This window comes from Anguilla rostrata, chromosome 4 (assembly GCF_018555375.3).
Source record: "Anguilla rostrata isolate EN2019 chromosome 4, ASM1855537v3, whole genome shotgun sequence".
Lineage (NCBI taxonomy): Eukaryota > Metazoa > Chordata > Actinopteri > Anguilliformes > Anguillidae > Anguilla > Anguilla rostrata.
Window position 1 is genome coordinate 10447076 of NC_057936.1, and position 72089 is coordinate 10519164.

A 72089-nucleotide genomic window follows, 5' to 3' on the forward strand; every position below is an offset into this window, starting at 1 on the left:
GCAGGCTACTAAATCTATCTACTAAAAGTTGCTCCGAGTCTTCGCACAGTGTAAGATACAACGCAATCGAGCAGCGAAAGGCTGATTATTCAAAGCAGGCGAGGAACAAGCAGAAGTCGCCCGCTGGTGTCACGTCAGGAGGGGAGATTCAGCGGCCGTTTCCTGCGAAACTCTGAAAGCCCACCGTTTCATACAATGCCTCAGTTAATGTTTCCCTTACAAGGGCATGCACCTTCACGGTGGCACTGCCTTGATTGTAGCTTTGCCTATCTCTAGCTCTAGTGGCGTTTGCACACCATGTTAAATGCACTTGTTGTCGTTAGTCACTTTGGGTAAGGGCATCTTGCCAAAAAAAAAAAACAAACGGTGCGTTCTGAGCCTGCTAGCCCCACGGCTCCGTCACGAGAGCTCGTCCGAACGGAAAAGCGGCCGGCGAACGGGCGGACGAGAAGGGCCTCGTCCATCCTGAAGGTCAACCAAAACTAAACGGAGAGCTGTCTCGCAGCCCCCCTCGCGCGTTCCCCTCTTACTTTCTCCTCCTTCTTCTTCTTCTTCTTCTTGCTTTTTCTCCCCGCGAAGTGAGAGCGGAGCCTCCCTCTGACACGCACCGGCAGCAGTGCTGTCCTCAGCATCTCGGCGGGGTGGTGACTAATTGCCCCCGTAAATCACCGCGCAGCCGCGCGCTCCTCCGTTTATTTTTCTGACAGTAATTTAGTGCTTGCTCTTTTACACACTTGTCATTGCGTGTTTTTCCTCACATTAGAAGTCTGTAGAAAAAGGACAGTAATTAACGGCGCGATACATACTCATGGTAGCTCTTTCATCATGGTGTGATAATTGTGTTCCGTGTCTGTCAGGGTAACCTCTCAGTTTCCCGGCCTTCTGCGCCGCTATTTGTCAACCCGGGGATGGCGGGATGCGCCACTGACTGCCGCGTGGCTGCTGGCGGCTAGTTTTCCTATTTGTCCAAAGAGTAGGTCATTTATATTTCCGGTGCAACTTGTCAAAAATATTAGCCTGATCCGCAACAACAAGAAAAGAGATTCATGGTAAACACACCTGGATTCTTGGTAACTAAGGGTTTTTTTTTTTTTTTTTCTCTTTTCCGAGGCGATACGGAGCACCCCATAATAAACAGCCAATGTATTCATAGTGCTGAAACGCAAAAGTCCGGGACAGGAAGGCTGTGCAGAACGACTGCGCCAATTCAGAGCCGCAGTTAATATATTTTCTGCCGAACAGTTTCCATTCTTCCATTGGAAGTAACTGTCAAATAATGTGCAACTAAATCAAACTGTACAGTACCCACCTTTCATACATACTTACTGCATATATAATGTGTACGCTATACTTGCACTATACACGCATGCTATATATATATATATTTCTTTTTTTTCCATTTTTAACAGGAGTAGGACAATGATTCATGCACTGCCTTGTTATTTTGCACTGCTCCGGACTGCGAATGTATCCATCACCACTAACCCGCACCCAAGAGGTTAAGTCATCAATAACTTTGCGGAGGAAAATATTGTGAGAGACTTCAGATTTGATTATGGTTCTTTGACTGCACTCCACTTCCCTCTTGTCGTGCCTCCCCTGGCCCCTCGGCCCCCCCACACCAACACCACCACCACCACCCCCCCCACCCCCCAACCCCCCCCGCCTTCCACCTCCACTCCCACTCCCCACGTTTCCTTGGATTTTTAATATCTTTATTCTCCTGTCACAGACAGGGGCTAATGGGATGTGTGGTCAAGATTTCAGGATCCATCACTGGCTTGGTGAGGAATTAGCATGGGCCCCATGCATCACCTGCCAGAGCTGACAGACCCGCCGTCCCGTGCGCTTCATTATACCCCCTTGCACAATGTTGCCTGTCTCTTCTCCGCGCTCCCCACTGCAGCCAGGAGCCACAGCTGACAAAAGGCCCTGCCACACCCCTCAATGTCATCCCGGGCCGCCAGCCAGTAAATTAGGAGACACTGTCGCACTTTTAAAAATTAAGGATGGGGGCCCCGGCATTCCCTGGCACGCCCCGGCTCCCCGACTCCTTTCCCGTTCCCCTGTTTTTTTTTTTTTTTTTTTGGGTGGGGGGGGGGGGGGGGGGGCGTGGGGGGTTGGGGATGCACGCGGGGGCGTTTGGTGGGAATTAGGCTGTTTAAAACCATTAGAATAATTAGGGCTCCTTTGCCCCCGCCGCTGTGGAGAGGAGTGAGCTTTGATTACGGGGCGTCCCCGCCATTGTTATCGGGGTCCGCCGGTCTCATTTACAGCGGCTGACCCCGCCGGTTCCCTCTGAGCCCGGTCCGGGCGCCCCGCGAGAGCATCTCTCCCTCTCTCTCTCTCTCTCTCTTTCCCCCTCTCCCTTCTCCCCGGCAGATTATATCAGTAACTGCTAAGAAGGTCACGGCAAAATGAAGAGACTAAAGCAGGGCTACAGCTGGGGACTCTGCCCCTTCCTCTCCCTCTTCCTCTTATTAGCAAATCAAAGCTGCCGGAAAGATTCACACTTTTCACCTGATTTTGTCCTTTTCCGCTAATCATGTAGCAATTTCGCCTTGACTGACAGTTTTCTTTATAATTGGCCATGATCTGGCAGGGTTCTAATAACCAGAAAATCCCCTCAGAGGGTCCACAGGCTCTGGCGACTTGTCTCTCCATATATCCCCACCCCCCACCCCCCCCTCCCCGACGCCCCCTCCCTTGCCCCCCCTCCTCCCTCCAGCACCATCTGCAGGGCTGCCGGCACGCCACGTTGTTTGTGCGCGCAGGCGAGCTAATCTTAATGTTCAATAATGGTGTGAATATTCGATGAGCGGCAGAGTTAAGGACTCGTGGTAGCAGACTCTAATTACTGTTCATTTGCCAGAGTATCAAAGCCTAATTACTGTTCATTTTATGCTCCCAAGGAAAAGAGAAAAGTCAAGGCAGGGTTTTTTGGAGACACCCCCGAGAGATCCAGCAGTCGGCCCTTTATCCGTCTCTCTCTCTCTCTCTCTGTTTAAATAGGTTCAGCGCTGGTGTGTTCCTCTCTATCCTGCAAGCAAACAAACAAAATTCTACAAACAAACACACTGATCAATCTGAAAAGATAGGAAGAGAGAGAGCGGCGGGGGGGGGAAACGTGAGAAAGCGAGGGCACGAGACGTAGAGAGACAAGGGGAGACGGGGGGAGGAGAGAGAGAGAGAGAGAAAAAGAGAGGGAGAGAGAGAACGTCCGTAATGCTGAGCTTATTGTTTCTTTTACTCCTTCTGCTTTGTCTTTTTAATGTGTTTTGGGTAAATATCAGACAAGGAGGGGGTTGGGGAAGAGGGGGGTGGAGGTGGGTTTGGGGAGGGTGGGGGGGGGCGGGGGGGCACTGCCATCATTTCTTTTTGCCTTCACCAGAAAAAAAAAGCCTTCTTCTCACCTAATCATGACAGAAGCCACCGCAATCGCTATCTGCCACCCATTTGACAGTTTCTGTCACCAATTAGCAGCTAAACCGGCATCACCCAAAACAAGAAAACGAAGCAATCTATATGTCTATTATTCGACGTGTGACTTGTGTGTGTCTGGGTTTCTTAAAAAAAAAATAAAATAAAAAAAATAAAAAAATTCCTCTCCCTCTTACATCAGGGTACACGGGATTGCCATCAATCCGACTCCACCGGCAAGCCCCGGATCAGCATGCCCGGATCCGCGCGAGGGGCCCTGATGGGTGGGATTAAATTGTCTGTTTTTCCTATCAGGAAGTTTGTCGGGTGAATTTCCACCCGCGCTCCTTGAATTTACAAGCCGCCGACAACAGCTTAATGAGGCAGCCAAGCTGTTCGCCGGGCCGCGGCTCCCCGGGACGGGATGGTAAATGAAAAGCCGCCGCGACACGCGCGGTTTGTTATCATTCAATCTGCTCGAAGCCGCAAACCGGTCATTATCCAGCCATTATTTTCGTTGATTTACAATCGCGGGCGGAGGAGGCGATTGCCGCGGCTTGTTCGGTTCCCCCAGCGGGCGGATGGGAACCAGCTTGTAATTTGCATTTACACGATCTGACTGAGCAGCTTATTAGATCTGGATATTTATTTTCCACTTAACCGATGTTTGATTACACTTTAATAAAGTACAAGAAAACTGTCGAGCCGCCTGTGTCTGATTGATCCTGCCTGGTGGTTTCTTTGGGATTTTTTTGTAATGAAACAAGAGAGACTGGGGATGAGGCAGCTTAGGCAAGTGATAAAAAAAAAAAAAAACACAGTTGAAAATTACTCACAGGGATGAGTGGGGAAAAAACGGGGAGGCAAAACAGAAGGTGACAAGAAGTCCTCTCTATTCCCGCTCCGGGACTCACATAGCAGGCTCAAATCCCTCAGTTCAGCACACTGCCAAAATAAATAAATAAATAAATAAATAAATAAATAAATAAATAAAGCACACCTGAGCATAACGGTATTCCTGACGAGGACGCGCTACGCGTCAGCAGGGTTGTGCTTTGTGTCCTTCCGGCTCGCTGTCCAGACGTCCGGAATTGGCAACCATCACCACCCTAAACCCCCCCACCCCCCACCCGCACCCCCACCCCCACCCCACCTCCTCCTCCCCACCACCACCACCACCACCGCTGTGAAAACACAGAGGGCGGTAATTAAACATTATTGACCAACTGGAAATTTCATTAACCGCTTTTGGTTCATAAAGGCTTTCCGCCCCAACGGATCAGGAAGGGCAGGGTGACTGGAAGCACAGAGGACGCCTCGCCGAAATGGTCTCGCCGTTCTCCCCGAAAAAAGCGCGTCTTCGACTGGTGCCCGATTTCATGCCGCCACCCTGATGCTGTTCGTAAGATCACATTATAAACGTAGTATTCTTCCCTCCAACGTGCAACCTCATATTCGGTAAAGCGAGGGTTCGTTTAATTCTTATCTATTTTTCAAAGAAACGTAACATGCTGTACTTCCCGATAAATCGCAGACAGCCTAGGCCCATTGATCCTTTAAAACAATGGCGCTATGGGAGGCACTTAATTCCTACCTCTATAAGTCAACCTCCTTCAGATTTGCAGCAAATGGCGTGATATGGATGGGTCTTTCAGAATAGCTCATCGATTATGGACAATCACTTTAAGGGGTATGATATTGCGCTGAAGTTAATCAATATTTGCCTTAAAAAGCCATTAATAACCGGAGTGACATTTGACGAATATCTGGCGATAGCAGCACGAGCCTCGTGCATCGCGTTTGTATGCGTTAAAATGCACAAGAGCCTCTTTCGAGCCATGAAAAATGACTCCATCAATACCTACAATCGCTTACACCCATTGTCATTTCTGCCCCACACAGCCGCCCCCTACACGTATGGAAAACGTGTATTTTCATTCAGACTGTTAGTGGACCAATACGTGCTGCTGTCTTTCTGCCAAACATAATCTGCCAAACATCATATTATGACCTCATCTTTTGTCCCAATAACATGAAACCAGTTTGAGTAAGGGTTAAGGGTTTCTTTGTTAATGGGAGTAACAATCACGTACTGTATCAGAGTCAATTCTACACACTCAAATGCAGCGCACTACAACTGCAGTGTATCATTTAGACATTAAAAGACTCAGAAGAAGCATTTTCTTTACTGTACATGTACGTAACACTTTTTCTCTAGCTACTCTTTGCTTTTTGTAATAGCTTAAAGCAATGCTCAGAATGACTCCATTTCGGTCAATATCATGTTTGTTCGATTAATGTATTGAGACCTACTGCTGCTTCAGTTGAGGACTTAATGCTTGACCTCCTCAGCACAGTCCTCTGTAGCATTGCCCTGCTCTGTATACCCTACAACAACACCATCTCCTCACAAACAGAGGAGAGGCCTACCTGGCTTTCCTAACGAAATACAAAAGGTGAGCCTTTGGCCTGAAGCACTGCTCATTTAAAACATAAAAGAAGTGCATCCTTCCCTTTTAACGCTGCCACACACCGGTCTGTCTCCTCCTCTCTCTCTCTCTCTCTCTCTCTCTCTCTCGCTACGTTCTCGCGAGTCTCCATCTCCCACTGTGCTCCATCGTCACCTAACCCCTGCCGTATGGCAAACAATCGCGCCTTCTCCTAAGCTGGCGGCCGAAACGCGACCGAGACGCGGCGCACGTAGCGCACGCCCCGCTCTCAGAGGCTACGAGCGAAACGCGCATCAATTACGGCCCCGGCGCACAGATTGAGACGTCAGCCGCGACCGTCCCCCGCGCGCGTGTCAGCGGGTTCGCCCCGGTTCAGAGTTCAGCGGTAAACGGCGACCTCCCTTTCAATTAGTTGAATGGGCAGCGCCGACAGCACAAAGGGGCGGTTTCAAATGATAGGGCCATTTCTCCGGACACTGAATAGGGCACTAAATCACTTCACTGCCCAAGTGTTGTCCATTCTTTTCTCTTTTTTTTGGGGGGGGGGTGGTTATTGTTGGGGGCGGGGCTTCTTTGAATCATTGAAACTCTCATTTTGTTTCTGTGGTCTCCTGTCATAGTTCTAACAGGGTCAGATATTGTTCATTCTCTGCTTTGTCCCTGTTTACCCAGTATAAAGCAGAGGCCCGATCTCCTAAACAACTCAACACAACAACAATTTAGACTCACTTGTTCATTTTGGGGGTATTTTCCATGTTAAATAAACGTGATGCTGCAATTTCCTACCTGCTTTGAGCTTCTCAGGGAGTCTTGCAAATGCAACCAGCACCATTTAACCTCAACAAGAACCTTTCTTCAGAAAGTGCCATGCTCCTGGGTTTTTTTTTTTTCTCACAAGATTAAAACCCATTATTTCTCTTCCTCAAATATCACAGATCTGTTCTGGGTCATACTGAGAACCAAGGCAAGCAATCTTGAGGCAGTCGGGTCAAATCTTTAAACAGTGCTCGGACCCCGAGGAAATAAATTGATTGGTGGGGATGGGGCGGGGGCTGGAATTAAACTGCTGACTGACAAATTCTGGCCCTGCAGGGGAAAACAAGGAGCACATTCCCTGACATCATTTCTGGATCGCTTTGTTTTTCAATCTCCTTTTGCTCATTGACAAACGCATGAGCAGCATGATCAATAACACAGAGGAGCAAGACCTTCTAACTTCTAGGCCTCTGTGGAAATGAAACTATTGCTTATTTTCTGACCCACAGTTACATCACGGTACCAAAGAAAGCGAGCACGCGCCTATTTTGAGACGCATCCCAACACAAATGATTGCATCGTGGAAAAATAATATAAATGCGCACGTGACCATGTGCATATGCGTGTGCGTACTCATGCATGCGTCTGTGTCTGTGTGCGTGTGTGCGCGCGTGCGTATACGTGCGAGACAGCGAGAGACCTAAAAAAAATCAATAAATGACTCTTCCCTTTAGTATAAAGTATTTAAAAATTGACCCCTGGGGTCTGCTTTGTCCGTGACTGCAGGCGTTATTATACCCTGGCTGTCACAAAGTAGCCCCTCAGGTCATTACTTCCACGCAGCCAGGACCCTTGGCAGGATAACAAAAGCAGAGTGCACTCCTACCCGGGCTGGAGTGAGCGGGGAGCACTGGCCGCAGATCTGAGGAATGAGATATGTGGAAGATGGCAGGCCTCGCGCGCGGCCCGGACCGGCCCCCCGGATCCAACGCGCTCCGTCTGATTGGCTAGCAAACGCTCGCCCCGTAAAGGAAATAATTGTGCGCTTTTCATGCCTTTTGCTCGATGCATATATTCTTTTTGTTGGAACGCCGACTGGACCTGGAAGGGCTCTCATTCCGAGAGGCCTGCCTCCTCGCGCCCGTTCGCTTCGCGGGGAGGAGCGGTTTTGGCGCATCCCGCCCCCAAAAGATCTTCTACGCCAGCCTCGGCGCCGAACTGCATCGACGCCCAGCGGCGAACGCGGATCGCCTCGCGATCTATCGCAATCGTGCCACCAGGCAGAATTTGTTGAGTTAAAATGCCTCTCTGGAACTACTGTGTGTGTGTGTGTGTGTGGGGGGGGCGGGGGGGGCAGGCAAGGGAACAGCATGCACAGTAAACAGAGTGGGCCTTTAAATGGGACAGTTAATGCGGAAAAGGGCAAGCCATCGGCACCACATGCTATTTAATGGGTTCCATGTGGAAGGCGGAGACCCCTCTGCCTTCCACAGGAGCACTCCGGCGTACTGCAGGACAGTCCCACAATGACAACACTGGGGACTAATTACACGTCTCCCCACTCGCCCCCTAGAATACTGCGGGACAAAATAAACATTACTACCTCAGCAAAGTCGAACCAGAGAGCGGAAAAAAGGGGGAAGCAAATTATACACCAGACCCCCCCCCACTGCCACCACCCCTCCCCATTACCGACCCCCTTCCCCCCACAGCCCAAGTCCCCTCCCACCTTTCTCCACCAGCAGTTTTGTTTTTCGAAACCACCCTCGGATGCGTGATTATTATGCAGGGGGAGGCCTGCTGGGAAGAGGGTTGTAAAGTATGGGGAAAGAGTGGCATCTGTTTGACCAGCGCACACTGCAAACCCCTTATTCCCAAGCATATGCACAGCGAGCAGACCCAGCTTCCTTTGAATGCGTGCAGTAACACTCACTTCAGGTGCCAGGGAATGCAGTCTACCAGGCCTGAATTTTGGATGGTCTCCTGCTCTGCTTCAATAAGCTAAAGATTTGGACCCACACCAACGAAGCGCCGTAAAACATCATCAACTGGCGCTTCAAGGCAAAACATAGTTTACCAATCAGATGAAACAAAGGTTACACAGCATATTTCAACAAGCAGTTTATGCGATTTTGTGGAGAATATTATTTCTTTGTTTTTTTTTTTCTGCGTGAAATATTACCACATTCTTGACGTGCGCTGAACCACAACTTTTCAACCCAGAGGACAAATGTGGAGAAAATTGAATGGGCACTGGAGGACCCATCCATACGAATCACGCACTCTCTTCGTAGTCGTTCAAACTTGATGGGGCTGTTTACACGAATAAAGTGGGATGAAAGAGTTTGGGCCCGCAGCTCTGGCTCTACCTACGCTGAACAGGTAGCCCTGCTATGTGGTCCACCCGCCCGAATTCTCTCTCAACCGCTCACAGCCGTCCCATTACTCCTTCGCCAGCGATGAGCAGCTGTCTGTCCCCTTTCATGTGTTCTCTTTTTGTTGTACTGCACTTTCCTTTCCCCACCACTGGCTTCCTGCACTGAGGCAGAAAGCAGCGAGAAGCGGAACAAAGTCGGGCGACGTGCAAAACCTGTCAAAGCGTTGAGAAGCACAAAATGAAACTGCACCGCAGCGGTGAGTTCAAATCTGTGGAGGGAACCCGGAAAGACAAAAGGAGGGGGCGGTCGGGGGAAAAAGGTTCACGACTCCCAAATGCGGCCGCAACCGAAGCAAAACTCTGAGATATACAGCGAGCGATGGCTAGCGTGAACAGTTTGGACCACAATTCAAATGCACTGCCATCCCAGCTAGCGTAAAATGTTATCCAAACTTTTTAGAATGCTGCAGCAAGGACTTGTGAATAACATTTACACAATGTTTCCTATCTATCAAGTCAAGTCAGTGACCAAGCATCTACTGAATAGCGAGATGAACTGTTGAGTAGATTTACCAACAGAAAAAGTAGCTATCGTGTGGTCAAAACTCCCAGAACTGTCCTTTCGTCAGCACATTCCCCGGTCAGCCAGAATTGTCCGCAGTCATAAAGTAGTGACCACAGAAAGCCAGCACAAGCTGCCAAGCTGGGAGTAATTGCACACCTTTCAAACGCTTACCTGTTTTACCTGTACCGATCCACCATAGAGTCCACCCAGCGGAGCAGAACTCTGCTTTTTTCTGCCTCTATCCGCTTAAGCGCCATGTGGCCATGCTCAACCCTGGACCGAGAGCCAATGTCATAAATCAAGCTGACGACATTCCCATTTTACAGTGAGGAGAAGAAAAAAAGAAACGGCTACGAAGCTTATAAATACATCAGAGAAGCTGAATTACTTGTGGGGTTATCTGTAAAATTTGACATCAAGGTTAGTACTTAGAGCATACTTGAGCATTTAGATACACTAATGCAATTTCTAATGCAGGACTGAAGTACCACTCGAGAACATGGAAAAACTGACTAACCGAACATCACATTGTTTCAATCTAGTGTTCAAACCAAAGGTAAGAGACTGTTGAATATGATTAACTGTCAACATAAAACATGGTTTATAAAAATAAAATAAAAAGTGGGATGAGGGAGAACAAAGTATTTCCTGTCAGAACTGCATTTTACTGTTGAATAATCTTCTTTTGCCAGGCCTACAAGGTTTCAGCGCACAGGAACGGACAATATTATTTGGTGCTACGTTATTTATTTATTTTTCGCTGCTGTATGCGAGACCACACACTGAGGCGAGTAGATTAGATAACGTGTATTACTTATATCTTTATCACCAATAATCACACTTCTCGATGTGTGCCGTTACATTCGGTCGAAATAATGAGAGCATGCATAAACTGATGGTTGAACAGAAAAGCTCACCATGCATGCGAACATCTTGGGAGCGTCGTGCTGGAGGTGAAGAAAATACTATTATCTACGTGCATTGTATGATTAACGTTTCCTCGTCGTAGAAGGGGTGTTGGAAGTGTTTTGTACAAGCATTTCAATTTCAAAATGCAGTTCTTAACTCGTGCGGCAAACTACAAATGTATGTGGCATCTGTTTTCTCTGTTAGATACTTGAATGTTAAACGTGTGATCAAGATTATAATACAATGCGTTGGGTAAAAGTTCATGAAGAGGCCTTCCTGTGATGCAGTGAAACCAGTGACCAGTGTTTACCTCTTTTTAAAGGTCATACAATATTTACTCCCCCTGCTGGAACGCCAACAAAATGCATTAAGAAATGGACAGATGACAGAGGCCTTGCTCAGCCGTGCACCTTGAAGGCGAACCGTAAGGACAGATTTTCTTTCAATAGCCAACACTTCAAATGCTACATTGAAATCCCAACTAAATCTCGTAAATATGGAATAACCATTACGTTGTCATCTCAAGTGATACAAATACCGTGGCCTTTTCTCAGAAAATATTAAACCTAAGGTATATCATTGCAGGGGCTTTTTAAGAAATACATTTTTATCAGACCAAAATGTCATATTTTCCCCACTGAAACGTGAATATATCGCCTACTTCTGTTTCAAACACCCACGCTGCGGAGAATAAACAATCATTTTGAAGAAAATGATCGTTTTAAAAACCTACTTGCCCCAAGGGCTGGAAAGTCCATTTTTACTTTATTAAAAGTTGGAGATTGCGTTGTTTGCTATTTCTGCATATCATGGTTGATTGGTGCTGGCTTAAAAACCTTTCACAAGGGTGAGTAATTGAGATAGAAAATATGGTAATTTGATACCCTGAGGTTTTGAGTAATAAAAACAGTAATCCTTGGAATAAAACAAGTAATAAATCCTAAAGATATTTTTATTATATTGCATTCCCGGAAAGAATAGTTTCATTCTAAAAACGAGCTTCATTATAAAGGTTTGCAAAGAGCTTATACCAAGAAGGGAGAATCTAAGAAAGGAAATGTGAAGAACAACGATACAATAGTAATCTGGAGAAAATAGTAGACTTGATACATATAATGTTTTCCCCCATATTTTCCTTTCGTTTATTTAACCAATGAGACTTGTTTGACTGTTTGGGGGGGAGGGGGGGTGGTACTATTGTGGAGAATCCATTTCTTATTGTGATACATTTACAACTTAAACAAATGGTCCAAACAGTGTGGCGCGCCCATGTAACATATGGAAAAGCTATGAACTCGCCCAATCACAATACGAAAATGTGAATCCTTTTTATGGAAAGTTATATATCACAAGTCTGTTGATCATTAACGATATGATTACCATTGGATAGTCTCACAAGGTGGCACATTTATTGGGAGGGCAGCAGATGGGGACGTACATTTTCCTTGCAAATACTTTTGAAATTGCTCTTTGGGTAGCAGTATAAAAATGATGTACTATACGGGCGCCATGCATTCGTAGCGCAAGGGCAAAGCGTCCAGATATGAACAATAAAAACATCACATCCTCATTGTCACCAGTGATTGATCTACACAATGCTACAGGAAACTTGTTGGCTTACTGGGGATGCGGTGCTAATAATTCATGGCAAAAATGCATGCAACCTATCGGTCTGCTGCTGCTTCCAGGATGGCAAGAACGTTTCCCCGGCGAAGATACATCATTTTCTATTGTGTGAGCAATATTCAATGTCAACGAAAAGATGTTGTTATAAAGAAGGGGAGGGGTGTTTGGGGGGCGGGGGGTGGGGGGGATACAACAACGGGAAAAGCCTTGACTTGCGCATAAGAGAAAGCATGCTTTCGTAATGACATATATACCTTCTTAAGCCCCGCAAACAGATATCCGAAACCAATTTTCATTATCATATTGATTGAAATAGTTCATCATAGTGTAATTTTAGGTTTAACGCCAACGGATTGGGAAAGAGAGCAAAGAATTATCTAACAAAAGAACAGCATTCTACCACGGGGACGTTTCCCTGTTCCAGTTCATTGATGGAGTTGATTAAGTTTAAATGAAGCAGACACTGGATAAAAGTAAGGGTATTGACCAGCGGGCACTGTGCTGCGCGCTTGAAAAAGCCTGATACATGCAGAAAAGCAAGATTTGCTAAATGCTCTAATCTTCAATCAAATCTTACATCAATACAGACAAAGTTTCGTAATGAGAGATTCAATGAAGCATGGAGGAGAAGGAATTAATCCTCTTGGTCTAAACTGGGTTCAACTTTGAAGCTTGCTCCTAAGGATAGACAGTTATCTAAATGCTAAATAAGAAACGTATTGTACTTTTCACGGCATGCTAATCTTTTGTCTATTTCATCTCCATTATTTGCACTCATAGATTCCTGTTGTTGATCTGGCGATTATATGAACCCTGTATGGCGGATAGAAGCAAGGAATCACATCGGAATACTTAACCGGCGTGTATATACCGCTAATTCAAAAAATAAGGCTGGCAATTAGGCACATTCATTCCAAACGGTAGGCAGTCTCCGTCTTGTCCTAGAGAGTCAGTAGGCTAATTTCTTAATATTGTCAGGGGCAAAACTACAGTAGCCTAGTAGTAAACCAAGGGTTTATTATTACAACCCTCGAAAGGCCTGGGCTACAAAATCAGCAATTTCATTTATTAATAGTTTATTTTTAAAATGTTTTGAACTGGCTTTTTTTACTTACGATATCACCACCGGTTTAATCGCCGGACCCAGTCTGAAAGCTATGTCCTTTTACTGTAGGTGTGTTTCGTGATTATACTGTAGATGTCAAATCAAGTTTACCCCGGAAGGCAAATTGAAAGTGCGGTTCTTTTAATGCCTTGCGCGACCTTCGGGGAGGATACCGAATTTCACAACATTCATAGAAAAACAGTTAAGTAATTCTGTCAGTTATAAAATTCGACAGGTTTTGGTTAAACGTGGCTCAAAACAATAAACATTTTCATTATGGATTAGGAGTTAATAGAGGCACACGCGCGCGTAGGCTACACATACACACACGCTTGCGTACGCACACACATGCACGCACGCACGCATACAAACACATACAAAACCAGAGAAACACATTTTTAATACAGAACAAAGGAGCCAAGTGCATTCGTACAATTAAGGGTATGGTAATTTAAACAGGTTACTGCAGGCCTATTTGATATTTTGATACTTTCATGAGGGTCGTATCAGGGACATATCGTTTTCTGAATTCGGTGTTTCACAGTAGCCTATCAGTCCGATTTATAACATGAATTTAAAGGGGGAAATTCTGAAGATTCTACTTTAGAACAGTGTCGCGAGTGGTTACGACTCTGGTAGAAGGTGAACAAGTGAAGAGAAGCTGTAAGCCTGCGGTGACAGGTAGTAAGTACCATATCTAACAGGTGACAAGTCCCAGGACGAGCAGCAAATTTTACACACGCGTTGTCAGCTTGGAGCCTTTCAAGAGGCGACATGGCCCGGAGAAATAGAAATCACTAAACTTCCAAATAAGACGAATTCTTCGGGTTCATTTACCTTTTATGCAACTTCGCTTGCCGTCGCTAATTATCTACTAAATTCAGTTGATAAAGAAAGCAAAAACCGCCATTACCTAGAATTAAATACGCATTCCGAACGCGAACTGAAAAATGGCCATACAAAATTTTATATAAGATCTTATTGTAGAACTACTGGTATATTTAAACATAAATAATGTCAATATATTACATGCAGCCTAATGGTTATTTTTATTTATTGCTTGGCTACGCTAGTCCTGTAACAACTTAGTTAGTCTACTTGGAGAGATTAATGACCGAGTAAAATCAACTCGTTTTTCGAGTATTATTTCAGTTCAAACGTTATGGCAATTTTTAATTCTGGATGAACAGGCCTACACTGAGGGCAACAGATAATGCTGAACGAGTGTAGCCTGTATGGTGTGGGTAGAATAGCCTATATTATTAGGACAAACGCGAAATATTGCTAGCAATGCAATGTCTGTGCATTGATTGTGTTATTATTGCTTCTCTAAGTCGTGAGGCTTAAAGCCTCTAAGTAAGGTATGCTGTCAAAATTCCAATCTGATCTTCATGTTTGTATCTTAAACAGAGTGTGTTATCTGATTCGTTTTCTTCTCTCAAATCGACAGGATATACAACCCAGGAGATCTGCAATAAAACAAACTGCGTTCTCAAAGGTATGTGTGACTTTAGCCGCGTTTCCACCGCAGGAACTATACCCCGGAACTAGGAACCTTTTGAGGAACTCAGTGCGTTTCCACCGCAGGAACTAGGGTCTAAATTTAGTTCTGGGGGCTTTGTTTTACCCCCCAAAACGTTCCTGCTCGGGGGGTAGTACTTTCCGAAAGTACAGGAACCTTTTGGGTGGAGCTTGCAGCGCTGAACATTTCTGATTGGTCGAGTACTCGTAGCATTTGTGTTGTATTTATTTTCCGCCATTACCCGCCATGTTTGAAAATATGCAGCGGCAAACCAATTTATTTTCATAATAACTTCAAATCAAACTTGTATGTTATGCGGCGCAGTAGCCTACTTTTGGTTATAGCCTGCCAACGTCTTGGAATTATAACGTGTGCTCTTCTGTTCTTTTCTTGCTTTAGTATTCGTTTTATAAAATGCTAAGCATTCGTGCTGGGACAGCATATTACGTAGGCTACCAAAACATTCAAACGGATTAATTCGGTTGCTGAATATTTTCTTCCGGATTTTCTTTGCTAGCCCGTTGTTGACTCAAAACGTTTGATACAGTTATGTGAGGTATGCGGTAGTTCTGCATAATTAACATTGGTGATACAGTACAAGCAAACTGGAAATCACCTTCCGCACTTTTTATCCGGGTAAAATAACAGGTTAATTCTAGTAATCTTCCCTTTAGCTTTTTCAGACTGCCGTAATTTTACTCAATTTTACTGCCATTTTTCGAAAAGACCAGGAAGACTATGGACTCATTTATGGTGCATGGTTCGCATCTGGAGGGCACACTTCGCTGCTCGGCTAGCAGTAACTTCGAAGGAAAGCAAACGGTGGCTGTACCACTACTAATTTACATTTTCACGCAAGTCCGAGTTTTCGTTCTATTCTTGTCATTTTGCGATTAGCCTGATATGGAATTGACGACGAGAAAGTAATAAAACAGCAAATTGTTTACAATGTGTGCATGTTTTCTGCTGTTAATGAATGTTTGAGAGGATATATGAAAATCAATAAATACAAAAGTAACCATATATAGTCATTGTTGGTAACCCGTTGTATATAAGTGGAATAAACCCCTCCGGGCTGTCCCGGTTATTAGAAAATAATGTAGGCTACTTCGGTGGTAGTATGGGGTTACAGAAGAAATCATATGACAGATGGACCGACGACAACGTCAGTGAGCTAATTTGCCTAATCTTCGCGGTACTTTAGACCCCGGTGGAAACGCAGACAACCATTGGCTGAAGGAACCTTTTAGTTCCTGGTAAAGTAGTTCCTGGGACTGAAAGTTCCTGGTAATTTTGGTGGAAACGCGGCTTAAGTTCTGATGCGTTTGCCTGTTAGTTGCACATTGACTGTCTTTTAATCTGTCAGTTATTTCCTTTCTGTTTTGTCATCTGCTCTATATATTCACTTGTGGCCTGACACTTTTTTCAACTCCCGTATACATTTGGGTCGCAATTAAATATACCAACAAAGCAAACGCATCCGCAGTCCGCTAAGCGACACACACGTAGAGAAACAATATTCCACGTTTAAGCTGCAGCGGAATTAAACCCACAGACACCAAAAAAATACACCATTTGACGTTTTCTTTGCAGGATTTTTTCTCGTGTTAAAGCAATAGGTAGAATACGTCACGGAAAACAATATGTGAACATGTAGCTTATGTATAAGGCTACTCATAGGCCTATTAAGTGCAAACTAATGGAATGCTTCAATATTGTATTTTTGTAAGATATAATCACTGTGCAGTTAGGCCTGTATATATCTATGAAATGCGTATCCAGTAGGCCAATACAATACAGTGTCTGTGTAAGGACAGTTTTTTATATCTTGTAAGGACAAGGCCTTCAGAATAATAAGAAACTGTGGTCTATGCCGTTTGCTATGTGCGTTTTTGATGTTAGTGAAACACCAGGAGGTTACATGCCCGTGCTGACAAGCAAGGTGCAAAAATAGGATGCGCTATCCGGCCTAATTTTAAATCATCTTAATTAATACAAAATGTTCTCAACGGAAACTCCCAGAGGTCTGCTACCACGAGGTCTCACAGCACACCAGACGTTTACTCTAGATTCTGGAGGTGGGCTTGTGACCTGGGGAATGGGAGACAGTAGGGGTGAAGCCAGGTTCAAATCATAAAACACTGGGATCTCGTTGTACTGTTAATAAAGATAACACAATGTTGGTTCAGTGTTAAGAATCGTATTGTTGGCTGCTGAAAAATGAAGCTGGCTGTTTTGGCCTGTGTTGAGGCTGAGGAAATGTTATGAAATAGAGCAATGCTTTTAAAATGCTCGATTTGAACATTGTTATTCTGTGCCACCTTGCCTGTCTATAGCCTAAGCTACGTGTAAACTGCATTGTTCTGTAGCGCAAATACAATTACGCACAGCTATTATATTGTTATGTAAAATAAATGACTCTTAAGACAGAATAGCAGTCGGTTGTGTCAACACCACAAATTAAAACCTAATGGATATTCTGGAAGGAAACATTAGCAGTCTACAGACGTAAAACGCAATTTTATGCATTTTGAATAAATTGCCGAATAAGCCAGTAATCTTTTTCAATTTGCACCGCTTTTTGTAGTTATGTTAACCATATGAGAGCGTGGTTCATTTGAAGTTCTGGTGCTTCTGAACTCATAGGATGTAAGCATACGATGGTGCAAACATTGTTGTAAACGCAGGGTCAAATTAAGTTCTATTGTACAATAAGTTAGGCGTTCTGTATATATATATTGCTGGAATGTAAGAACCACCTAAATAAAAAATCTCTCTCTCTCTCTCTCTCTCTCTCTCTCGCACTTTTCAGTGTCACTGTGGAAATTAGGTAGACTAATTCATATTATCTACATCATTTACACTCCATCATTCTTATGTTGGAGACAACACCGTTTAATTTTACGTACTTTTTTAGCCTAATGGAATGAAAATGGGAAAGTAAACAAACCTAAATTGAGTGGCCATATATAGAGCTTTTTTTAAACTTCATCACAATACAAATACCGGGCATCATTACGTTTGTCATTTTAACTCATGCCTATAACAGCATCATGAAAAAGTGCAGCTTCAATTGGTGCCCAGAAGTTCCTGTGTGCCCTCTTCAGATTACGATTTACAGTGCTCCCTAGCGGTAGTCTTTAGGCCTGCATATTTATTTATGAATAGACCAGCAAACCAAGGCTCTTTGGCTTGGATGGCAAACATTTAGAGGCACAAAGCCAACTGTAAAAAAAAACCCTCTTGACTGGTTATATCAATCTAAATTATACTTGGTTTTAAACGATCAATTAACACCACTGAGACGTAATGGGAAATAAAATAGCTCCTGCATTTAATATAATGGATGTATTGACATTGAGCGGTTGTTTGCAAAAGGTGTTTGGGGATCGGGAACATTTTCATATTTCATCGAAAAATATGTTACACTACATTTGATGAAGCTAGATTTTCTCTAATGTCTAAATTAACTGGGAATACTTGCATCCACCTAACATTCCAGTTTGATATATTAAAACAACGTTGTATCTTCTATTCTGTTGCTAAATAAAATATAATTATTTTTCGTGGAATTATCAGACCACACTGAAATTCTGAATACGTCTGTTTTAACGACTAGATAAAACATGTAAGCTACGTGACGTTTCATTTTAAAACTGCAATGTAATTTTGATGAAATGCAGTCCTATTAAAATAAACGATGATCCCAGGCATATTTTCTGTTTCTGTTTTACGCACGATCTATTTTAGTCTGTACTCGAGAGTAGAGATCCTGTCTGGCTCGTCATTTCGGGCTCATATTCTGTATTTCTTTTCTAATCCAAATCAAATCTTTTCATTTTGTGGTTTGACAAGCCTCCAGTTTATTGAAGTAAAAAAAGGAGGTCAGGTTGCGCCTGGAGGGATGAGGGGCAGCTGCTTACTGACCAGCTCTCTGTCACACCTACCTATATTTCTAAAGGCATTCTTTAGCGAGTAATTAATAGGAAATAATGGCGTTGCCAGAGGTGCCACATCAGTCTCGAATATGTCACAGCCTAAGCACGCATTTCACTACATTATTATTTTTATTATTTCAAATGACACATTAGTAGGCTAATAGAACGTGCTATAAGAATTGACATCAGCCACGTTTTCGTACTTCATAATAGACAGTCTGTTGACACTTCGCGAGAGTAAGACAGCAGAGCATTTATCATCAAATATATTTTTAATAGGCCTACGCTAAGGACTTTTGGGCGGGTGGAGATTTTGGGTATTTAGAGTATAAACAAACTTGCGCCTATTTTTGTACGGGTTATTTATTTATATATAGCACGAATGAAAATGGCACAAAACAAAGAGATTTTCTTTTTTCCCCGACGTGACGTTAAAAAACTGCAATGATCTGTTTTTACCAACGTAGTAGGCGCTATAAATACTTTAAATATCCATTTTACGACATAACCGATATACAAGACGAAATAATTACCATGCGAAGAAATCGCGGGAGCATTCAATCACATCTTCTGAATAATGGAAAACAAACACTTGCGCTAATACCTTGCCTTTAAAACAGGTCGGTCTAAAATTTTGTCCGGCCTGCCTGAAAATATATATTTTTGTTCTTCATATAATTATTATTTAATCGCGACATACCATTGTCTACTTGTCCGCCCAATTAGCCGAGAAAATTATTTAAAAATCTAGTCCTAATTATGTCTCAATTTAACGCGGGCAAACTAGTCTATAATTCAGTAATTAAAATCCTTGCTGCCCGCGTGCCTTAAGGGCACTTGATGATTAGGACCTGTCAGCGGCTGAACTGAACCGAACCAGTCAAGCGTGTTGTGCAACATGACCCGGTATTGTTAAGTCTTGTCAACATATTAACCTGAATTCCCCACAGTCATCATGTTCAGAATTGGTATATCAAGAAAAGAGGAAAGGGAAAAGGGGGAAAAATAAATTGAAAGCAGGTTGCCATTTTATTATCTGGAAAAGTGCATTAATTAATAGCCTTTAAAGGATGTCAGGAGATGCCCCTAGCTTTAAGTCTTGATAGGAAATGGCCAGTTAATGTAATTTAGAGAAAGGGGGTAAGCTTATTCCTAATTAACCTTTACTCTAAACTCTTAGTTATAACTAATGGTGGCAATGTGCTTCAACTGTTCAACTCTATTCCCATTTCATAAGTTAATGAAGTAGAAATAATATAATTATGTGGATACTTCCAAGAATTTCTGAATAGCTACAATAATCATAGGATAACTTGTAATAAACCCTATTATTATGATTATTATTCCTGTTGTTGCAAATAATATTGACAATAACAATGTGACTACTACTCTGCCAAATAAATGTAATGTACTACTACTACTGATAATAATAATAATAATAATAATCTTTGTCATCATCAATTGTATCAAATCCAACATACAATTCTTAAAACTAAATTAAACTTCAGTCTTTATTCCCTGAGCCTGTAACTGAAGGCATGTAATTTAATTCTGGATTCTGGTGAAGCAGTCCATATATAAAGACAATGGATGGATGGATGGATGAAAAGGTCGATATATAGATAGATACATACATACATACATACATTCATAGATACATTACATACATACATACAGACAGAGAGTCATACATACATATGTGTATGTGACCAATGTGCTGAATCCAAAGCCGTTTTAATCCTTGTCAAAACATATTGATTTACTGCTTTTGTGTCAAGGCTGATGCCTTTATTGGTGTAAAGCCACGGGTCAATCACTAAAACCACCCCCCACCCCCACCCCCCCCCCCCCCAATTGCCAAAAATGGCCAGAAACACATATGCTATGAATCATGTCATGTTCATGCGTCTCAATAGGGCTCTTTAAAGAGCAGATTTCAGAGGGATCAGAAACAGGCTAAAGTAGCAAAACAATCAGATCTGAGTTACTGTCTTTGGAATCACAATTAGTTATCCTTTACAACATTAAGCTTATCCATTCTCTATCTAAGTGTAAAGTGAGGAATGGTGATACAAGAGTTTAATGATCTTTTATTCTCTCTCAAGAAAGAATAATCGGGTCATTACTTTTTATCTAGGGGTGATATCAGGGCATTGAATTCGCGATTTGTACGCGAGTTTGTTATACATTTTGGAGATTCGTCATATAGCACACGTGCACACTGCACATACAGATCATCCACACATCTATGCAGGGATGTCCTTTAAGTGGGGCTGACGAAGAGGGAGGGGTTGTGTGAATGCGCGCGTGGAGGAGGTGATGAATTTCTCTGGGCCACAATCAGTGCACCTGGGTTTTTCTTTGGTGTATCCAGAGGTAAATAATTGATGCGAGGATAAAAGCGTGAGTGGTAGGGAGCGAGACAGGCAGCCGGGGCCAAGGCGGGCTGGCCGGGACCTCCCTCCCACTGAGCGTGCCCCGCGCCTTGTAAGTGGCCCCGCTCCCGGTCTCCTTGGACGGCCGCTTGAAGTGCAAATCCGTGTTCCGACGTGTTCCTGGTGGCTGTCAGCATGTTTTCCTCTTGTCAGCAGCGATTGACTGGCCAGTCTCACCCTTGTACTGCAACTCTAACGGGCTCATTGACAGGCCGGTGACACTGCCCAAACAGATAATGGAAACTTATTGATTTTCCCGTGGTCTCTGGCATTTTGGAATGACTGGCCGAAAAGGGCTTGATCAATTGCCTTGATCTCTTGATCGCTGCAGTCACACACGGGGGAAAAAGTAGAATGGAGGAGAGCGAAGTGGCATCAATCAATCTATCAGCAATTTCTATTATTGTGACTCGAAGATTCACCTCAAGTGCAAACTACGGAACTAAGATAGACAAAAAGCAAACAGTCTGCTTGAAGTGGCCATGTGTTTTCCTTTGTTACGTCTCCTTCCCTGAAATATTAAGGACACACTTAGGCACCAGAAGGGCTTTTTAATTACCACCTAAGGCCACAGTATTAATATGAAATTGCACGCCTAGTCACTCCTCTTTTGCTTATGGAGGTTCATACTTAACAAATAAAATACAGCAATTTAAGGCAAACACAATGCTATTTTCTCATTTTACAATGCCAACTCATTATCTTTCCTGATTCCAATTAAGCCAATGAATGTAGCCATCTTTTTTTTTTACATTTTTTTTTCATTGGAAGGGGATTAAGTTTATATACAGTTTTAATAAAGTAGGCTCCCACGGGGAGGGACTTTGATATAGTGCCTAATGAAAAGTGACTTAGCATGCATTGGTCTGTTACTGGTGGACCCCTTGGCAGATGGCTAGTGTGGACTCTCTCACAGCAACGTGTTTCTTTATGTCCCTTCTCTCTCATACATAATGCTACCACTGGCGGAAAAAAAACCTGGTCATGGTACTGCAATCTCATTAAAATCTTTTTTTTATATATTCAGCCCCTTGGGAGGCTGTCTGCCCACAACATGACTTCCAACCTCCATGGAGAACATCTTTTGATACAGCCATGGGGCCTAATGAAGTCACAGAATGGCACAATTATTCCCAAAGAAAAAGCATTAATGTACTCAAATTCCCTCCGGAGACAAATGATGGCAATTGGTTTGTACAGCTTTGATCACTGCTTTAAATACTACCCGAGATAAAATGCTAAACTGCGGGGTTAGCCCTTTGCCATTGATCTTTAGCAAACCTATGAAAAGCATTTATCAAACTACAGTTTTTTTATCAAATACTGCCTCCCCCGACACAAAGAACAAAACAAGTGCACGGAAATCACGCCTAATTATGTATTGCGCATTGCTAGATCAACTTTCCAGGTTGATGTTTTGTATTGTATTGTGATGGAGAGGGGAACACATTCAGCAATGGCCCAGATTAATATAATAAAAGAATAACGAATTAAAGAATAATATAATTCTGAAAGGATCCCATATTAGAGTATTTATCTCCACATTTAAAAATTCAGTAGCATTTCAAAATGTTTCACACAATGACTCCTGCCTAAAATTGATTTCCCCCGAAGCCCCCAATGCACCAGATTGAAATATATTGTTAGCATACATACTGGTTAAACTGAGGAGTGTCTCACAAGATACATAACTCATTCAACAGCAATCTCAAAAAACCCTGACAAAAGGACACAACTCTCTTAAATACAAATTCGTTGTGCTTGACAAATGTATCCAAATAAAAAAAGCCCTTATCTCTATGTATATTCACATCATATACAGTGTTTACTGTATACAAGGTCTTATGGTGCAGTAGTCCCTATATTGTTAAAAATATCTGACTCTAATGTGGTGTATGAGAAAATATTTACACCTTTGTAAAGTGTAACGGAACTCAACAGATTTGCTAACCCTTCTTCCACAGATGTACAGTATAAGTAAACAGAAAGTGAAAATTAATTCAGTTAAATGGATATTAAATAATTAAAGGGGTACATTAGGTTTTTCCCCAAATACAGCTAATGTGTTTTTTTTTTTTTTTTTACATTTTGATAAAGCTCATGGGCAGGGCAGAGAGACTTGTATTTGGGTATTACAGTTTTTGCATATTTTCAGGCCACTTGCTATCACCTACAGTATGTTTTCTCAATCATGTCAATAGAGGTACAGTCTTTTAAAAATGCAAGATCCTCAAAGTCAGGCGGAGTTGCCAGGACTAACAACAAACATTTATGGAAAAACGGATTCTACTTGCAGAATAAAATGGGAAATGGTGTTGCAGAGAGGGAATTCGGCTGCCAGCGATATGACATACACCAAGGTGGAGAAGAAAAAATATCACAATGTTAAAGAATGGGGAATAGAGAAATGTGCAAATTGATTTACCAACAATCTGAAGTCATTGGGGCTACTTCCAAACGGAATTTTGAAAACAACTGCATCACCTTTGTCTATTAGTGTCACATGTTTACAATACATTGGCCATTTAACTTTGACTCAGTTAAATGCTAGTGTTAGTTGGGCCTTAACTTTCTTCAAAAGCACAGTTTGGTGAGTTTGTTATCACCCAAGCGAATGTGCCCAACCATATAGGCGATGAGAAAGAAACACTTGCTTTTATTTTACAATGCTGATTGAATCCAGGAAATTGTCAGTGAATGGTGTAAATGGACTGCATTTATATAGCGCTTTTATCCAAAGCGCTTTACAATTGATGCCTCTCATTCGCCAGAGCAGTTAGGGGTTAGGTGTCTTGCTCAAGGACACTTAAACACGCCCAGGACGGGGTTTGAACCGGCAACCCTCCGACTGCCAGACAATCGGTCTTACCTCCTGAGCTATGTAGATGCATCAAAAATGTATCAACATGCATCACATGACATTTAAGTTTGAATATCACACGCATTCAATTGGCACTGTTCTGTTAGCATTCGCAGTTGCACGGTGTTATTTATAAATATACTGTGATTATGGTAACTGTTTAAATGAACACCTAATCATGTTAGTGCTACTTGAATTCATAGTTTGTATATTCTAACGCAATTTGTACAATGTGTTTTTAATCACCCTGTAATATTTCATTCCTGGTAAACCGAAACTTTGGTAAATAAGTACAGAAAGAGTCTGACACACTAAAGCTGTGACTGTGAAACTGTATGAATATGTATTCAGAGGACATAAAGACATTTAAATGGATTCTCGCAAAGGTTTATTCTTCCAATATTTCATGTTGTCTGGATAATTTCACCATGAGGGATGAACCAAGCTGCCTTTCTTGCAAATAGATAAAAACATATGCAGTCAAATAAAAAGAAGAGTATATTCCTTATTTTATTTTACCATAAGTTGCTATATCTACAGCAAGAATCTGAAATTATATCTTGTATACAATACATCGAAAACTCAAATATAGATGCCTGCCTAGATTTTGTGGCATTTTGTGCAAAGAAACATACATTTTAACCAGGATTAGTAAAACAGATCCTTCCAGGACACCAAGGGAGTTTTGGTTGAAGTATTCATTTTACAATTATATAGTTTTAACAAACATAGCTTTTGCGAGTGGAGAAATATATATACTGAGTGTCCTGGAAAAGGTATATTTTTGCAAATGAACCCCATAAGAAAGGGTTAAGATATACCATGGACATACAAAAAAGATGCCCGTTACAAAATCTGACTTATGCAAGATTGGTAGATCCAACAAATCAATTTCAAAGCACCTCCCTTGGAGCCCTTTCAGACATTTACGAGTCATACCATATATAAGTTTTCAGCACCATATCCATATGGTTTACACTAAAATGAGCAATTAAAACACCTTGCTGAATGTTAAATCTGGTTCTATACGTTTTTCATTATGAGTCAGTTACTGCAGTAGTTACAGAATTAAACATAAATACTACATATTTATGAGCTTCAATAAGTAATAAATACTACAGAAATACATGTAAGTCATAAACTTTATATTGCGTGATATTGAGAGGCTACTGGTAAGAGTTAGAAATGGCTGTTCCATTGGCAAATGTTCACTGCACTTTTATTCAAGTAATTTGTATAGAAAATGAAATTGATGCTTATCGGCATGGTGATTCTGGTTACAAAGATGAATATTTCTGTGTAATTAATTAATGATAAAAAGTGAGTTTGTGAGCTTAATCTTGATAAGCATAATTAAAAAGCCTACCAGGCAAAAGTGTACATTGCCTGACAATAAATAAGTTAGCCAGGACGTTCACTGTTGAACTGTACAACTGTAGACTCTATGGATGGAATCTAATTAGCGTAGCTGCCATACACCACTCTTGACCTAATGGACAAAGTATCTGACACATTCTGAGGTATGAGGGTTGCATTTTGTGGTAGTGGGTTGGCATTGGCAACGGAAACAAATAAAATTACCTATATCGGAATCATAAAATGGACCCCAGTAAGATATATATAATATATCTTACTATATATCCTATATATTGCAACACTGCATTTCAAATGCTACACACAGATATGTAGACCATCTGGTGTATGTGTCATTGTCTTTGATGCACCATCAATGAGTTTTAACTACAGTCAATCACACAGTTTGCACTTTTTAGAGGGCAGCGATATAAAAAATGGGGAAGGGGAGCCATGTATACACAATAAGAAAATGATCTCTCTATATATTTATATGCATTTATGTTTACATATGTACAGTTGACTTAAAGTGAAATAGTGAGTCAATGAACTAAAGTGCGTTCCTTGGCTTAGGATGCTGCCTGTGGCACCAGCGGGGGCGCTGTCTCCTCGGGCGTGGAGGGGGGTTCCGCAGGCAGGGCGGTCACCTCCACCATGCCCGCCCCCGTGCACGGGACACTGGCGTTCATGATGTGCCGCTGTAAGTGCTTGATCCAGTCCTCCTGCACGGACAGGGGACCCTGGAAGACTAGGTCGCAGAACCTATGGGAAAAGGGAGGGGAAAGGGATTAAACAATAACAACAACAAAGCGCCCTAGCCCCCCCCCCCACCCCCGTCCCCCCCCACCCCCGTCCCCGCCTAAGAACGACGGCAAACGGCGACGAGAAAAAAACGCCCGCTTACGGCAAAAGGGCCGTTAACTACGAGGGGAAACTACGCGCGCCCGCCGAGCTGTCTGAGTCCCGCTGACTGGCAGACGATAACAAAGCCGGTCTAATGATGTCGGGGGACCTTTGGTAAAAGGTCACTTGCTTTCCTCTGAGCCGGTTTGGACCGGCACGGTTCCGACGGCGCCGCTGTTCTTATTTATTATTTCGCGCGCGGCATCCGGCAAAGCAAACAAAGGGCTCAGCGCATAAAACCGCCAGACAGGGAGAGCGCGGTACCTGCAGGTGAGCCTGTAGATCTCGTCGGCCGAGTGCGGCAGTGCAAATATCTTTTTCTTAGGCCCGGGCCTCGATCTCGGCTTCTTCTGTTTACAGTCATAACCTAAAAAAGAATAATATAAAAAAAGAATAATCCTCACCCCCCCGCCCCCCCCACCCAAGACACGCGTGCTTCGGATGCTTCCGCTCCGTGAGATGTCTCCCTTTATAAATTAATATAATCATTCGCAGAATCAGGCTTTAACGGACAGACTCCCCAAGAGCTAGCGTACGTCGCAGAATTAGCATGCACATATATTATCTTCCCCACATTTCATTTCTGGTGCTTCAGTGAAATTGGGAAAGAGGGTGTTTGATCCGCAGTAAGTTTATGTTCTGTTGTTGCAGCCCCAATAGGCTACTTGGTACCTTAAGGTGCACCTTGCTTACTTAATGAAACAACAACACAGACCAAAAAACTGAAAACTGGAACATATCTAAAGCCATTGAAGTGTGTACTTATACCATTACGTTTCATTTGCTGCAAATTTCAGTAAACAGACCAGACAATGAACCTGCTGAAGTGCTGTACATTGATCATGTTATTGGGAATGATAATGATTAGCGTTTGTCTTCACAGATATAGCCATATAGCATTTCTCATCAAAATCTCGCTGTTCGACTGCTGGGTGGCCCAACCTGTTAAAGCACTGTTCTAGGTGCTCATGACAGCAGAATTGTTGGCTTCTGATGCAGACTAAAGACCCATCTCTATAGACATTTTGGTTCCCCTCCCATCTTCACCCCCTTAGCACTTCCACCATTTGTACTACTTAATGACATTTTTATTGTTACCTTTTTATAGTTTTATGTTTCTGTTCTTAGAGCTTGTTATGGAAATTATACGCATTCAGAATTTTCATTTTGGATTTTTATTTGGTTAGCGATAGTTAACTTGCACAAGTGCTTTAGTGATGTTCTGTCTATACTTGAAGCTCTGGCACTATTGTTCATGTTAATCAAAAGATACACTTCTGTTTATCCTACGCAGTCAGAGTATCTGCTAAATTATTGTAATGTAAACGTAATGGGCGGGTTTCAGCTAGCGACCCCAGTTAATAGGGTGAAGCGTCTTCCTCCGACTCATGTCTGTGCGAGCCCGACTTGTAGACTGCAGTGTGATAAGAAGCGGTGGATGACATCACAGCGCTCTCAAACTGACAGTGGAGGTTGCAGCTATGAGCACTATGATGACGAATATGATTGGGTATTCCACCTTGGGAGAAAAGGGTGAAAAACGTTCAAAAAAAATGTTTGTTTAAAAAAATAATCTCCTTGTTTTGTTTTTCAAAAAATACAGCTCGTTAAACCACGGACACCCACGGTGAAATGGAAGACAAGGTTTGGCAGTGACACTCTTACTCGTTCCTTCCAGCAAGGCCGCCCTCTTCCGCCGTGCGTACGCTCGCAGGTGATTGGACAGGCTGACTGCGCTCGGGAAGGTCGCGTTACAGTGCAGGCACACTTTCTTGGTTATTTCACTTTTCTCTGGAAGAAAATAGCAATGGGAGAAAGAAAACATTTGCGCTTTAAACGCAGACTGAGGAAAAATTTTAAAACACATTATAAAACTTCAAATCTGTTGTTGCTCCAACAGCTCATTAAAAGTAGCTTTCTACAGTAGAACATCTTCAAATGTGTCAAAAAGAAACAGATCTACAGAATGCCCCAAAGCCCCTGGATTAGCATACTGGGCCTGTTTTTTGACTTCATTAACACTTATCTCAATTATAGCGGTTTGTTTGGATGCTACACACGTTGTCTGACTTCAGAATGAATAACTTAGTACTAAGTCATTGTTACCATGTTCCAGGGGTTTTTTTAAAAGCACTTTGAAAATCTTCAGTTTGATTGTGCGTTTGATGCAAAGATGGCAATTGGAGGAATCAAACACTGCCGAGAGCACAGAGATTAACAAGTTAAACTGCTATTCCCTATCTGCCCTCAACTCTTCAACCATCTGTTTTTATATTTCAAAAGATCAGGTTTGCACTCCACATTTTAAGAAGTGCTGTTGAAGGCAACGTTTATCGCAATTTAATGTCTCCATATGTCAGTCTGACAATTTGTGCATATGAAACAAATTTCTATATGTATAGAAACCGTGACTCTATAAACTTTCACAAAAGATCTGAAGAGAAAGATATTACTCTGAGCACGGACATGTTTATTATTGCAACTTACAAAAAATATTTTGTGACAGTATGAATGATGAAACAATCCATTAATGTCCTCTTCTTATTCAACACAGGCTAGTACAGTACTTGATTGTTTGACAAGACAGTATCACGTTGTATCCAGCCTGTCCTTTAAAAAAAAATATGTGAAGAAAGCTACTGGTAATGGCGTGAATATCACAATGTGACAGCTACCCATTCATTTCACACCTAATAAAAAAAACATCTGTTACTAAGAGATCTGTTGTTTCCGTGACAAGTTACTAAAGGTTATTCAAATTACCTGTGAATTGTTTTACTGACAATTATATGACACAAATGAACCTTCCTGTTAGTTAATTATCAAAATCTTTACAACCCTAAAGCCAAAAGACTTTTTTGTAGCCTACATCATGTTTTAGAGTAAAGGCACACCAAAAATCCTCTCAATTAAGTGGTGGCAGACAGACAGTGTAAGCCAATTCTGGGCGAAAAAACAAAAGCTTACCCCTCAACGCTTAAATACAGTTTGTGACAGGTAGTTGCATTCATATTTACTCCATTAAAGGTTTCAGCATTCAGCCCTCCACTGTATAAATTATAATCAGTGTCTGTGAAGTGTGTGCCAACATTTTCAGGCAAACACAGGCCAGTAATTATACTTGTACAGGATTCACAACAGACTTGGTTATTATACAAGTGGAACATCGTCAGATTATTGTAATAGATGAAACTTAGCAGTATGGCTCAGTAACCTGATTTTAAATCGTCTTTTACGTCTTTCCGCGGATACGACTGAAACTCTTATTTGGACAGACATTAAACAAAGGTGTGTAAACACAGCTGATGTGTTCCCAGCTCAACATCAAAGAACTCAGCAGAGATTCATTTGAATATCAAAGGAGCGCAGTGACATTTATTCTTTTTGTACATGTTACAATAATTGAATTGATCACAAACTTTTTGTTTCGCTCCATTTTGCGAGATGCCGCACGCCCCGCAGGACTTCAGGGTTGCTCAGGGAAAGAGCAGAGCCCAAAATATGAAGCTGCTTTCATAAATATTTAAAACAATTCCATATGTTTCAAACTGCACAGTTGAGCGCGCATTTTGCTGTTGATAATAAACATGGAGGTGTTCACAAATCTACAAACGGCTGAGATGGAAGACACAATTTAGTACACCAGTTCTGACTGGAGTGCCGCTGCTATGCAGATGACTTTGGGGAAGAATTTCCTTCCGTCCCTCGTGTCGTAACAACAAACAAAACCACAAATGACGGTGGAGTAACTTCGCTTTGGTATGTTGTTCCTGGAAGACTGCAATGAACGTATTCTGCAGCACGACGTAGAAACAGAAACATTCATTTTCACTGTCTAATAAAGGTCACAATTCACACCGCTGAATTTACATCCCAGCTCAACTTATTCCCCGTCAAGAGTACCGTGTTGTGTTTTTTATACCTTGTGTATATAACGTGAAACAGCAGTGCTTTTTGTTACTTAAAGAAGTACTGTCACAAGTGTAAAGACATAAATCAGTATTGTGTTGGGTGTGCATAACAGTGCAACTATATTGCAAGATCCAGAATATGTGGATTTACTTTTTATGAACAGGTCAGACCAAAAGGGCAATTCTGCTCTTTTCCTGAAAGCCTGTCTTTGTATACAAAACTTTGGACTCAGCTGCAGCCTTTGTGAATCTGCTTTTTGGGATTCTCTAGGAAACTGTGGCTGAAACGTGTAGTCATTCGTTTCATCATAGGACGGCCTTTCAAAATCGCTTGCGTACAGCTGCCGGTGTGCGAGCTCGACGTGCTTCACCAGAGTGCTTTCGCTTTGAGCGCTGAAAGGGCACACTCTGCAGGAGAAGAAGATGGGAACGCGCGCCTCGTTCTTCTCGAACGGGAGCGTCCCCCTCCCCGGCGCGCACCCGGGCGCGCACGCGACGCGGTGGGCGGCGCGCGGGTGAGTCTCCGGCTCGCGCTCGGTTGCGGCCACGTGGCGCCTTTTGTCCTTCTCGTGCGTCTTGGCGTGCTGGACGAACGTCTTGGGGCAGCTGGTTCCGAAAACGCACTGGGGGCACTGCAGCCCCGCGGCCCGGCCTTCGTCCTGAAGCTCGCTCAGCCCCTTGATCTCCTCCATGAGCTTCTCGCGTCTCTCCTGGTGGATGGTCATGTGCTTCAGGAGGGAGCCGCGGTCGCGGAACGAGCGCCCGCACTCCTTGCAGATGAAGGGCTGCGGAGCGTTTACGTGGCGAGCCTGATTATGCCCGTCTAAATGATACGTCATGTGCCTATGCAAATGCCTTTTCTCCTCAAAATTAACGTTGCACTTTGTGCACGGGAAAAAGGAGGGCTCTTCTTCTGAGCCCGAGCCTGTCGACGACTCGGTTTTCGGCTGCATAAATTTTCCGCCCGCCAAGGAGAAGCCGTCCGCCTGGCTGAAGCCGTTGCCGTCGAAGTTCTTTTTTGCTGGGGCGCGTGCGATGAGCTGCTTGATGGCCACTACAGTTTCGCTCGAATCCATGGAGGACTGCAAGCCAGGCTTTCTCCTGAAGGAAAGCACTCCGTTATTGGATGAGGGGCACTCATTGGACTGCAAGGTTTTGGAGGCGGGACTCAGGCCCGGCACTTCTGCCGTGTCCACCTTGCGTTTCCTCCACCTTTGGCTGACGGACGGAGGCACGGTTTCGGCCTTTTTCGCAGAACCCTCCTCCTCCTCATCTCCCTCCCTGCGGCAGTCAATCCACAGGCGCCGCGCGAATCTCTTCCGGGGGCCCCAGCCCGGACCACAATCATCCGAGGAGTTCTCCGAAGACTCCGTTTGGAAGTCCCACATCGTCCGGCCGCTAGTCACGCACCCCGCCCCCGTCTGGCCGGTTGGCGCTTCGTTCCCGCTCTTCCCGGACGGCGGTCCACCCCTAAGCGCTTCGGATCCGTTGCCGTTGGCGCCGGGCCGCCCCGGCGGCGTATCCGGGAAGGGCCCCGCCGCGTTTTTCAGAGCGTCTGGCCGGAGCGCGCCGGGCGGGTCCGGCGCCCGGGGGCTGGAGAGCCTCCCGGCGCTCTCGGCGGGCGGGGCCTTGCGCGGCGAAACGCCGCCTTTGTTCGGGGCGCTGGGCTCATCTGAGGTGGGGTGTGAAGCAGGTCCATTAACAAGTGCTCCTGTAGGCAATGCGTCGCCTGCGCGGGGAACCGCGGGGATGCCGGTGTGTACAAATGGAGTCGGCTGGGCTCCGCTCGCGGCTTCCTCGCGGCTGTCCGAGGACAGCTGCGCCGGCAGACTTGAAGTATTGTTCTTCGGAGAGCACGTCTGATTCTTTAATGATTCCTGAGTGATGTCCGGCCTGTCAGCCTTTGAGTCCATATTAGTCTCCTCTTTCACATACTGTTTCAAATCAGCCATTTCTGCAGGTTATTCTGAAAGACAGAAACCGCCATATTAGCTCCACGGACTCAAACGCCAAACAACAGATATGTGGAAGTTGCATACGAGAGAGTTTCGTGACAGCTACTGTTTAACATGCAGCATTATATTTAAACGACGGCATCAAAAAGCATATCCATTTCAAAACCTCTTTTAAAATTCTGATATTCAAATGTAGTCATTCACAATGCACGTTTTCTTCGATACGAAGCCCTTTGAAAAAGAACTTCCCTGCTCCTCAAAATGAGATGGGCATTAATCTGTGTCGCATTATGATTTTCCGACACCCGCTTTTTTTTTCCACTTCTGTTCACAACAAACCCCGCTGTTAGCCCTGAATACTCTGGTGAGGACTCTAATTATGTGAGCACACCTCTGAGTTACAACCCTCCTGCTTCTCCCTTTTCAAATCCTCAGCCGCTGCTAAAATTGATCAATTTCCATGGGAACAAAGTACACCTCCAATGAGATCATATTCCATTTTACCACTCTCAAATGGTGCCAACACAGATCCCAGCACGAGACTCTGTTGTTTCTCAAATCCCCATAAACTGGTACACACAAACAGCGACGATAAAGCCAGACAGATTGACGGATTGAAAAAAAAAAAGATCTGACAAGGGTTGGGGGGGGGGAGGGGCATCATACAAAACAAGGCCACTCTGTTGCACTCCTGCAAATCTTTGAGGAAAAAAGTATTTCACAAATAAATTAAAGCTAATCACTTTTGTCGCCCCAGTAGCATCACTTGAAACGAACTACGAGACGTGAGGTGACATTTTGTCTGTTTTAACGTCCAGAGCGGTTATAGTCCTACAGCTAGACAAATGTGTGCTCAGAGGATTTGACATCCTATACTTGCTGCTCTCAACAGGAAGCCACGTTGCTAACGAAGTGGTAAATTCAGTGTTAATGAGTGGCTTCAGTGTTACCACCTCAGAGGTAAAACCTTCCGTGCTCCATATTCTCCCCATCTGTTGTAGTGTTAGGGGTTGGGAGAGAGAACAGACGCTCCGCATTTAAAGCAAACTTCACTGTTACCCTCCTAACAGCAGGGTGGCAAGCCATAGGAACATTATGTGGGCTCTAAAATTACAGGCCTCATTAACAGCCTTGCTATTCAGAACCTAACATCCTGACTCTATACACAGCAACTGGGTCTCTGAAAGGCACGCCTAGAAAAATGTTGCTTCAGTATATTTCAAAAGATTAAAGTAAAAGGCAGGCTTAGATTCAAAACTTTTTTGTCATTTTACAGTTTTGTTATTTGTATATAGCGATTTGTATTTTTTTATGTATTCTTTAAAAAAAAAAAAAAAAGACTGAAAAGCTGCTTAAAAATAATTTCCTATTTCACATCACTTTATATACTTTCTAAAAAGTCCCACCAAATTGTGCAGTGTATCTTAAGCTACACAAGGAAAAGATCACTAAACACTAGTCAGATGGAGACAATTTCTCCAAAGTCTGAAGGCTTTCTTCCTTTAGTTCCCGGGTTCTTTCTTGTCGAACTATCAGCACTTGCAGCAACACCCGTATTGCACTTCATCTTGAGGTTACTGCTGAAAAAAGCAATGTGATAATTGCATATTATCATAATTATTCTGAACTCCCTGTAGATGAAGCTTCCTGGGATATTTAATAATCAGAAGCAAGGTATGAACTACCAGTCACTGAGTTCCCACTGACCTTTTCATATTTAAACTTTTGCCGTGGTCTTGTTTTTCACAAAAACACACAGACATTTTTTAACTATTGTTTTGTTTTGTTTTTAATGACAGCCATATGATGTTTTGGGGAGTGGCTGAGAGAGGTGGTTCTGATTGGCAGAGGCAAATGGCGAGGGAGGTGTACGACATGCATGTATCAATGTGCACAATGTCTCCCACTATCCTTCTTGTAAACACCAGAAACAGGATAACTTGGCGAAACAAAACAAAATTTAACAATAACAATTGCCTTGAGTAACAATGCAAGGTGGGCCAATATGCAAAAAGATACAAAAAAAGGTTATAAAAAAATGAAATGGCGGGACACCAAACAATAACAATGAATTTACAGCGCCGTAAAATTTACAATTTAAATAGATCATGCTCTACTGAGATTTGAGCTTTTCTATTCAAGGATTAAATTACCATTAAGGAGGGAGCAACATTGCCTGATCCATATGGTCTGCACGTTCACAATATACACCGAAACTATTTGCTTTGTAAATTAGCCTGTCAATCTCTTTGCCAATAGAACAATGCCGCGTTAGAGCATTTGTTTCTAAAATGGGCCCCGGTCAATGTCAAAGACCTGAAAACATCACAACACTCGCTGAATGCCGGGGGAGGCCCATCTGTGCATACGGACTCTCAGGTAGGCTTTCTACTGTCCTACCAGGAAGAGAGATGGGCTTGGTGCTGAGGCCTGAGCTGATTGAGTCTGTCAGAATGAATGGGAACACGCCAGCGCACAAACAGAGAATCCATCCATCCCTTCTACGGACTTTTTCCGCCCAGACTGGCAGCTCCGTGGATAAAGTTGGGGGGGGACCAACTGGGACCAGTCAGAGCCCGGCCCCTCCGACTGTCAGAGCTGTCTGCGAGGATCAACGCCGGTGATAACTGCCCCCACCCACCCCCAAACAACACACACACACACGCCAGCCTCCCCACCGAAGCCCCCTCTGAAGGAACATCTAAACAAAAGGGCAGCGGTTCCTCAAGTGCTGTTCTACACAACTTCCTTGGATAATGGGAGCTATTGATTATTTGACACAATGTGAATTTATGGAGCTGCCTCTCAAGAGTGAGAGTATCAAAGCGCGGCTCAAAACAAACAGGGCAGCATTCAGCCCGACACTTCTGTTCCCGAGGAGAGAGCGTTCTTTCAGTGGCACTGCGGAAAAAAAGGGGGCTCTTCTCCATTCATCGACGCAGGCTAAAGCGGGCCGCAAAAATCTAGACCAGCCTAAGCGAAGACAAGAAAATCAAATACCGACTGATATCTGAAAGTAGCCTCTATCTGAAAGTTTTCTTCCGCCAGCACTTAGAACTACACATAGGAGCAGACAGCGATAATTCAGCCCTCCTGTAATTTCCAATGCTTACATTTACTTCAAAGAATAACTAAGCAGCCAATTACTGGCCTGAATATGGCCATCCGATAATGCTGCCAAGCCCTAAAAAAAGACATTTCTCCACAAAAAGGTCATAAAAGATGTTTCCATAATGGTGCCAACGCTTTCGTCCAAATGAGATTTTGTACTTGATTGCGCCCATGTCAGGATCACGGGGAGAGGCGCTATTTCTGTCATCCGAGATGGAACAGACGTTAATCGTCCCAAGCCGCCGCCGCCGCTAACCAAAATGTCTTCCTCGCCCCCAAAAATAATCACAAAGATAAGTCAAGGCGTCTGCTGACAACAAAATAACAGCAATTCGTGAGGCTATTAGGAAACCTGAGAATGCCATACAGTGCGATGCGGCTACTTACTACACACGGTAAACTTGCGCTACCATGCTAGGCAGTCGCACTCCGAAAGCTGGACTTTTCTGTTTAATTCTGCTCACCTTATCTAAAGGAGAGAGAAAACACACAGAACCCCGAGGTTGCCGAATCAATAGAAATACATCTCACTCATGTCCCCAGCGAGGTTTTGAACTGTTTCACTAGAGAAATGAAGGGTGTAAATCACCGCGATAAATTGGGACACTGACTGCAGGAGAAAAATGGGATAAATGAAAAAGAGAGAGGTAAGAGTCAAGGACATAAAATACCTCAGAAATAAAGGAAAGGAAAAAAAAGTTAGCGGCAATTTAAGAGTATAAAGCAGGGGTCCACCGACTAATATCAGTATTTAGAATATGTAGAACAATAAGCATAGAACAGGGACCCTACAGGCCAAGTATGTAGGCTATATAGAGCAAATTCGCTTTAAACATGATCCTATTTAAACATGATCTTCTCAAAATATGTAATAAATTGCATCTGAACATGCATCGATATCCTCAGGGGTCCCCATGGCATTAGCACAATAACCCGACTAGTCGTAAAGTTAGTGGTTATTTGTGATCCTCATAAAAGCAATGAATTTTCCTAACACGTGTAGAGGAAGGACAGCGAAGACGTACAGTCTAGTCGACACTGGCATGGTGCAGATTCGATCCCAGACCGTGGGGCTCATCTACGCACTACGGCTTGCTGCCTTCACCAAATGAGCCACCCAACAGCCCAACCAGTAAATTTTGAAGTGCACAGGAAAACCCCAAATTGTGTGCACTTAGCCAATCAATTTCCATGTTGATAAACTCATAGGAGTCATTTGTAAAGCACTGTCCAAGCAGAACGCTGCACAACATAGCATGACAAAGGAGCACTAGCTTCAGACCCTACCGATAACACTCCCACCTGAGCCAGAGATGGGGCAGTCGGTATTCTGCCGTGCCATACATTACCCAAAGGTGCAAAGCCTTGTTCAAGAGTTTAGGGCCATTTTAAATTTACATTTTAGGCATTTAGCTGAGGCTTTTATCCAGAGCGACTTACAATTAGTGGAAACAAGGAAAAGACCTAGATTAATAAATCACCAACAACCCGAGCAGCAATTAATGAGAAGTACAATGGTTGGGCCGTAACACCTCGGCAATACAGTATGCAATCCTTTGTCGCTAGAATTATAATGTGGAAGGGGAGGGTAGAGAAGGAATTTTTTTTTTACTTGGGGGGTAGGGGAATATATGGTAGTTATGAGAAGGTGGGGAGGATGTGGGGAATGGAACGGGAATCAGGGTGGAGAAGGGGGGATGTAGCTCACGTTAATTGAAGTACATGGCAAAGGCTTCATTGAAGGGATCCGCTAGTTTGAAGAGTACACATTTGAACGCACGGCACATACAATCATGTTATAGATTGAAGAACTCAAAAATGAATACCAAACACTGGTTCAGCAGATGCACAGCACAGTCAAAACAATAAACAGCCAATGTGTCAATGTCCATTGATGCAGAAGGATGGGTCTGTTCATATGGACAGGTTTGCCATAAGCATCATCAAGCAATGAAAGAGGATACTGTTAAAACATTGATCACTATTAAATTCATCCACAAAGTTTAAACTTTACATTTTTTAACTAAATTTCAGTTTGTCTGTTCGAATCAATTTTATTTTTATTTTTTAAACAGCCTTCTGTCTATTATTTTTTTGTGAATGTGATGCAACCACACTCTTTATGTGTGCAGGCAGCTTCCAGGATAAAAATAAACAACATAGCGCAGCACGATAGAAACCCGATACTGCCACATGTCTGTCGTTCCAATAACCACGCCGAAAGTAGCATGTGACAGTGTGGGAACACTGCTGTCAATCATCGTTAAGTGGCAATTGACTTATCAATGTGGATGACTGGGGAGGTGTAATGTGATAATTGTCTAACACCTGCGATCAAAGAAGGCTCTACTGACCTCATGCTGAGGGATGACTGAAATGCAGCTGAGAAAGCTGTTTTGGAAGAGAAAAAAAAAATGGTGACCCTAGCGCTAATTTCTTAATTGGGCAAACAGTTTCAGAAAAATACAGAACATTCACAGTTGGCACAATCGATAGCATTCGTACATACATTGGATATTTTTCTGAAAATAACATTTTCAGATAAATATTAAATATAAGATTATATTTAAGATGTATGAGTGATCAGGAAAGGATATAAATATGGAGTTGAGAACAGGAAACTGAATGAAATCTCAAAACAATGGCACCGTAGTACAATTCTCTTTCTGTGGAGACAGTATTTACCAGAAGAAAGTTTCTGGTCTTTATTTGAAACAAGTCCAGACTTGCAGAAGCCCATTGCCTTGTAAAATGCTGGAGTGAAGCCAGAGGCTCAGAGGATCGCTGCTTTATTTTACTACCAGGAGGCAGAGTTACAGCTGATTGATTGAAAATTCCAGTTTTAGACCTCAGGCCCAGGCTGGCTAGTATTGTTTGAAGAGAGGCTTCAATAGCAGAATACGAGATGACAGGCGAAATGCTGCAGTAGCAATTGTTTTTGTGAAAATAAATTTAGAGCAATAAGAGAATATCACTGCTGCAAGTCTAACTGTTTCGAGTTGAGACAAGAGTTTTCAACGGTACACCTCACAAAAACCTGCAACAGATCTGACTCTGAATACGTACGGATATGTAAGTTTGCGCCCTACACTGACTTCAGGTAAGGCTGCAAACAAGCCATGGTCACTCTGGTGGGGGGGGGCTCATCTAAAATAAATTATAACCACGCCCCACCAAACTGAAGCTCAGAACCTTGATTTACCATAAAAACACAAAAAAAGTTCATAAATAAAATACCTCTGCACAGTGATAGTAGACTTACTGATGAGAAAAGGGTAGCAGGTACATTCTGTGTGATAAAAGGGGACAGGGAACAAGTGACAGTCGGGTTAAGGCAGAAGTCATGTTCGCAAGCAGGTAGGAACATCAAACGGCAAGTTCACAGGAAACCTATGCAGCCTTGTCTTGAAGGAGGATTTCTGGTGTGTGGAGTAGATTATATCTGCTCAAGCTTCTGACATGGCCTCATTTGCTGCATGTAGTGTTAGGGAGGATTAAACGATATAAACTTTGAAGCTTTAAACAATACCTTTCAAAATTAAGCGGATTAAGGGGGGATGTCTGATGAGGATTTCCCCGGGCTTTGTCAGTTAAAACTTCTTTAAAAACCGAGCGGTCTCAAATTTCTCATGCATGTGGCCGTTCTAATGAGGTTTCTCTCAAAATCGAGAGGGCAACGGGCACGGGGACCATCCCATGAGGACAGATTTGGTACACAGTTGTGGTTTTTTAAGGCTTCTTGGACAGAAGTCCATAAAAGAAGAAGGACACTGTCGAGTTAGATCTGCTTTCCACCTGAGCTGTTCTCTCTGTTCATTCATTTTTGACAATGTGGCTAGAAAACCATTTAGGCATTTTTAACATGAATGTGGGGCTCTTGGCAGGCTTAGGTGGTAAAGGCGTCTGACACAAACGTGGGCCAGACCCTATAACCCAGGGGTGGCCAATCTTACCCAGAAAGGGCCGGTGTGGCTGCAGGTTTTTGTTTCAGTCCAGCATTGCGACACCAGATTCATCAAATTAACTGATCACGGTCTTCAATCAAGAAGACAAAGATAAGCTGAATCATGTGACTTAGTGCTGGGTTAAAACAATAGCCTGCTCCCACACTGGCCCGTTTTGGATAAGGCTGGACACCCCCGCTACAGTCCAAACAGTGCTGGTTGAATCCTGGGCTATGCCATTAGCTGACTATGACCGGGGGATAGCAGCAGTAGGACATGTTTGGCTCTGTGCTGCCGTGAGTTCGGCAGGTTAAGCCAGGCTCTACGGACCACGGCTTACGTGCAGGTAAGGGCATCAAAGGGAGTAAACACACATCACCCTGCTGTGGTCCTTGCATGGGTTCATGTGACATCCTAGCGACTTCAGATCAAAGACCAAATTGATGATTCCAAATAGGAGAGGGGAGGAGTGTGGAGATCTTAAATACACTTAAATGGTTAATTTCGATTAATTACATTTTGATTAGTTACATTAAGGGAATGTTAATGTGTTTGTGTCTCTTACTCCATTTAATACAGTGGCAGAAGAATAAACCGCATGCATAGTGTTCTCCAAAATTATCAGCACCCTTGATGAGCAAGGGTGTAAATCATTTTGGAAGACACTGCATATGCTTAAAACAACGAGTGCTTTTCTGAGACATGGCGCAGAGCCTTCCGATGGCACACGGCACAAAATGCTTAAGCAGAATCGGTCACGTTTGTTCAAGACAACAAACACGTTTTTTTTTAAAAAAGGGGCTGCGTTAATGGCCGCCATTTTGGCTCCGCTGTCCCTATCTTTTCACAGACCCAATCTATCGTACGTGTAGATTATCCTACCCAGCGCTGGCTTGTCCCCAAACAGACGACGTCACGGTCCCCTGTCGTCGGAGGGGCGACGAGCCGGAATCTTCCGCCGGCTGGCCCGCGCCTGGGACTGCCGCTTCCCGAGGTCCGCTTATGTTAAACAGATATACGGCGGCAGATAATTATTTTGGGGCTCGCCTGTCAATCATACCTACTCAGCCAAGATCAAGAGCAGGCCCTGGCTGGGGCCTGCGCGGGGACCGTTCATTAACATTTGAGTACCGCTCTATCAGTCAGAGCAACAAATAAATCAAAGGAGCACCGCAAACAGGGGTAATATTTCCTCAATAACCCAAAAGAGGATCTGTGGGGAGATGCAAATTGCCTCCCACGAGACCCAGGGGGGGAAGTGAAGGAGAATCTTGCTGGGAGGCAATGGGAAGCTAATGAGTATAATGGTAAATGTATACAAAGGAACAATAAGAAAAGCTCTCTCTTCAAACCAATTTATATAATCTTATCAACACTGCATCTTCACAGCGAACGTAAGCCGACCCCTAACCCAGCACGTGCTTTGTGCTGCTCCACAGAGGCCAAGCGTAGCCAACCTTGCGCAGAGGAAGCAGAGAAAGCAAGACTTAACCGCACTCCAATGCTGATTACAATAAAAAGGAAGCATACATGTACCTTACTGGGGCACATATTTGCACAGATTTTTGTAAAATGTCAGTATAATAAACTTTAAGCACCCTATTAATGAGTTCAACTGCACTGTAGACCTTCTTGAAAGAACTTTTTAAATTTTCAGTGCCACATCAATGTATCCACAACAAGGTTGACTCACTAAATAAAATAGCAGAGATTCAGTTTGCTCAGTTCTGTAGGATGTGTGATAACATTTGCTGGCACGCTTCAAGTATGAGTGTCTGAGAAGGGAAAAAAACCCAGTTTTTCTCCCCCCCCCCTCCCCACCAGCTGCAAATAACCAGTCGTTTCTTGTTAGCTGTGACTCAATACTCATTAGAGTTGTTAACAAGTTCTTTCTGATGCTTAATGCAGTTTCACTGGCTGGCAGTGAGGCGTTTCAGTTAGAATTTCCGTGACACATACTTTTTTTTCACACTCACAACGCATGGGTGCCTTTACAAACTATTTTCATCAACAAATTTGGGTTTGCTCACAATAAACACTTAATTTCAGCCTATCATCACAATCTTTAAGCTATTGATTTCACTAGCTTACGGCTGTAAAATACTATCAATTAAATACGCATATTTATTAGAGATAATACTTCCAACTGTTTCTTTCCATCAGTCTGTGCTAAAGGATCTGTGCGACAACTAATTGCAATTGAGATTATCCTTATTTTTGCATTGTGTCACATATACTGCCTACAACCCAACTGCAGCATTGCACAAAGTGCACGATTATTACTTAAACAAGAAATGTTCCGGGACATAGGACATAAAATTAGCAAGCTACATTTTCCTTCCCTAAAGTCACCGCAATATCAGTCATCACCAGCAGATAGCTTGCTGGTCAGAAATTCAAAAAAGTATATTGAAGCCACAGGATCTCCTCCATCTGTCATGAATGGTTACTGGACAATTCTCAGGGAAACATATGTAATTATAAAAATAAGGAAGGCTTTGCCAATAAACTATTGATTGGCTGTCTCCTCCTGAGCACATTCAAACACATATTTGCACTTCAAAAGCTACCCAGGCATTTATTCGGTCCCTGTTCATCAAAGGCTCCATGCCCAGGTCTGCAATTACACCGAGAGAAAAGGAGTGGTGTTAAATAAAATAGATTTGCAACTTGACAATTTGCTCTGAGATGTCTTCACTCTCATTTTCTGTGTTTAAATACTGCTTAGGTGCTGAAAACGAGAGACTAAAGTTTTTTTTTTTTTTTTTATTCACACACCTTTATCTGATAATTTGTCATCACTACAGTTTGCCACTGACAACACTTTATCCAGTAAAATGCAAAAGTCTTTAGAGATGATGAACATAGCATGATATTAAAAGTTTTCAGTTCAAGGTTTTCCATCATGACAGGAATAATGTTCCTTACAATAAATGTCTCCATAAGGTGAGGCAGTTTTAAAAGGAGCTTTCAAAAAATGTCATCAGGAATCCACAGAAAATCAAGGTTAACAACAGTTTTACTTTCTGTGCCTATAATACTCATCTCTGAATGCCAAGTTTCACTCAGCCCAGCTGGTTCATCCAGTGTACTAAAGTAATTGCATCTAACCTATACACCCCTAAAGCAAGTTTCTGAAATATCACTTCAAAATTGGGGAATAAATGATTGCTTTGTGAAAAATTAATGAGGAAAATGCTATCTGACCACAACTTTGACAGAAAATGCCAAAGGTTTATGTGCTTTGCTACCAATTTAGAGGCAAACTTTTGCCCTTACCCTTTCAATCAATAAGAGGCACTGAATTTAAATTTTGGTTAATTGGTGCTCAATGTGCGAAAACCTACATCTATAGAACATTCTAGCAGCCTTGGTAGTATCGATTCCGGAATCTCTCGCAGCTGCTTATCAGCATGTCTTCTCAATATGCCTGATCCGCGGCAGTGGAGCACAAATCCTCCGCGGTCATGTTTTGGTCAGGATTTGATTGGGAAGTGTGAGTAGGAGCTTCCCAGCGAGTACAAAACAAAACAATTACAGGATGCGGTAATCAATGCCCTGGAATAACATCTGCAGCACTGCAGCATTAATTATATGACTATTCGTCTAAAATTCAATCGCTTTGGAATGATGAGCATATTTACCACATTTAAGCAGTTTAATATAATGTTTACAAACACAAAAAGGCGAGTAATTCAAAGTGATATTTTAGTCACTACGTTTATTTATCAATAATCACCCTGGAATACACAAATTATGTTGAGGCATCATCAATCAAGTGCACCTGCCAAGGAACATAATCTTTTAAACAACAGGCTGTAATGCATATTTGTCACAAGAATATCCATAATTAATGCTTATTAATAGAGAGAAGGAAAATGATGACTTAAAATGCCAGTACCCATCTCATTAAAACATAGGACATAATTGAGAATTTTGTAAATACTGCCAGGAGATAAGATGCCAAAGGATAAGTGGTCATATTCTGCCACCAAGTGGTGGCACTGTTTTTTAACATAAAGAACAAGTGTGAAGTTAACAGCAAGCATGGTTTCTGTGTTGAAGACAACACATCTAACACCACTCAAGCCTTAGGAAGTAACATCTGTGAACTTGGTAAGAAGCCTTTTAATACAATGTCAGCTACGCAACACAGATTCCCAGTCTATTGTCACTGCATTTAAATGATCAGATTATTACCAACATTGCTGGTGAAAGTAAGTTGTCTCATCTTCTGCTCAGAGCACCCTTCAATTGAAGAAGGAACGTTTCTTAGGAAAACAACCTTGGGTTTGACAAACAAATGGTATTGAGCTACCTATATATATATATATGTGTATGTATATATATATGTATATATATATATATATATATATATACAGTGAGTTCCATAATGTTTGGGACAAAGACATTTTTTCTTGATTTGGCTCTGCACTCCACAGTATTAGATTTGCAATTAAACAATTCATAAGTAGTTAAAGCATACAGCTTTTATTTAAGGGTGTTTTATTCATTTTGATTTCACCATGTAGAAATTACAGCACTTTTTGTATATAGTCCCCCCATTTCAGGGCATCACAATGTTTGGGACAAATGGCATCACAGGAGTTTCTGAATAGACAGGTGTGTTCAACAGCTTCCTTAGTGAAGGTATAAGAGAGCTTTCAGTATCTAGTTTTGATTCTAGGCTTTTGATTGCCTTTGGAGACTGTTATTGGCATTTGTCAACATAAGGACCAGAGTTGCACCAGTGAAAGTCAAGAAAGCCATTATGAGGCTGCTGAGAAAAGAGGAAAAAACTGTCAGAAACACAGGCCAGACCTTGCCCAACTGTTTGGAAAACCATGAAGACAGAGAGCACTGGTGAGCTCAGAAATCACAAAGGGCCAGGTAGGCCAAGGAAGACCTCTACATAATGAAGAAAAACCGGCAAACATCAGAAACACTCTTCAGGAGGCAGGCATGAATGTGTCAGGGACTACTGTCCGCAGAAGACTTCACAAACAGAATTACAGAGGCTCACTGCAAGATGCTAACCCCTAAAGGAGGGCATGGTGACAGTATGCTAAGAAGCAGCTAAATCGGGCCTACAGAGTTCTGGAAAAAGGTCTTGCGGACAGATAAGACCACCCCCACCCCCATGAAACATGGTGGAGGGGGTGTTATGGTTTGGGCATGTATGGCTGCCACAGATACTGGCTCACCTGTCTTCATTGATGATGTAATTGCTGATAGCAGCAGCAGAATGAATTCTGAAGTGTACAGAAGCATCTTATCTGATAAGGTTCAACCAAATTCAATCCAAATTTATTGGATGGCGCTTCATCCTACAGCAAGACAATGATCCTAAACATGCTGCTAAAGCAAGAAAAGAGATTTTCCAAGAGATATGAGTGTTTCATATGCTTAAGTGAAAACATAAGGCAACTAGCCCGCCAGCAAAGGTACTCAACACCTGGTGGTGTCTATGGGTCATAGACTTGAAGCAGTCATTGCATGCAAAGGACATGTGATAAAGTACTAACATGACTAATTTTATTTACTTAACATGTCCCAAACATTATGATGCCCTGAAATAGGGGATTATTAAAAACTTTTGTCATTTCTACTTGGTGAAACCAAAATGTATAAAAATACTGTTAAATTAAAGTAAAGAATGTGCAGTTTTACCTCATGCGAATTGTTTGATTAGAAATCTAAAATTGTGGAGTAGAGCCAAACCAATAAAAAAAAATATGTCTTTGTCCCAAACATTATATACACACACACTATAAAAGCTGAGAATAAAAAAGATTCCCTGTTTAAGATGAAATGAGTTTATGAGTTTAAGGGTTATGAATAGTTATGTCATTAATGTAGCACTTCACTTGAAGCTGGCTGTTGGGTTAGCACTGTTAGAATTATGCGCCCAAACTCCACAAGGCAAATAAGTGATATTTTTGTTCCCAAGTTAATTTCCCCAGCATGGGTTTTTTTGGCAAGCGCTCATTTTATTACAGGAAAATTAGAAATTTCCTCTGCAAAACATGTGTTTGTGCATTCACACATACGCTCCTGTGTGGTTCCTTGGAAACATAATGACGTTCCAGCGTGACTGCCAGGGAAAATCCTCTGGAATTTTACCATCTGTATCGTTTGTTTTTACAACCATTTATTGATGCACTTTGACAGCATTATTATGCATTATTACTATATAAATGCATAGATCTCAGTGAGCTTATGTAATGACATTCTGAAAGTCACACATCACACATTATTAATAGCCCTTTATGATAATTTCACATGGCTTTGAGTGATTTTATTTTTTGAATTTTTGAATGAGGCTGCTATTTTGTTACACAACACAAATAAACTACATTAGTAAACTACTATGTCAGTGGTCTTGAATATAGTAGGCAAAATTAATTGTTTTAAAATAATAGTTTAAAGGTACATTTCCATATAGAAATATTACATTTCTATATGGAAATTTTGTGTCATTCACATTTTAGTATTACACACTGATTTTCTCCACTCCCTCTGAAACTGAATGTCTGGTTATGTCTGTCAGAAATGAAATGAAACATGGTGGCTTAACATCAAGTGAATGATAAGCAATTCACAGTTTAGATGTATCCAGACAACACTTCTTCAGTCCAATTCCATAAATGATGTCAATATAAAATGTATTATAATAATGATAAAATAAAATATTATTATAACGATAAAATATTATATTCATGATTTTTTGTTCTATTAATAGACAAAAGGTGACATTCTACTGGATCAAAAGTGTGTGTTTCATTTGAAAACAATGGCTCCCGATTGTTCATCGTGCCGATGAAACGATGTTTCACAGATTTGGCGGAAAGTAGGCTTGGTACGGTTTTTGGAGGGGAAATGTGCACGCAGAGCTGTCTCCGTTAACAATCTGCCAAGTCTGAGGAAGCACTGACGCGCGTAACTGGCAGCTCCGCTTTTTTTTTTTTTTTTTTCAATTTGCCAGGACTGGAGATCACACCCAGCGGCAGTCTCGGAGCACTTTACATAACTGTGTCACAGTTCGAACTGCAAATACGCCAAATACGCAATTACGCAGACACGTCGCCGCACATCTGGATCACGGCACACAGCAGCGCACAGCAGCATTTCTGCCGTCACCCCCCCACCCCCTCCCCTCCCCACCACCACCCCCACCCCCCAGAAGCGGTGTTAATCATCGGTTGATTATTAATGAGGCCACTCTCTTAGGATTCATAAATGAATGCTTAAACAGATACTGGAAAAGGTAGAAATTAAACATTAAGACAAAAAAAAAGTCCTCCGCTCTCCCTTAATTAGCTTTCCCCTCTTGCAATTCATAAAACAGCACTGTTTATTCTGTCATTTAGAAACAGAAAAGCCGCCAATGTCATTGGGAGGGCAAGCACAAGCACTGAACCTCACACAACAATGACTACTTCTGTTACCTGTGTGCGGTGCAACTACCTAGTCGGCTATGCACTTACAGTAGACAGTGCAGGCTCTGCCAGTACAGTAGAGGATGGCGAACTGTACTTTATTTTAACTTTCAGAACCATCGCTGGCCTTAGCCAAACAAACTCACCACACACACTCATCTTTTGTCAGAATATAAGATAACTTGAATGCGCAAAAGAAGTATGAAATTCATATTTCAGTTCTGCAGTACAGCAGAGATGATGATTCATCCAATTGATGATTATCTTCCCCATGTTACACAGACTCAATATGAATAAAGTTTTCCAGCTAGCTGAAATAATAAATAAACGAGGCACTGCTTGGTGCAAGCTCCTTTAGTTTATAAGCCAGTCTTAGCATGCAAGTTACTATGTAGCTATGTTAAAATAAATAGTAAAAATATTCATTATTTAATAGAAAGAACAAAATAATTACTAGTATTTGCATGTGTAGCACGTAAATTACCCAATAAGATTGTAGCATGTAGCCAGTAAAACCTGCAACATTACATTTGTACTTGATATCACACCTAGCCAACTAGGAAGATCTGTAGGCAACTTGTCAGATTGATGTGTGGCTCCTGCCATGGGGTCCACAGTGGCATTGCAGGGGATCCATGTCAATGATCCATGAAAATCTAGGGAGCAATAAATGCCTCTGAAGGTCATTTTTCTTTGTTCTCCCTTATTCCTATACTGTATACATCCATTCCATAATTTAAATGCGATGCTGTTGACAAACTGAACCATCACTGCTAAAGATATACGTGTCTGAAGCAGTGAACTGAACATTAACATGATTAAACAATATTAAGATGATGTGCAACATCCAGATGGACACAGACAAAGGCAGCTCGTATGGTTTGAACATTCCTCAATGGCATTGCCAATATAATTGTGAATGTAGCATCTGCACCCTTGGCCTGCTGTTGATATCAACACAATAACAGGACTATTGTGACAAGGTTTAGTCTGTTTTGGGTGGCTAAACCACGCCAATGGAAACGGCAAGTCTGAATGTACAGATGCAAAGCAAGTGCAGCCCCAATTAAGAAGTGATCAATGTGGTATAGCATTATTCCCAGTTTCAGTTCAAAATATTATGATACAAAATATAGAGATGAAGAGGGAGACTAGTAAAAAGGCAATAACAATGAGTTATGAGTAATATAGTTATATATAATAAGTTATACAGTTATGATGCCCACTAACTATAATGAATTGGTCACCAAGATACTGTGATAGATACATTTCATTGATTTAAAAAAATTTGTGAAAAGTTTCCATTTTTTTTAAACTTTCCCCACCAAATTAAATTTCTTGAGATTGGGAAATCCATTTCAGAAAATTGTACTGAGTAGAAAAATCCAAAAATAAAATGAAAAAGGAAGGGTGCAATAGGCACAATTTCTGTCCTCTGTCACTCGTCACCACGTTAAGAATCTGGCAAACACAAGCTACCCAGATGCAAAAAAAAATGAAGCTATGAAATATGCATTCTTGGAAAAAAAATTTATCTACAATCAAAACAATGGCAAAGAAACCCAACTGAATTTAATAGTGCAAGTAACTATTCTGTTACAACGCTGAGGCCGCAGAAAAGCAAACAGCTTAATTCAATGTTTAGCAACAAGGCAGGCCCACGGGTTTCCTCTTATTTTAAAAATGAGCCATTTAAAACATGTTTATTTCATACATACAAACGGTTCTAGTATTCTTACTTCCGTTGTTTTTTTGTCATTTGTGTAATTTTTCTCTCTCTCTGTCTCTCTCTCTCTCTCAAAGTACTCATATGTATATTTCACTGACCTTTTCATACTGAGACCTAACCCTATTAAAGTTCAACAATATATTTTCTGCTTTCCATGCATCCCAAAGGACCACATACCATAAGAAATAAAGTTCAACTCAATATGTGAGAGGAAATGGAAATTGACATACTTCCATAGTTTAATTTTCATATATTGTTTTGCTTATTTATAGCTTTTCATGTTTATTTCTCATGCTCCATACCTTTCAAAAGTAGACTCAAAACTAGTACAACATCAGAGGGTTGGACAAGGCCCCACCCCACAGGCTATTACCCCTGTGGAATATGACGTACATATCTTAATAACAATCCAATTGCTTGCTTTCTGCGAAATCGGTTAATCCGGCCGAGACTACTGACATATGTTAAACAAAAGTGATCAGTTTTAAATAAGCACAAAACAGCCAAATGACTATATAATTAATATAGGCCATGTGGATGTTTTAGTGTAAAGCATTTTGTTTTTGCATAGTAAAGAAGTATACCATTTCATTAACATTTACAGTGGTGCAAAACTAGCCACGGTCAAATTGCATGTTTTGTTGAATCTCTAAGTGAAAAGAAGTTAACACAACCTCTGCTGGGTGTAAATTTAAACATGACATATTTATGCAAATTTGAATGCATTAATTAATTTTTCAATGAAAGCACTATTTTATAATCAATTTAGCAAATGAGTGAACTCAACAAAAAAAAAACTCACTTGCATTCAATTGTAGTTTAAGTTGGAGCTGTATGTTATATGAATCCAGAAAATTCACCATCTTGTAATATCCAGTGCAAAAGAAGTCATTTCCCCCAAGAACCTCTTCACAGTACTTCCATGACTATACGCCCCATATCTACACATATGTATGTGAGCATTTATAAATGGGGCATAGTCCAGTAGGAGTAGCACAGTAATCTAATGTAGTTTTCAATCAGTTTATTGCTCTAACAAGCATGGAAGCGTCCAGAACCACGGCGCAACTCACTTCCGCAGACACATTTTATCTGGCACCACCTGCGCATGCGTCCTACTAAACGTAGCACCACCTGCGCATGTGTCCCACAAAACGTCCCTCAAAGGTCGTCCGTGAGTGAGTGAGTGAGTTCAATATTCCACGAGTACGTTCACAACATCTCTACTCCAAGCTTTGGCATTAGAAGCATATCCATGAAAAAAACGGCGTTTCCATAAGACAGATTTGGTACGTATCCATACAAAAGTGGCAATAAGCAATGCTAGAATGCTACAATCCACATATTCAAAAATATTTTCTTAATCCTCATCAGGATCTGACCCCAACACACATGCACACACACACTGCAATCCAAATAAATAAATAAATACTCACATTTTAGAGCTACTAAATAACTATGGAGAGACATGAAATTTTGAAAATTTTGTAAGATGTGACCTAAGGTTTGTACATCAAAAGCAACATTTTAGAACCTGCATCCCCTAGGACGGTGCTGAAGTTGGAAAATAACTCATAAATTCACCCTTGTCGAGCAACTTCCCAGAAATGATTTACGGGTTCCAGGCACAGTTTCCTTGAAAGTTATATTTATTACTAGTCAAATACAGAACTACCAATGGTTGAAGCCAGTCTAAGCTCAGGAAGATTTGTCTTGTCAAAATCCCTTTCTCACTTTTGGCTGGCCATTGAGAAGTCACAGTTCAAAAAATATGAGCTTACCGGAAAATCCGCAGGTGCAATTTTATTGGAAAATTCCGAGAGGGTTGGGCAAAATTTCCATTTCTGGTAGAGCTATAACCTACAAGCAGTCCTGTTGATTTATAAATAAAAAATTTATTTTTACATTTAATTAATCTTTTTTTTTACAAATTTTAAACAAAGTAAATATTTAACTGAAACTATTTTCAAAACTTTATGACAGCTGGCTGCCAACGATGCAGTCAAGGCTTCCACTCAGCATGCCCCAGTCAGAAGTGGGCCTTCAACCATGCTGAGCGAGCATGATTTTGGCATGGCCAGCTGTGCCAGAGATAAGTGGACACACACACATGCTGAGGGCTGCCACATATAGCCGTGGATGGACTCTGCCTAATGGAGACAGGCTGTCATTTCCCTCCCTCCACAGCTTCCTCATTCTATTCTAAGATGTTTCTAAGCACATACTACAAAGTGCGCCTAACTAGTTAATGACATAGGTTAAAATGGTGGCACGCACCTGCCTGCAATCAATGTACAGCGTTTTACAAATTATTGTCATATTTACTAAAGACTGACATGAGCTCAGCTGCCATGGTTGTAACTGAAAAAGCAACAATAATACTCAAATCGCAATATCCATATAAAGCAGTATTATCACAATACTAAAATTCTATACCCGAGATATAATATGAGAATAAGCACCATAATTCTATTACCATGATTTGTCAGAAAACATTTGACTAAATATTCTTTTTTATATATATAGTTAAAATTAGTCCTGTTCTCAATAAAAGAGAAGTATAAGTCATGAAATAGCAATACAGCAAAATATGCATACATACCTGAAAAACCATAAACTAACTGGTATTTTTATTGTAACAAGAAAAATGTATTAAACAAAACAGGATTAATCAATCATTTCTGGTAATATTGTTCCCAGAGACCTTCCGTTTAAAAATACGTTATGTTATTTTCGTTATACAAATTTCCAACAATAGCTTTTTTAAAACTGACTATTTCAACCAAGTTACTGGCGTTTTAAAACAAATATCTTTTCGCTCAGCTTCTGTCATCATTTGAATGGCCTTACATGCTGTTTATTTCAAAGATAGTTAATCTGAACTATTTTTGGACAATTATCATATGCATAGTAGGTATAGTCTTTCTTCTCCTTTCTCTAGGAGAAAACGAACTGCCCCACCACCAACAAAACCTGAACCTAATTCACACAAAAAAACACAAAGATTTTGTGTTTGCCCTTTCTACAGTTCATATACAATTCTGTGTTTTAGAAAACAAACATTAAACGTCTAAGTATGTCATTGCTTTAGGGAAAGGCAAAGGAGGCCACATTCGCTCTGAGGAACATGTAAAATCTTTATTATTTTAAAAACAAGCTTTAAGAAATTCAACATGCTCCTAGAAAGAAAAACGGGTACAAATGATTTTAAATAAGAATGGGCAGTTAAAACATTTTAGCACAGGTCAAAACACATTCAAACATATAACATAAGCCTATAAAACATAACATACACTCAAAAAATAAATGGTTTAACAGCAGTTACACACAATATTTGGCTATTGAGAATATGTGAATTGCATTATATAATAATATAGTATATAATAATAGTAAATAATATTGTGTTAAACCACTGCCTATAATTAAATATTAAGTAAATCCAACGATTTATTTATTTTATCAAGGCAATGATTTATTTTTTTGAGTGATTAGTACCGTTCTGTGCAACCAGTCCAACAATTTCTTTTTTGTTTTTTTGAGTGTATATCACATTGCTACCATTTTTATAAAATGAAATGATTTAAACTTAATGCACATGGAAAACTTTGTTTCAGTTACGTAAATGGCCATAAGGTTGCTTTTGACCAAAAAAAAAAAACCTGTAGGGCATGAAAATGTGGCAGTGCATACTGACGAAACAAGAAAGCATTAGCCTTGTGGGGGTTTCTGTTATACACACCTGTGGACTCACAGCATGTTCACCACATGAACAAAAACCAGGAAAAATTACAACAGAGTTAACATTAGGCTGTATGTCTTGCTTCAACTTCTTATAAGAACACAGACAGTGCAGTAATTGTCTGGTAGCTGCCGAGGGTGAAAAGGGCAATGATCTGATTGGTTTTAATAATACCAATAATAGTTTTTTAAGAGCATAACAGCATTTAAAATGGGGGGGGGGGGTTGAAAGTACCTTTGCTGAACATACAAACCCAGTTTAAAGCATTACAATTTTGCACATTATCCAAACAGAAAAAGGAAGGATTCGTTACAAAATAGACCATTCCTGCATAAAAAATTATTGATGCAATGTCCTTCAAATACCTCTCACCAACATGCGGACAATATTAAGCATATAGAAAGCACAAATATAAAGTCATGATTGTAAAGTTTAAAAAAACAAAAGTTTTATTCACTTTTACAAAGGCAGAATATTTAAAATATAATACTCAATTAATTCGGTGCCGTTTAGAAATATGGGAGAAGCACAATTCAAGGGAAGCTCAGAGTGTTCAAGGGAATTCAGAGGCTGTGCATAGTTTTACAGTGTCTGAATAGTGCGTGTGTGTGTGCCTGAGTATAGGGACAGAGGAAAATAACATGTTACAAATTTAAGGTATGCAGTCATGGGCAAGGGAGTTACATAATCCAGACTGGATTTATTTTTTACTAGACTACTAGTGGATACATATAGTTACATGCATATAAGATTATAGAAAATACAACAAAAAATATATTTTGTTATGTTAAGGGGGGTGGGGTGGGGTTAGGGTATGTTTTTTAAGAATTTTGGATTCATGGTAAGAAGCACTACTGTGATCACAAAAATTCCAACTGATGGACATGTCTTACCAGCCTGCACCAAAAATTCATCTGCATCTCCCAATGCTTTCCTGAAACCCACCTATGGAAAAGAAAGCACAGTAAGATTCCCTCATACACTCTTTAGCACATTTCAGCTTGGAAAAATAGGACATAGCTGTGTAAGTGAACAGCAAAAAACAACTGTAAAAAACAAATTATTATTATTACATGTAACAAATATTAAAGGTATACTATCGGACTTTTTGGCATATTTTATTACTGGAATCAAATGTGTATATGATTATAGAAAATGCAACAAAAAAAACATATTTTGTTGTATCAGGGGGGTTAGAGGCAAGTTTTTTAAGAATTTAAAGTCCCAAAATCATCTAATGTTAAACAGCATTTACTGCTTGTCCACGTTTGAAAATGTTGGGACCTATTGAGTAACTCAGTCAAATTGTTTTCATTCACCACCTTGTGTTACTTCGCCCTTGTGTTACTTGTTGTGTTGTCCAGGAAGTGCATTTGCGCATCATCATTGTGTGCTTATCTTTCTGAAGACGCATCTTGATGCAGGTCAAAAGACACAAGTAATGGCAGATAGCAGTAGTATCGGAGATGCAGATGCCCCTGGCAAAACAAAAGAAATTAAAGGAAAGCTGGATTATTAAGAGTTTGTGGATAAACTTGGAAGTTTTACCCCCCAGGGTAGAGGAAATCTAAACTAGATCTGAACTTCCAAATTGACAATAGTTTGCATGTCTGTTGTTGTCAAGTGAAACTGTGACTTACAAGCATCAGGCTAACTAGCCAGCAAGTGTTTGATAAAAAGAAATTGAAAATGTAGTTAATCAATTAAAATGTATGCTGGCAATTTTTATACAGTAGCAAATACTAATATATATATATATATATATATATATATATATATATATATACACCTTTCAGCCTTTGTTTGACTGGGTTCTTATTCTAATATTATTTATATTACAAAAGAATAAACTGTGCATAAATTCATGGTTATATTTTGGTATCCAATATTGTATTTTGACGGTGTACACAAATTTTGTTTTCTCACAATCTCTGCTTCATATATGCAGCAATAAGGGCAAAAAGTCATATAGTATACCTTTAAGAAAAAATGGTAGACGGGTTTCATCTATCTGGTTGAATTTGAAGGCATCCTCTCTAAAGGCAGAGCTACAATACAACTACAATACAACAGTTTAGCAAAGATTTTACAAGCAAGACATATTAACTTTTCCAAAGTAAATGACAAATGATCTATTATTTATAAAAATCAATGTTTTATTTATTGTAGGTTCATTATTTTATACGTAATTAAGATTTACATAAACCAAATATGTCAAATGTGATCATTTATTTAAACACAGCATCAAATCTTTTGAGTGACAAAACAGGAGAACTTCAAATATTTGAATATATGAGACAATCGATCCATAACCCAAAGCACAATGGAAGGCCTGGAGAACTCAAATTCCATCCAACAATCCTTTGTTATGCAAAACAACTGTAATTATCACTGGACAATCACCAAAATGCTCAATAATAAGGACCTCAATTTTCAAGAGCAGACTGTACCGAGCACAAATTAACAGATGAACTTAGAAACCAAATGTAAATGCAGTGGTATTGCATACAATAGAATATTTCAAAAGTAATTTGTGAAACCATTAAAGAATTTTTCAAAAGCGTCTGTGCTTCATCAACCTGGATATTAACACTGTTCAGTTCACAAAACACAAGAGCCACAAAACACAAGAGCCAACAAGAATACAAACATAAATGGCTTTTTTTTGTACAGTTTTTGGAATTTGTGAGGTTATTGGCTGAAATGCAGGAAAGGGTGTTTCTTTTGGAGTTAAATGATACTGATTGGGGGTAATTGGGCATAATGGGGCTCCTGAAATAACTCTACATTTTTTACACTAAAAGACTTATGTAGGCCTCAACGCTCTCGGTAGATCCTGCAGATTACAAAAATATCTTGTCTCAGCAGCTGTTCTGCAGCTCAGCTGCTAATTCAGGATGGTGTGTTCCCATTAGAGCCCTCCCCAGAGTCTCAATTTGCAGCCATAGGAGCAAGGAATTTTTATTAAAATATTGTGTTATGAAAATTACATCAAGGGGGATTTGTAAAAAAAAAATGGCGACAGATCTACTGTAGTTGGAGAGCAGCAGATGCCTTCAATATTATCACCACTGGTTCACACATGTCATTTCACACCCAGACAGTGAAAGCAATAAACAGATTCCATTACGCTGGTTTCACGTGATAATAACCGGGAGCAGAGGTTAAAGTTTGTTTATTCCTTACGGGGATGACACGCTCAAGGTTGACACAAGGTAAGGGGATGGCCCACAGTTAAATCTACAGCCAAATGCGACATTCTCTGCAGACCGGACTACCCAGGAACTGTTCAGTGCATGCCTCAAACCACTTTAAATCACTGGTCTCGTTTCAATTGAGCATCTTTTTTTATATAAGTGAGATCTTAAACACCCAAGGAAGTGAGCTTAGGTTATTTCTAATTTGTCAGGACAGATCTATTGATAAAACATCAAAGCAATCCCAATGTTATATTTCCATCTGGCCGGTCATGTGAGGACTTACAGCACACAATGTGCTTATCCACGGGGAAACAACAAATGTCCCGTCGCAAAGAAAGCTGAAAACACAGAGCATTAAATGATATGGAAAGAAAAATACATGACAAAACAGATACAAACTTAAAATGAACAAGAGAACCATTCTTTTTATTTCAGCAACAATCTGTACATTCAAATAAAAATATACATATATGCTATTTCAGCGTAAATATCTCATAAGGATGCAGATCCTACAACATTTGGCTGCATTAGATTAACAGATGAACAGTGTAAAAGCGTACTTTTCCACATCAATCAGCCTCCCGTTTGCCAGGTTGCTCTATGAGAAATATGCTGCACACATTTCCTTCTCTGTCACTGCAGGAAAGACCATTTAAGGGGGTGGGCATTCAAGCAGAAAGACAGAGCCAGAGGAGGCACTTAAGGTGACAGATTCCCTGAACTGATTTGACCCCATGCAAGGATAACGGCTTTTGCCTTTATATTTGGCATGCTGTAAGCGAGTGCATCAGTCCTACCGGAACAACGCAATTGCGCAATATACAGTATGTACATACATAACTACTAATAGGTCACAGCATACTCCTAATGTTTAAACTCAGTTCCAGCCAGAGACACTCCAAATTTTTGTTACAGTGTGTTTATATCACAGTAAATATTACTGAGAATAGTAAAAAGGCTTTAACGTTGAGTTCAATCCTTCTTGAAAAATAAAATATTTACAATGTTTACAGCACACTAAACAGTGTGTAAAACACCAGTTTGTCATTTCCTCCAAATGGCAACAGCTGTAACACGACTGCGACATTTTCAACATCAAGAATATCTCAAAAATTTAACTAGGTCAAGTGCTTGCCAAGTACACCATGCAAGGCACTTTCACATCAACCCCAAATCCTTCTGACCTCCAGGAAAACTAGGCTAAACTCAAAAGATATGAACATAATTTCACCAATGTACAAATGCATGCACAACTTCAACAGCTGGATTTTCTGATCATTTCCTAAGGATTATATAGCTTGCATTCAAATTAACGTGGCCAAATCATTCAATACTATTGGACTGTAAAGTTTCAAATGCCATTATTGTTCAGAGCCCAAACATTATCTTATCCAGCAAACACTTTCCAAGTGAAGGCCTAGACTGATTAAATAATAATGGAATCCATATCTGTAGCACTTAATCTTTACAAATTTGACTGCAGCAGTTTAGTCGAACCTTGGTTTTTGTGAAGCCAAAGAAAAATAACATTTTAAAATGGCCTATACCTGTGGGAGTTTGTTGCCGACAATTATCTGATTACATAATACTCATATTCTGGGAAATGCGGGTGCCTTGACTGGTCACAAGGATCCACATTTTGAATAGGGTTAAGCTGGAAAACAGAAGAAAAAGCACATTGAAAAACCATGCATCTACCCTTTAAGCAGTGGTGTGCTCCACAGCCTAATATTATTGTAAATTATTTATAATGCTGCTCCTGTCAAAAGGTGAGGTATGAAAACCTTTTCAAAGAGGACGCAACTCAAAACATACTGGCTGCAAAGGTGCATGTATACAGTATGCGCCATTCCCGACCTTGATGGTCTGAAGAAAGCAAATGTTGGTCACACGTTTACGTGTTTGAAGTGTCGAATCGCATACCGGGTGCAACTGCGACAATCATAGTACAAAAAAAAATACTGATGCACTCCTGGCACGCGAAATGGTTTACCACATCTCGGGATTGTCAGTGCTATGGACAAACTCTGACAACAGCCGCGTAAAAGAAGGCAAAGGCTAAAACGTCAAGTTTTTTAACAGATAGCTAACTAGCTAGCCAGGACAATTGCAGAGTTTTTTAAAAAGATTTCTAACTTTTGTTGAGTTGTATGTACATTTGCAAAAGTGTGGAGTGTAAATGCAATGCAGCATTTATTTCCAGGTTATGACAGCATGCGTAAATTTAAATGACATTTCGTCCATCCACGCTATTGCTGCACCAGATAGCCTACCTCTAGTCTGGTTTTTTCCCTTGCCATCTCATTCTGTTAGTGTATGCCGTGTCCATTATGTTCCATACCCAGCAAGAAGTGAACCAACTGTACTCGCCATGTGACAACTCTGAACACGGTTCGATAACATACGGAAATGGTTAAGGGAATGTATTATAACTGAAAACTTACCTCTCCAATGTCGAGAACGTAGAAATAAGCAAGTTAGTTGTTACAGTAGATTATTGTTCGCTTTCGTCCTCCATCCATTTCACAGCCGCCATTTTGCCAGTTTTCTGCAGCTTAAACTAGATACACCTCCGAGAGGGATGTTAGTGAGAGCAGGTGTAGCATTTATGATTTGCACTGATATATTTTTTCGACAAATTTGCAAGACACAGTATAACACGAAGGTTGTATCAAATGTTTTGACATCGAATGCTTTTTATTTGAATTTGCTTATACGTATCATATTCGTCCGAAATGACACGGATCCCCTATCAAAAAAATTGGATTATTCCAGTTAGAATGTAGAAAAATTCTTCAAAGTGTCTGTTGGTTTGATTGGAAAAATGGTGGCGCAAGTAGGACCTTGAACGACTTCACATGTAATGTCATTTACGATGTCTAACAGTTTCTAATTTATTTTTCAACGAAATACATTATTCATTTTTTATGTATAGGCTACAATATTGGTTACAAGTGCATGAACATTTTATTTACGATTGTAACTCAGATGTTTGGCCATAGTAGGCTAATGCACTTTTGTAATTATGAAAATGAACATTCATTAGCCTGCTATTTAAAAAGGTGTGACATTAAATTATAAGATGTTACAGTCATCTAACAATTTCTTGTATCCAGAATGACTTAGAGAAGTGGGCAACATTGTGTTTGCAAAAGTGCAATATCACTAAGGCAATAAAGGCCCATTTATAACCAAATAAGCATACATTTAGCCTAATGCACCAGCAATTAATATTGTAAATCCCTTAACACAGCGCCATTAGACAAAATTCATAAAGAGAACGAGTAAATGGGGTCTGGTGTGCCACGGTGGCATCTGAAAAGGTGGGTCCTTGAAGATTGGTGGGGTGGGGGAGGGGGGGTGCGCTCATGAGATTGCAGTGAGGTCTGGGTGGTGCATAGGGTCTAATACATTTTTGAAACTGTAACAGAGAAGTCTTTTAATTACCCTCCAGATAGGCTAGCACAAAGGTTTTGAAATTGATCCACGCCAATATCAGTTGGAGGGAAATAAGAAGAGAAGTGACTTAGCTGATTCTGGTGGAGGCAGGAGTGAGTTTCAGTAGTCCAGGCCGGAGAACTGGCGTTCCTGAGAGTTGAAGAGGTCAATATTGTAGTTGCTTTGCGGGAAGCACACCATAGATAGCATCACTAGTTTTAGAATTGTTGAGCTTTAGGCAACCATTCCCACTTAAGATGTTTTGTTGTTAAGCGTAGATCATTCTCAGAAGGAGGGGAGGAATTAATTGTGTCATCAGTGCAGCAGTGATATGACAGACTTTGGGAGAAAATGGCAGAACCAAGAGACTTGGTCTACAGGAGAGAGGACCGAGGACCAAACCCTGGGGGACACCTGTAGAGTGCAGGTATGCACAGACAAAATCTGTATCCCTATCAATTCAACCAATAAAATTTTTTTTTCATCTTATCCAAAAAGGGCCAATGTGGGTGTTTTTATTTTAGCCAACACTATGACACCTGATTCAACAAAACTGCCCATGGTTTACAATCAGGCGTCTTAGTGCTGGATTGAAACAAAATCCTGTACCCACAGGGTATTCAGACACCCCTGTCTAGTCCTTAGAGGCATCAGGAATAACTGGAGACAGCCATGTCATGCATCATCAATGGATTTCAATGAGAAGACCTGAATAGCACATGGCATGGTGTAACTGCAGTCTGCCATCTTGCCTGACTTGGAAACATAATAGTATTCAAAATGAGAGATCACTGATCAAACAAAGTGGTTAACATTAGCAAGGGCATTGTGAGAGTACAGTGCTCATATTGAATTGTGATGCCTAGGTAGCTGCAATACAGAAGACAATAGCCTGTTATCAGCCGTATGAACAGGCAGACACATTCATTCAAGTAAACTGAATGTAAGCAAGCAGCTCCGCTTTTACAAGAGGGCATAATAGTAGCACATAAAGTGTTGTTTTATGAAGAGCCAATCATGTTTTTGTGAAACTGAAAACTCCCTCCTGGCCAGGCTCCAACAGCACTCTCTCCAGCCCCTTCAGCTCACCCTAAGTGCACGCACCAACATACCATTGCTCTGAGTGTTTTTTTTTTTTTTAAATATCTGTGGAAAGAATTTTTAGAGCCTAAATAAGTTGTCTAAAATAGTCGTATATTATCAACAATCCCTGGATCCTTGCTCTAGCCACACCAGACACTGCAAGCTCTGAACGGGCAGCTCTGTCAAATCTCTGCCAAACTTGACTTTCAGTTTCTGAGTACATTGCTAACAGTCCATAAAAAAACAATATTGGGCTGTTGCTCAGTTGCTACCAGTTGGTATGCTAATCATGTAAACAAGAAAGCTAGCTACTAGCCTACTAGTAGTCACTTTGAGTGATATTATGTGAAGAAAAAAGTATATTTTGATATTCACTAGATTCCAGACAATAAATAATCCCTCATAAGAATTTTGCTTAGTTGGTGTGTATTCGTTTATTATTTTTGTGATGAAAGGCCATTTCCACTTCATTGTAGCTCTCTGTTATTAGACGCGGGCACTGATCTTCATTCCTGGTCATGGTGGGCCTCAGGGTCTGCTTGTTTTTGCTGTAGTCAGTTTTTTTTTTGTTTTTTTCCTCTTAATGTCAGTAACCAATGCAGACCCAAGAAACCAGGTGAGGTGCATTAACTGTGTAATCGACTGCTTTAATTGATCAATTAAGTGCCGAGTAACCACCAAACCCTGCAGCCCAACAGAGCCAGGAATGAAGATCACTGGACTAGGGGCAAATTTAATACAAGAACACCGGGCCCATCCACAGACTAGTATTGTGCATTTACAGGATGATCCACCCAACAGGAATGAATTACTGCCACATTACTTTTTGCATATGTGGTTTATACATCAGCAAAGTAATGCTAACAACGCCAGAGCTTCTCAATGAATGATGTATTTTACATTATAATGGCTGTGTTACATGCATGATTTGTTTGGCAAAAATAACTTAAATAATACCTACTGCCGATTGTGATGAGAAGGCCAATGAAAATAATAAATATAATATTGCTAAAGAGAAGTACACCTGTATTGCATTAATAAATATGCAGAATTCCAGTGGCTAGAATGTACAGACAGCTGGATAAAATTAATAAATGGTATTTGTACACATATAGAAAATGGGCCATTGAAATGCAGAGAAGATTTTGCAATATAGCACACCTAGCTTTAAGAATGCACATGATAACTATTGTGGAAAGCATTAATGTTGGGGGACAGTAAAACCACACATGTAAATGGAGGGAGGGGATGTCAATTTAGATTGCATTATATAGCCGGTTACTATATGGCAATATCTGTCATAAGAAACACAGTCATACATATTTAACACTTCAATTGTAGACAAATGAAAAAGGACAAATATGTAATTAAAATTTAAATGTTATGCTAGGTTGTTCCAAAGACCAAATCCCCGACTTTGAACACGGAGTGATAGTCTGTGTTGTTAGTCTTAAATTGCCATTGTCTTTGCTGCATGGACAAGTAGAACTTGAGTTTCTCTTTTATATAAATTTAAATGAATACAGCATTAAATGGATTATAAATTTGGACCTGGATTTCTAGATCTATTTTAACCTGTGTGAATGAAGAAGAACAGGATAAAACAGCAATTTTCTTGGTATTACCTGTGTAATTGTTCATGGCAGAAACTGTAATAGGCCTTGTTTAACCATAATTGAGGCTCTGTCAGCAATATCATTGGGGGAAAACATAAACCAGTAAACCCTGCCTCCACAGCAGAAAAGAAAATGAGAGAAATGTTAAGAGACTAAGACATTACTACCAAGACATTTGTGTTGTGTTCTAACTACATGATGAAGTGTAGTCTGACTCTATGCTATGTAGTATAGAAACCTCATAAACATAAATAACATACAGTAAGTATATTAACTTGGTTGATTACCTGACTTTAACATACACTATGTCATTTATTTTATCAAATGTAATTGTACTGAAGAATAAGCTTTTAAATGCAGTAAAAGAAGACCAGGAACCGGACCCTGGGGCATAGCCTTGCAGACAGGTGCATATTTGAAGCGAGGCCATTAAATTTGGTGCACTGAGTCTGTTCGAGAGGTACTTTACAAACCACCCAATAGCATGGTCTGAAAGCCCTATGTTCAGCAGTCTGTCTCAGACTGTGTCAAATGCTTGAGAAAGACCTATAAAAAGTGAGGCACAATGCTGTTTATTATCAAGGTGCATTCGTAAGATCATTAACAACTTTCTTGGCTACTGTAATTGTACTATGATTTTTTTCTGAAGCCTGATTGGCACATAGAGAAAATATCATTTGCATAATAAATGCTCCTTTAGCTGCTCACTAACAAGACCTTCAAGTGCTTTAGCTAGCGGAGAAAGCATCACAATTGGTCTGTAATTATTTAAAGCAGTTGGACCTCCCACCTTTAGCAGTGGACGAACATATGCAGACTTCCATATCCTTGGAATTTAATTACATTCAAGGGTAAGATTAAAAACCTCTGTCAGAGAGTGCATGTGCCTCCAACATCTGCTGGACTGTCTCTGTCTGTTTTGAAACCCATCAATTTCTTTATGTATTATTGTTTTATGTATTTTGCACAATGAAATGATGTGATAATTTCTGTGCATTTAACAATGTATTTGCCAGGAAAATACAAATCGTTATAACATCATTGTATAACAAGCACCATTACAGTATAAATATCACAAACAAGGGGTGTGACTGATTGCAGTAACAACATAAAAGCACCAACACATTACTAGTAAAAGCAATTTCCTTGGCTAGATTTAATGCAGAACCTCTTTATCATATCTGGCAAATGATGGATTCTGACTGCCTGTGTGGTGTTCTTAGAGTGAGTGAGTCTCATCTTATGCAGAGGATTCTTGCGCAACATGCGTAGAACGGGCCAGATCGCATTTCAAAACAAATACTCCATCCCGAATCCCAATACCAACATGACGTACTGACTTGCTTTAGCAGCAGCAGATCGTAAATCATTTAGCGGTTGCTAGCTAATTCCTGCAGGAGCGATGTCGTTATTTCATGCGATTTGCTGAGGAGACGCGGCGAAGCGCAAACAGGGCCCGTGCTCGTTCGGCACTTCGCAGTCTTCTGGTTTCATCAAAGGGCAGCCGGGATGTCAGGAGGCCGACGTCCTTCCCCCGACTCCTCTCAGCCACCGTAACGCGGCAGATACGACGGGGCTGAGCGCTGTGTGTATTCCAAAAGGAGCGCAAACATCGGTAGTTAGTGCACTTGAAGAGCGCGTCGTCTTTTTTTGCGAGAAATCAGAAGTGACACGGGGCCTCTGTTTTCGGAGCATGAAATAATTCTTTTAATGGCCTGCCAAGCGTGTGTACCAAAGTTTGATTTCGGTCTCCTGAAAGTGTACGAGGTCTCCGAGAATTTATTATGCTGTTTGAGTCTCCTGCTTCTAGTTATCATCTGCAATTTATTTCATACCTTGGGGTCCTGCGGGCCATTTTCCCCACTTTCGGCTGCTCACGTTTTTTCTCTGATCCTCTATGCCGAAAACTAAGCTGCCGCCTGGAGCCATAGTTGCTGTAACTTCACAGAAGACTACATCATTATACTGCAGCCAGTTAGCAAAGCAAGAGGCAGAGGACCAGTTTAAATCGCGGGGCACGAGGAAAAACACAAAAGATTACAGAGTTCAAGATTTCACCCAAGGAGATTTGCCATTACAGCGATACGAGTGAGACGTTTCGTGTTCTGCTCCCCCCATCTTTCACGGGCAATATTGAGCCACGGTAAAAACTCTTTTATTTCACAGTGTTCGTATAAATTCAAGGTCACCCGTTCCGGCACTGCGTCCCAAGGAGGTTCGAAAAATCTGAATGTGCGACAAAATCACATATGCGCCATATATTTTTTTATTTATGAATGCGCTCTTTAACATTGATGTAACTTGGTTTGATTAGCGGTTGAGGGACATTCTAAATGCTTTCTGCCTCCACTGAAGGCATGTAGCAGATGCTTTGAATTTCAGCCATCTTTCAACTTGAGATCTGTCATAGCGTACGCTCTGCTCGCCCTACTTTTTACATTACCCTTTTCCAGCCCCCTCATCTTTTCGTTTTTTTTTTTGTCTGCCATTTTCAGCAGCAGGTTTCCTGTTTGAACACGGAACATAAACAGGTTCATACCAGATTCTGAATGAGAGCAGTTAGCAATCTGATATGTGAATTGCCCTCTAAGCTGTGTAACAGTGCTGTACATTATGATGATAGCTACAGTAACACACAAGCTGAATCACAGATGATGTATCAGTACACTTCACTGTGCTATGCCACGAGCAAGGTTATTAACAGTGGTAAGGAAATGTTTCCTGTGCAACAGAGATGAATCTGCATGACTTGGAATGATTGGTTAAGGATTGAACATGTTTCTGTGTGTAGTTTTGGCACCAACCCTGCAGAAACACAGGTATATGAGAAATGGAAAGAAACTTTAAAGAAGGTTAATGCTTACTGCTTACCTATGTAGGTTTCACTGTGGATGCCATTAGGGATGGGCAGCTTTGTCCTGATAGAGCAGTGAGCATCAAGACCACCAGGTGGCGGCCAGGAGCTACTGATTTGTGTGTAGTAGGCAACGATAACCATTAACTACCCATATATTACACCTAATAAAACTTGAATATGTAAAATGGTGTTTAAAATGTATATTCTCTGCTCTTTTAATTCTTAATACCAAAAAACATGGCATATTAAATGCATTAATATTCTTAAGAGATTAGTAACCACAACTTTCCTGTATGCATATGCAAAGATTCAGCATCATCAAATATTAAATCTCTTAAATTTGCTCTTTTAAGAACATTTTCTTTGATGTTAATACATTTTGGTGCAGCAGAGACAGGGACATCATTTATGGACGGCTTTCATATTCATTTTCGTTAAATTAGGCTCTAAAATACTCAGAAGTTCAGTTTTAGAAATTCATATCTTTTCATGCATGTGCGTAATTGTGCTCATTATTACTATTAAGCAAATTCAGAGATTTAAAATAAAACATTTCCTCTTCTCTGTATTCTTGGACACCTTAAGGTTCGCTCTCATCTTCCTTTGTGCTTCGCCGATTCTTTATGTACAATGAGTTTTATAGAGCCTGCTCATGCATTTTTAAAGAGAATGATATTATTTGTAAGATGGAAAGTGACATTTTGGTGGGACACCCTATTATCTTATGGGTAATGGCTTTTCTTCCCTATAGAGAGTGCCAGAGGGCTCTTGTGATAACAAAGCAAAGACCGCATTTCCCAGCGGCACAGCTACACTGTGCCTCGTTCGCATTCTTACCTGTGTCGCTGCCATTATTCATAGGGGAGCACAAATCCCCCCGGAGGTTTCATGCGAGCTTCATCTTACGCATTTACCTTCTGGACTCACCAATATATTAAAAGCAGTCGCTCAGTCCTGCTCCATGGATCTGATAAATTTGAATCACTACATATGAGATAATTTCATTTAGAGTGTTGTTTTTGTTTTGTCATTTGTTTTTTCTTTCCTTTAAGTATGACTCTAACGATTAATATATGACGAAATAGCTTAATACAAAAAAAAAAATTGAAGCATGAATATTCAACCCACTGAAGGTTATTCATAGCTGTCTTACTTCCCTGGAAATGTTATGTCTGTAAAAAATCTCTCAATAAAAAAGTATCTTAGGTATCAAATGACTTTGGTATACTGCTAACTGCTTGATTGTCTCTTCCAATTCCAGTAATCTGGCAAAATATTGAAACTGTGCAGTGTGAGCTTATGCATTCTCATGAAGGCCTGTTCAAAATGGAAGATGTGTGCTAGTCATTTGCTCTGCTGCAGGATTAAATGCCCAGTATCTGTCTTAAAATGCCTGTTTATTTGTTTATTTATATACGTCAGGTCAAACGATAACCTTTTCGAATGTAAAATCTATTAAAACGCAGTTTTCAGAGAGATAAACAATTCCACCTTGAAAGACTTCAGAAGTTTCACAATTTTCAAAGCTGCGGCTCATTGTCTAGTGAATCCGTGCTCTATGAAACATTTTCCGCGCTCAGACTCTCGCACGAGGAATAGCTTGACATAAAAGATTGTCCCTTCCTTAACGTTCCTTTCGTGGCACCAATTAAAGCTCCACGCAGTCAGCGCTGTGAAGGCTGGAAGCAGAGATTTGGGCCTTTAGGGTTGCACCGTGGGAAGCTGACAGAAGATGAAGGAATGGATGACTTCTTTTGAGATTTGTGACATTCATCTCATCAAGACTTCGGTAAGTGGCACTTTGAATCCAGTACTAGACTAGCGCATGTCCTGGAGGCAAAACAGCCATAGGATGACACAAACTAACTGTTATGTGCACAGTGAACATGTGGTTCCGTTCCTCTTTCTCAGACTGGATTAATCTAAGTAAAATAGATTGAGACACTGTTCCGCTACCTGGTCCATTTATTTCTCATTAACGTTTGAGTACACAATAATTACAGGGACTACAGCTGTATTTAAAAAAAACAACCAAATATACTATGGCCTGGAGTGAGTTATTGCTTTTATGAAACAGTTACCTATGATAATGTGGATATTATAGACACAACCCAATTAAAATAGTTTTTATTCATTTCATTACAAGAATACTTTACAATAAAGTAGTTCCCGGCTGCCCACACATAATGCATAGTGGTTACTACGCAACATTAGTAAACTCTCTTTTGTTTCACCTAACTAGCTAGCAAGCAAGCTAGTGTTGGTGAGCTAACAAGAGTTTATGCCTTATTGACGTTTAAAAACTTTTTTAAAAAATTTTTTATTTTGACTTGAATGACTGCTTAGCCACAGAGTGATAATTGAAATAAAACTGCAATGAAGCATTAGACATCATAGACATGATGTACGGTTATTGTGCCACGGCTATTAACCAATCAGATTGCGAGATTTGCCCTACCCATTTTAGCATCAGAATTATAAAACAATCCTGGATGCTGATTGGCCAATACAGCTCCAGCTGTGTGCAATACACAATATAGTAACAGCTATAACGCGATACACTTGTTCCACAATATCACTGTGCACCTTAAATAAGAGATTGGACTATTGACGGTAGCTAAAGTTATTAGCCTGACAACTTCTAACATTAGAGTAAGCTACATTTGACAAAACCTGCAATAAAAACTGCAACTGCAATAGCAACGCCCTTTAGCCATGACTATATTCACAATATAGTCTCTCGTAGCCTTATTGCTTAATTAACCTTGCAAAGTTTACCTGCCATTTCATAATCAACTGATTGAATGCCATGGATACCATCAACTTTCTTTAACCTTGATGTACTATTAATTGTAAATATGCATTATTATTTTTTTCTCATGAGCACAATTTGACAAGTTCAGCAACCATGAAAACCAGCACACCAAATGGAGTTTCAGAAGAAAAGGTGTGGCACTTACAGTTTCTTGCGAGTCGAAGTTACAGGCCATGCCGTCCTTTTACGTTTCTGAAAAACTCTGTCTGTATAAAATCCAAACATTGTGATTGTGGTGGGTATTTCAAGTGTTCAGAATACTATTAAAATCGTAAAGTATTGCAGTCATGTTTTTTTATTTATTTATTTATGTGAATGTGTGAAGCTCAGCCTGCTGTTATTTGAAAAGCCAGGGTTACTCTTCTCTGCTGGTTTGTTCCAGTTTAGGCCGAGTCTTATATACACAACACTGGAGGGAGACGTCGTGTTTCTCTTTGATCACAATCATTAAATTAGCAATGCAACAGCTCTACATGTGTTTAGCAGTTGCACATTCTGATTCGCGTTGTTTTGCCCACAATAAAGCCTACGTATGCATGCCTGATTTATTATTAGTACTGAACATTAAACAATGTCCATCTGTGCTTTTTTCTTTTGTCTGTCTCTTTATAGTATGGTTGTGAACTGCTCCTTGATCTGCCATTCTGGCATAAACTTGGGGGATAATCATTCTGCCACGTTGACCCGTTTTCCTTTTTATTGTTTTTGAATAATCAATGACTACTTTATGAACAAAGCAGCGTAAACACCTGCCTGCAGTTAAATTGGTTAAACCAAGTCATTCCTCCAGTCCAAAATTCATAATCCTTATTGGGCAGTGGCCATTGTACACAATTCATCAGGGTGATGAAGTTGAACTCCATTCATGACTGAAAGCTTGACTTCAAAATGGCGTGTTTGTAGAGGCTCTGAGTGCGTGTGTACGTAGTGACAATTCTGTCACCATTTGTTGTTTTGTACCATTAAGACATTATCATAAAACAAGCTTCTGCATGGCTTACCCGGTTAAGACAATGTTCCAGTTTATTGATTCCTGCTATCATATCCAGTGTGTCGACAGTGGTATACACTTGGCATGGCCATAATCACTTTCTGAGTGAGCCACAGAGTCATTTTCAGAGTGATACATATGGTAGCTCTGCTCACCACAGTCAGCACAGTGGATACATATTGGAATAGCATTACCCGGGCAGTGACAGTTACAGGTGGGAGGTCTGTCCTAATTAGATCACATGAAGCAACTCAGCCAATCAGGAAATCAGTCTGATTGCCACAGCTGCGCGGTAGGAGTAAATTCACTATGTAGCTCAAGCAAAGAACATCAAAGAAATGACTGACAGAACATGGTGTGGAGCGCTGAACTAAGTATGCCCCTAGCTTTTCATTGTAGTTTAAAGATTGGGGCAAAATTTTTCATTTAAATCGGTTTCAGAAAATGGTGACTGATAATGTTTCCAAATCTTCTTGGTAAATTTTGATGAATAACTGGACCTTACAATCAGATAGTTTTACAAATACTAACTCAGTTGTGTTTGTTTTAAGCCGTAATATGATCCACTTACAGTAAGTTGTTTAGCAATAGTAGTGGATGGACTTGATCATACATTATTTAAAGTACACTTAAGAGGTTTGTAATAGGATTAAACACACCACATTGCCCCTGGAGGAATACGTAAAATTAAACACCATTATATGTTGCTGTAGTAATCCATTAGGCTCTGGACAACATTTAAGTACAAACAATGTCTGTACTGTTTTGCGTTCCTATTATTTAGTCAATAATTTATATACTGAACTCAATAACTGTATATTCTGCTTAAAGAAACTAGATTCAATCGCATCAGATTCCACCACAGATATGTTTTTTGTTTGTTTGTTTTTTTTTTTTGTAGATAATGTGTAACATTTTCAACAGTAAAATATTCCTTTAGATGTCTTTAGAAATAACAATATCGTTTCCTTAATTTCTCAGAAAATTCGGTGCAATCCCTGTTCTTTTCAAAGCAACTGAAAAAACAGGTTCATAGCCAACAATATTCCAAACCATCCAAAACAGTGTTTTTCAACTTTGATGTCAGTTTAAAAGTAATTTTTTAATGTTCAGTTTCACTGTATATGCTTTTATGGCACTTGAGTATATTGGAAGACTTCATTGAGTGGAAGTCAGTGGTTTGCATTGTCATGCTCCAATAATGAATGCAAGCCGCATATGTTTGAATCTTACCATAAAACATCTTTTTATGTGTTTGAGATGCATCTGGACATGGAGAAATAGGCCAAAAGAAAGATTCTCCATCTGTCAACCAGGCTGCCCATTTTCCATCACCAGAAAAATGGCACACACTGTTAAACAGCTTATTACTTGTACAATTGGAAGTCAAAACAGTCATTGGCAAGAGTGGCTGGCCAACAACTATAAATAATCAACTAACCCTAAGAATACACTTGTTAGAAAACCATTTTTAGATGACACTAAAAGGCTGTTGTAAACATAGACTTTCAATAATGTGGACAGAACCGTGGTCAGGCCTCCTTCGAGACCGGTTACAAAATAACATAATAAGACCATAAAAGTCCCCTAAACATTCTTCAGAATCTCTCTCCGGAAATGAAGGGGCTATTAGAGAGGCATTGCTTATGTCCTCTGTTCTGCCAGTGGTGTGCTCACAGAGCAATTAGCATGTCTACTGCCTTCTAGCATATTATAGTAGGCCTGCCAAAGACTGATATGACCTACAAATATTGTTATTATGTGTGACTGTCACTGCACACGTGCACATACACACACGCACGTACACACACACCCACATGCACACACCATACATTATTTAAAGGTGTGCAGAAAATAGGGTATATAGTTGGCAATTAAGAGGGTTACCACAGGTAGTGTGACACATGTGAAATTTGTATCTGGGAGCAGTGTCATCCAATATGTTGTGCAAAAACTGCTGTAGCAAAGGCAGATTGGTAGGAGGCCACGGTTTAACACTCCTAGGGCTCCATTTTGAGGATATTAAAAGCTCCCGGCAAACACAGGTGCAGCTGTTGCAGGCGCAAATTGATGTTCTGGTGGAAAGAAACACAACATTTGTGCTGAAGGTGGTGTTTTTGTATTTATTTATTTATTTATTTATTTATTTATTTATTTATTTAATTGTTCTGAGTAAATGTATTCAATGCCCCTTAACCAACAGTTAAAACTATCTAAATCATTTTTGGTACATTAATGTTTCTTCTTGTGGTACCATTCACAGAATAGAAATGGCTCAGTCCTGACCCAGGACCAAGAATTTTTTTCAAAATTGGATTCTTTAAATCCCTCATTTTATAATCCTGTATAATCTCATTTGGGATGATTTTCGTCTGCTTTTTCAAAAAACACAGTCGTGCCAGAAAGGGAGATGAGGAGCTGTCCACCAGGGGGCAGCGCCGGCCCGACTCACAGGTAGAGCAGCAGCTGTGGCCAGCTGTAATCAACACAGCTGCTGCTCATTACCTAATCATTGGGCTTTATAAAAGGCCTTACTCCCTGGCACAAACCTACAGCAGTCATGACAAAAATGGTGTCTTCTTCAGGCCAGGGAGTAAGAGTTCTTTTTGTTTGTTTTAAAAAATATATATATATGGTTTTGTTTTGTTTTTAAATTATTATTAAAATCCAAACCGTAGGCTTGGGTTTTATTCCACATTTTGGGGGACACACTGCTGGAGCTCGTAGTCTCATGCAGTGAAACATGTCATTTATATGAAAATTCTGGGGGTGACATGCCTCTCTGTCTCTCTCCAAACTTGCATATGGTCCAATTGCATATTTTTTTAATTTTAATAAAACATTTCAACACATTTTTAAAACCATCATAACAGCCATCTTTTTATGTTTATTTAAACTTTATTTAACAGGCTATGTCAACCAAAAACTCAGTTCTCAGTTTTCTTTGAATGTATGAGGAATCAAAATAGGTAGGGAATGCAAATCCTAACCAAAGAAACTGCAATCATTGAATTCCAATCAAATGAAATGTGATCAGACACAAATATATCCATGAAGATGTCAGTTATCCAAAAACGTATCTACTTCTAGAAACATGTTCTAAAATGTATGTAGCGGAAGCTGGAAAGCCAGGGAGATTGCTGATCTGGAGGACCGCTCTCCAGAGGACTGTTTGTCTCTTGGGCTCCCCAAGCGTGTTAGATGCACAGATCCTGTGGGGGGTGCAAGGGAAGCAGTCACGGAGTGATTCCCCTCGGTGGCATGGTGATACGTGGAGAGCAAGAGAGGTCAATCCATATGCAGAGACTGAGGATTGCAAAAAAAAAAAAACCCTCGTGCTTTTCATTTCTCCTTCTCTTTCACTTTGTTTTGTGTGAGGCTCTTTTGCCGTAAAACCATTCGCTTGGTCCCCGTCCACGCTTAGTGATCGCTACTTCACGAAGAAAGCGAGCGTTTTCATTTTGAGCGCAGTCAGAAAAAATGCAGGCAGAATTCTCCCGTATCCTGTGCCATTCTCAGTTGTGATGCGAAGCGACAGCTTTTCACCTCCGTTCAGGAAGTGGAGGCGTTTCTCTCTCCCTGTGACCTCCGTTTCACCGCGTCTCATGTCCCTGTAATACCACATTACTGGCAGCTCACGCAGACTGAAGAATATACTGCCAAAAATGTACTGACACATTAAGAGCCGTTTCATTGTGGAACTGCTGCACTCAGACATTTGGGTTGTTTGCCGACTCACAGACCTGCACATTTTGTTGGTAATAACCGTGTGCTTTAAGCTGATAACACTTTAAAGATATTGTCGCTGTCAATATTTGTCATTTCCAAACCACATTTCAACACGAACAAGGCAGGAATTTTGGAAAGTATTGTGCTGATTTCTGCCCATGTCTTTGTGCTTTCAAGCACTATTCTGATGGAAAACAGCATCGTTGGGCTTCTAGTTGTGGTTCCGACCATTTCTTTTCATGCTGTGTGTTTGATTCAGGATAGGACTGGAGGGTCAACTGGAGTCTTTTTTTCGAGCTCTATCGATCCCCAG

General features: G+C 40.9%; 2 protein-coding genes across 2 annotated transcripts in view; both read right to left on the reverse strand.

Moving 5' to 3' along the window:
• The window catches only part of barhl2 (BarH-like homeobox 2), a 60830-nt gene extending 47516 nt beyond the window's left edge, over nt 1–13314 (reverse strand). Inside the window, exon 1 of the mRNA XM_064330558.1 lies at nt 13219–13314. The gene's annotated coding sequence lies outside the window, so the exon portion shown is untranslated. The remainder of the gene's footprint in view (nt 1–13218) is intronic.
• Nucleotides 13315–24334: 11020 nt separating this feature from the next.
• LOC135254088 (zinc finger protein 644-like) lies at nt 24335–57813 on the reverse strand. The gene is made up of 8 exons (XM_064334040.1): nt 57692–57813; nt 56795–56901; nt 53370–53525; nt 52941–52992; nt 30242–32096; nt 27885–28093; nt 26484–26586; nt 24335–26078 (listed from the first exon to the last, which is right to left on the reverse strand). The coding sequence occupies exons 5-8, from the start codon at nt 32080–32082 to the stop codon at nt 25886–25888; spliced, it is 2346 nt and encodes a 781-aa protein (XP_064190110.1). The 5' UTR covers nt 32083–32096; nt 52941–52992; nt 53370–53525; nt 56795–56901; nt 57692–57813; the 3' UTR covers nt 24335–25885.
• Between the last annotated feature and the right edge of the window lie 14276 nt (nt 57814–72089).

Coding starts and splice junctions, on each gene's coding strand:
- LOC135254088 (XM_064334040.1), bottom strand. CDS start 32,082: ATGGCTGATTTGAAACAGTATGTGAAAGAGGAGACTAATATGGACTCA. Junction 26,587..27,884: donor GGCCTTGCTGGAAGGAACGA/GTAAGAGTGTCA, acceptor ATTCTTTTTTAG/GTTATGACTGTAAACAGAAG. Junction 26,079..26,483: donor ATCTACAGGCTCACCTGCAG/GTACCGCGCTCT, acceptor CTTTTCCCATAG/GTTCTGCGACCTAGTCTTCC.